Source organism: Cryptomeria japonica, chromosome 10, assembly GCF_030272615.1.
Source record: "Cryptomeria japonica chromosome 10, Sugi_1.0, whole genome shotgun sequence".
NCBI lineage: Eukaryota > Viridiplantae > Streptophyta > Pinopsida > Cupressales > Cupressaceae > Cryptomeria > Cryptomeria japonica.
In genome coordinates, this window is record NC_081414.1 from 423,202,905 (window position 1) to 423,274,993 (window position 72,089).

Consider the following 72,089-nt stretch of genomic DNA (forward strand, 5'->3'; position numbering starts at 1 on the left):
GTATAAACAAAATTCTTGATGAAATCAAATTTCACTATAATTGGATATTGATATATGTATATGATTGAATAAATTTCTCATATATATATATATATATATATACATTATACTATTATTCTATTTACAAAAGTAAACTCATAAGTACGCTTTTCATAATTTATACATGTCTAAAAAGAACATAAAACCTAGGGTCGATATTCCTTTTCGAATCATCTACACATTTGATCTCTTTTAACAATAAAGCATAATATTTCACAATCACTCACATAACTTAGATTTAATTCAAACACTACTCACATCATGCAATTAATGCACATGTATAAACATTTAAATCAATCTACTTCTCATTCCAAATTCATCTTTTCAATTTGAACAAACACTCAAATAAGGTCATTTAAATCATCCATATTTTCACGATGCAAATTATAAATCCTAATGTGGTGTGTGAGAGATTCCATCTATCCTAACGAAATACAAGAGCTAAGGAAACTCTACCTGAACCATGTTCTCGTCTTCATCATTGTTCACCTGTTCCTGCATTCACTTTGCAAACAATCCCTCATTAGCAATGACAATCCCAATTTACAATAAAAATTATTAGTGTTCATTCAATTGTATATAAATCACATCAGTATATTCGATATCCTTTCTTATTTCATTAACAGTTCTATTTCATTTCAATTTCATTTGAAAAATAAACATTATTTTCCTAATTAAATAATTATGGAAAAATAGGGTTCGTTACACTATCAATCAGCATGTGAGTTCACTTTAGTTACACCTCTTATTCAATCCTCTCCAAAAATCTCTAAATTCAGTATGAATTCTCTATTTTCAACAATCACGAACTTTGAATCTTTGTGTCATATTTATGCAGGTTAGAAACACAATATCTGAGAGTTAGCATCAATACTCAAAGAGGAGAAGAGAAATGTAAGCGACATGCGATCATGGAATACAGAGTTTTGAATTAATATTTTATATCCTAATTGTTTTGGATTAAGGAAAAGACAAGTTTTGAAGGGGCCCTGAAACCCTTTTCAAAGAAGATTCTAAAAGGATTAGAATCAAAACATCAAAACAAAATCCAAAACAAGACATGCTGCATAAGTTAGAACAATACAAATGGCAGCCAAAGACCCAGTAAAAAAATAGATGAGCTACAAAAAACCAGCAATGAACCACAAAACAACAAGAAAAAGAGCCAACATAAGAAAAAATAGACGACAAAACCTACATAAGGTTCTTAAGGGTCTCAACTACCTCAACCTCTAGGAGACTCATATTATCAGTAATTGACCTCAGCTCCTTTTAGTCCACACTTTGAGTGGCAACTTTCTTTTTCAAAATTACCCTTGTCCGTTTACAGGGGCCAAAGTCCTTTTGATTCTTATCTTTATCCTCATCCAAGTTGATCAACATTTTGTCCTGTTGAGCACTGTTAAGGTTATTCACCATGATATTCATAGCATCTATCATCTGTTTGACAATTTTATGGCTATTGGACATAATGGTAATGAGGGTGGCTTGAATTTCTTGTAATTCTCCTCAACATGGATGAATCTTTCTTCAAAACCCTTCTTCATTTGATCAATACCAGCAACAACTCTATTGATACAGTCCACAACCAATTTTTTCCCATCCTCAATCCACTGATCATTGCCTCTCTATTTATCTTGGCTAATAGTGATAGGCATAGCATCCAACTTACTTCTCAAGGTCCTCTAGTTGAGTTTAACCTCTTTGATTTCATGAAACAGCCATTTGAAAAGACTAAAAGTATCAATGGCATGGTCTCTAGCCATACCCAAAATGTCCACATAATCGTCCCTTTTATCATTGAGATCAACACTTTTGGCATGAAGGTCCTTCTCAACTACAACCCCAGTAGTATTATAAGTCTCTCGATGAGGAGGCAAAGGGGGTATCTCGTAATTTTGACTCCTAGGCTTTAGGATGACTCTCTTATTGGCCACAATATCCTCAGATTCCCCCTATGGCCACCAAAAAAAGAATCTTCATTATCAATAGAGGTAGAAGAGGAAGAGACAACAACTCACTTCAAACCCTTCTTTCCCTTTCCTAGAATAGGTTTGGTTTTGGGGGTATTCTTAGTTTTAGCTTTTTTATTGGGGGAGAAGGTTTCATCCTCTCAATCCGACATGGATTCATCATCCTCTGATTCCCTTGTACTAGTATTTTCATCTAAAGAAGTGAGGATACAGGAAGAAGGGGCACGAAGGGCATGAAAGTGCCTATCAATTAACACAAGCAACCCTTCATCAAGGATAGGGTGCTTGGCCAGGTTCTTCCTATGAGCTTTGAAGCTAGCTCGAAGTGAAGACAACAAGAATAAAGGAAATTAGACCTTAACATTATGGCATAAATGATTTAACATAACAAAATGGTGGCCATAAACCCTGGTAAAACATCCATCAAGTGTAAAATAATCCATTATTACCTTAAGGAGTTGGGCCCAGATTTCCATAGAGAACACCAATATCATAGTAGCTGACAGTCTTCTTCATCAGCTTCCCCCTTTCCTTCTCAAATTTCAGAAAATTCTGCACCGCAGTCTCTATATAATTCTTATCTTTGTAATATTTCATGTTGTCAGAGGAGAGACCTGTAATTTCAGCTATCAAGCTCTCATCCACTACAACCTTGCGCCCATGCAGAATAATGGTGTCATCCTTCCAATTCTTATCAAAATAAGTCATAACATCCTTGTTAACCCCCTACATTTTCTCAATGAAGGGGGTAACACCCCCTTTCACAAGAAGCTTCCAAATTTTCTAGTTCTTCTTCAACTGCTCACAAATCGACAGCTCAACCCGTTTTTTGGCTCCCCCCATGATGCTCAAAGAAATCACAATAGTAGCTCTGTGAAGAAAGGTCTGGGCATAAGCAATATCAACCCACAAAGCATGTGAAATAATAGCTTCATAATTACATCATTCGCAGCCAACACATGCCAAAAGGAGAAAAAAGGTGATCTTTGTAGAATCACTTCTTGTAATAAAAGCGGTATTACTCATTGTCTTTACTGCCTCGAAGTCTATCATGAAAAATAAACATGTAGAGCTCAGTATCCACCCTATCTTCATTGGTCCACATCACTTGACTAGCACTATTGACCCCTTTATTAGCAAGGTAGTCAGCCACAACATTGGACTCCCTATAAATATGAGAGATAATACACATGTCAAAAGAATTGATGATTTCCCTAGCTTTATTTATCCACACTTAGACATTCCAAGATGGTTTAGGGACACCTTTGATTAAAATCACCCTCAATCTAGACATGTTTAAAATTATATTTCCTAGCAAGATTAAGACTTTGGAAGGCCCCAATGGCTTCAACAAGGTGGTTAGTTTGGGTTCCCAAGGGGAGCACATTTTATATCCTTATTGTTATCTCACATACTTTCATTGATTTATTTAAAATTCTTTAGCTATAATAGGGATTTATGTTTTCCTTATTATTTCTAGTTAATTATGATGAATTTTTCTAATAAACATTTGATGAACCTGATGTGAATCTACAATTGACTATCTTCTGTGTTTGTTCTTTTTATGTTTTTACATATTTGTACGGATTTTTACCGATTTGTATGATTTTTCGTAAGTTGCGGGTTCTATATGGATTTTCACATACGTTATTAATTATTTTGCATTCATCTAGACCCTGCATCGCATTTAACCTAACATAAATTCACATATTCCTTGACAAAAATTTGCATATGGGGTAAGTGCACAAAGATGGTGGTAAAAAAGGGGGGTATAAGTGGACACTTTTTTTTTTTTTTTTTTCTGAAATTAGGTGAACCTAAACTTGGAGACAAATTTTGAAAGTCATCCACTCAAGATATGAAGATAATCAAAGAAAAAATATTGCAATTCTCTGAATCTAGTTTCCAAACTACTAAATTTTTTTAAAATTGGATAAAATTAAGGGGGTCAAATCCTTTGCACACAAAAAACAGACCCTGATTTTTTCTGAAAAACATAACATAGTGTCTGACGTGCGCATCAAAAAAGTCATAGTTAGATTTAGTATTTTGACAAATCCTTTGGCATAAATATAGTTAAGAGTGAGCACTAGAAGAATTGTATTTTTTTGTGAATTTTTGTTGATTATTTTTTTTAATGATTTTTCCAATCAAGCACATCCTGAAAATTAGGTACCTGTTCGTGCATGAAGCATAAGTTGCACTAAACAAATCAAAAATACAAATTTTTTTTAAAATTGTAAATAATCAAGTGCACTACAATAATATATAATTTTTTAAAAATTTGGATAAGTATGTCAAAAGTTAATAAAAAAATGGTGCACCTATGTTTGTGAGAACTATGGAGACACTGGTAAAAGAAATTCAATAATAATATGTTATTGTTGTTCAAATTTTAAAAAAATTATATGGTTAGAAAGCTCAGAAGATGGATGAAAATATGGTGGCAATTATAGAAATACCCACTTGATGAAGTGTAAACCTGATGATGACAAAGTCGATAAACCAAGTTGATAAAATAAAACACGTCAAAATTGAGAGAAATGGAGGGAAATCAAACTTCCAAACTGTAGCTTTGTCATCCAGGCCTATTTCCAAGCCTAAACAATCAAAAGCGCGTACAGGGTACTTATGGTATCAAAAGAGCATATGGGGTACTTATGGTGTAAGAAGCACGTACGCGCTCTTTTTACTATAAACAACGTGTACGCGCTCTTTTTACTATAAATAGTGCGTACGCGTTAAGTTTGTTTAAATTTTGGGTGTGTGTATAATATGATATTGTATATATAATATGTGTATATACATATAATAGATAATATTTATATATATATGTATATACTAATATATAATATACTAAGTATATATATACACATATAAGTGTATTGTCTCCCCCTCTCAAGCACATACAAGGTCTCTCTCTCTCTCTCTCTCTCTCTCTCTCTCTCTCTCTCTCTCTCTCTCTCTCTCTCTCTCTCTCTCTCTCTCTCCTCCCTTCCTCCATACCCCATCCCTCTCTCCTCCCTCCCTCTCTCTCCTTCTCCCTTCCTCCATACCCCATCCCTCTCTCTCTCCCCTTCTCCCTTCCTCCATACACCATCCCTCTCTCTCCATTTCTCCCCTTCTCCCTTCCTCCATCCCTCTCTCTCTCCATCTCTCCCCTTCTCCCTTCCTCCATACCCCATCCCTCTCTCTCTCCCTCCCTCTCTCTCCCTTCTCCCTTCCTCCATACCCCATCCCTCCATCTCTCCCCTTCTCCCTTCCTCCATACACCATCCCTATCTCTCTCTCCCTCTCTCCCCTCTCCCTTCCTCCATACCCCATACCTCTTTCTCTTATTCTCTCCCTCCCTCCCTCCATACCCCACTGCAACCATGTCTGCACTTCTATAGAATAAGTGAATTTATTTCTTGTCTGCAACTTCCTCTTTGATTTTTATCATGTATGCTCTCCTAAGAAAATTGACTGATGGATTTGTGTGTGTATATTGAATAGGAGGAATATGGTTTGAAATTGAACCATGGGTGCATTACCGTGACAAACAAGGAAACCTGCAGCAATATTCTTCTTGAATGTGTTTTTAATGAGCAGAGCAGATGTGGAAAATACTGTCAACAAAGCAAAATGATGAGTCAGAGTACCTGCAGTATGTTTTTCATAAGGAAACAACCGGTAGGAAGAGAAAGAGGGAGAGTAACACAGATGATGTCCTAGAGAATGATAATGGTGGGTACGCGAGAGTTCCCATGTTGTTACACAATGCCTGTCACCTAAATAAATTAAAGTTTGTTTAATGTGTGGCAATGGTAGTATATGATGATCATCACTTGTCAAAAGGCTTGAACTGGTACATACCCATGAAAGAAATCAAGTGTGTAATTCCTATAGTCACAATCGAGATCAGTCCTATAGCCTTGTAGATTTAATAGCATCATATGTTTTAGAACTTAGGCAGTACTCTTAGGGTTAGGTCAAGCTCTTACACTTTCTTTTTAGCGAAGCCTCATTGTTTGTTCACTTGGAGTCTCTCTTATGTTGACAATGGTCTAACTTAACTATATCAAAACTAAACTAGTGATATGTTCTATTGTATGATGTTCTATTCATAACTTTAAACAATATATCATTTTATTAGCCCACCATATGACCCTTTAGGTGTCATTAGAGTTCATATTGTTTCCTAAGAGGTCATATGGTGTCATGCGACCCCTCAGGACACCATATGAACCCTTAAGACACCATACGACCCATAACAACACCATATGGTGTCCTAAGGGGTCATAGGATTCCATATGACCCCTTAGGACACCATATGACCCCTTAAGACACCATACGACCCATAACAACACCATATGGTGTCCTAAGGGGTCATAGGATTCCATATGACCCCTCGAGACACCATACGACCCATAACAACACCATATGTGTTCTAAAGGGTCATATGGTGTTCTATGACCCCTTAGGACACTATTTGGTGTTTTTATAGGTCCTATGGTGTGCTAAGGGATAATATAGTGTCATATGACCCCTTAGGACACCCTATGACCCCTTAGATGTTATTAGGGGTCATATTGTGTTATGGTCTCTCACTCTTCCTCTCCCTCCCCCCTCCTCTCTCTCTCTCTCTCTATCTCTATCTCTCTCTCTCCCCTCTCTTTCTCTCCCTCTCTCCCTCTCCCTCCTCTCCCTCCTTCTCTCTCCCTTCCCCTACTCTCCCCTCTCTCTCTTTCTCTCTCCCTCTCCCTTCCTCCATACCCCTTCTTCTCTCCCTCCCTCCTCCGCCCCCCCCCCTCTCTCTCTCTCTCTCCTTCCCTCCTCTCTCCCTCCCCCTACCCCTACTCTAGATTGGATTCTAAAGGATATTCTCATAATAAAGGAATTGATTATGGTGAAAATTTTGCACGAGTAGCTAGAATTGAAGCTGTTAGACTATTTCTTGCCTATGCAACCTATAAGAACTACAAGGTCTATCAAATGAATATTAAGTGTGAATTTCTAAATGGAGAACTTGAAGAGGAAGTCTTTATTGAGAAACTTGATGGATTTTCATTGATAGATGATAAAAACATGGTTTACAAATTGAGGAAAGCCCTATATGGATTAAAACAGGCTCCTAGAGATTGGCATGCAAGGTTGGACACGTATCTTTTGAAGCTTAATTTAAAAAAAGGTAATGTTGATAGTAACATATATTATAAGATCACTAATGATGATATTCTGATTATTGAAGTATTTGTTGATGATATCATTTTTGGAGGTGAAGACAAATTATGCATGGAATTCTTTGACAATATGAAGAATGAATTTGAAATGTCTATGAATGCTGAAATAAGATTTTTTCTAGGTTTACAGATTAATCAAACTGACAAAGGCATCTTTATCTGTCAAACTAAATATCTAAGGGAATTATTGAAGAAATTTGGTATGGAAAACTCAAAACTGGTTAGTAATCCTACGGTAACAAATGAAAAGTTCTCAATTAAAGATGTATCCCCACCAATAAATCATACAAGATACAAATCCAAGATTGGTGGTTTTCTATATCTAACTCAAACTAGACCGGATATAATCAATGTAGTTAGTATTGTATCGAGATATCAAATTAATCCAAGAGAAAATCATGAAAGTGCAGTAAAAAGGATATTCTGGTATTTACAAGGAACAACTGAATTGGTTTATCGTACCCTAAAGATGATGACTTCACCTTATGTGCATATACAGATGCAAAATTGGGCAGGAGATGTTGATGACCAGAAGAGAACTTCTGGTGGAGCATTCTTTCTTGGGAAGGAGTTAGTTTCATGGATCAGCAAGAAGCAGTCATGCATTTCATTATCTACTGCTGAAGTTGAATATGTTACAGCAGCAACCAATTGCACTCAAGTTTTATGGATGAAGCAGATGCTAAAGGATATAAAAGTAAGTTGTGATGATCCTGTTATTATTCATTGTGATAATTCTTCAGCTATTGACATATCAAAGAATCTTGTATTTCACTCCAAAACTAAGCACATATCAATCAAGTATAACTTTTTAAAGGAAAAGTTAGAAACAAATGAAGTCAGATTGGTTTATGTGAACACTAAAGAACAAATAGCAGACATCTTCACTAAACCTTTGTCCCGGGAATCATTTAAGAAATTGAGAGATAGATTAGGGGTTTCTACCCTTCCGGTAGAGACTGAATTGATGTAGATGTGCATCAGTCTGGTATGCATTATCAGAGCTATCTTCTCCTCTGGATGATGAATTTATGCTACTACTCAGGGGGAGTAGTCATCCTTGTGATTTGGAGATTTTATATTCTATTTGATGTCTATGCCATATCTTTGGCATTGATGTCAAAGGGGAATAGATTTATGAGAAAAATAGGGAGACATTGATTATACTCCTTAGGGGGAGCTTTGGTGGTATTGTGTGGTGGTATTTGGTTTCCTAATTCAGAACTGGTTTAGAGCTTTATTGCTATATTCTCTAGAAGTGATTGTTGGCATTTCTTGGCACTTGGATGTTTTTTTTTTCACATCTAGTGTTGCCATCAATGTCAAAGAGGAAGATTGTTGGCAAAATGAAGGAATTGATTATGTGTTGCATTGATGTCAACACTAGCTGTTATGACTATTTATCAGCTTCCGGTAGAAGGATTGGATTGCGAAGGTTATCAGTTGATTGTTACCAGTGTGATCTGGATGATGGAATAAGTTTGTATGGATGGTTCATATGCTTCTGAAGTGTGTTTCAGTCATTTGGTATTGACCTGATGATCAGATGCTATCTTATATTCTAGTATGCCTGCTTTCTTGATGCAGTAAGGGTTTCACCGACAGAGCCTTATTGAAGATTCTTTCTATTACACATAAGTGGTGTTGGTGTGGCTTCTAGAAGGGATTCAGGATTCTGATGGTGATTGTGTTCGTGCCTCAACTAACTAGAATCATTGTAGCATGTGTGGATCTATTTAGGTCTGGTACTATCTAGGTTTTAGACTGGTTTCATAAAACATGTTGTTGGATCTTTTTGATACATCTCTGAGATATTTTATTGGTTGGGTGACATTTATTTGGCCCCAGGCCGACATGCCTTATGATTTTAATTTGGCATTATATAATGGATTTATTGTATTAGCATTTGAGTGGCTGACCTAATTGTTTAGGTCCCATTTTTGTATAAATGTGTAAGATCCCATTGTAGATCATATGTATGGAGTGAATAATGTAATAATTATATGAGAAGAGGGTTTGGTCGATCATAGGTGATCGAGTTGGGTTTATGCAAGATGTTTTAGACCTCTGGTATTGAGCTTAACCGAAACTGTAATCTGGCATGATTGATGCTAACTCTGGTAGTTCATCTTTCCGGATTGTTGTCCGAATTATTTTTAGGTGGCTAACCTCTTTTGTAGTCAGTGAGACTCCATTGTGATGATCAATGTGCTTTAGGTAGTGTGCCTTCCTGCATGTGTAAGCCCCTATTGTAATCATATACTTACTGCAAAAGTATTATCTGACTGTGGGTAGGGTTTCCCACTGTGGTTTTTCCCTTTACCAGTTTTTCCACATAAAAATCATGGTGTTATGTGGTATGGTTGTATGTTATTGATTCATTGGTTTATTGTTATGCTTTAATGCTCAATTTTCTATATCGATATATGTTTTCTGCTATTCTAGTAAAAGGTTCTTAGTGCTTGAATTCCTGACAATTTGTCGATAGCTGATTCACCCTCCCTCTCTCAGTTGTCCATCGATTATCATAATATTAACAACTACACATCAATAAGTGATAATGTATACTCAAATTTACCAATTACACTCCAAAGCATAATACCACAATAACACATCACAATCACAATAAATCAACCATCCATGTAAGCCACATAAAATTCAACCTTGGTCAACGAGGTCAAAAAGGGTATGAACAGGGTAGGGTTACTACACGGATTGAATGCTGGAAGTTTTTGAGGGCCTAATTTGGCTAGTTTTCATTTTTGGTTAGGTTCAGGCTTGGTTTGTTGTGGACTAGAGATGTTACAGGTAATGGGAGCCTGGGATCACCCTTCCTGTTGGCTGAGGGTGCTTGTTAAACCCTTGATATATGTTCTCTGAGGTCTATTGTTTTGTGCCAAGTAGTTTACTCTATTTCTCGTTGATAGCTCTTTTGTTGTATAGGGTTTTGGAGCCCCTTCAAAACCTGCTTTATCCTAATAAAAAACAATGTAATAATATTATGTTATTTTATGTTATAAGAATATGAAAATCCAAAGTGAACATCTCCTTTATAATGTTAGGTATATTTTCCTCCTTTAAACTGCTGTTGAAATTTTCTTTCAAAAACACCTTTTTATGGGATAAATCTTTGTTTCTATTACTTTTTTTAAAATATATTCATTTTTTAATAAAAAAACTAGGTTATTGGCCCCATGTTAGCCTTATCTACCTTTTTCTCTTTTTATTTTGGTTTTAATTTCTTTAATACTCCTCCTTTTTTGTTCTAATATATCACTTAAAAATCCAAAATTCTATCTTATGAAGAATTTTCCCCTCTCCAATATAGAAGAATATTGATCATCAAATATAGATCTCTCCAACCCTTATAGACTTTATCATTGTCTATTGGAGAGTTCAAACTATTTTTAGTAGAATATCATACTGATAAAATTATTTTCCAACAATATATATAAATATGCGTATATTTATATGATAAGTATATGCCACCCAAATTGACTTAGCGACATATATAGACTAGATAAATCATGTAACTTGATAAAGGGTTATACTAGCTTGAAGTTATCAATACATATACTCATCCGTACTATAGGTTAAAATATAGAATAATGGTGGTGGACCCAACATGATTTGTTATCAAGCTCATTAACATTTAAAAAGGTAGATGATTATAAAAGAAAAAGATGATGTGAGATATTTATTGCATTGAATAAAACCTTATTATAAACTAAGATACTTCATGCATGTCTGTTTCATCCAATACACAACATTTTTTATCTTCTTTGATGATCAATGTCGACCATTGATCCTTCACAAATTTGTGGTCTCCAAATAAATACTTCTCTTTTCATTAGTGCACCTAACTATATCATCTTTTTTGTAGCATCTTATTTTAGATATATTTTTATGGTATTAATCTTTTTTCATTCATTTATTGATTGAAATATATTTCTCTTGGAAGACACGTATTTGGCACATCCCCCATTCTTTTTGTAAACCATCCTATCTACTTCTATAATATGTTTCTTTTTTGTCTTCATTATTCAAATAATCTATGTACCATTCTTTTATTCAACTCAATGGATTTAAAATACTAGGAAATTATTTATGTATGTATCTTATCATCTTACACACAAGCTAAAAAATTCACACATTTACATATTGTCATTCTCTCCACACATTAATATGCAAATTCATGATCCTTTTCATTATCTCCATAACTTATCATCTATTCCACCATTGGAGTCAATTATAGTATTATTGTTGTAGTGCATATTGTGGTTGGGGGACATATACTTTTTTAGTGGTGTATTGGTTCTAAGGTCCATGCATCTAAAACATTGCTACAATGTAGCATGAAGAAAATGTTTTTCTTAAGCTTCTTGTAGATTTTGAACAACCTTACACTGGTATTTTGGGTTATGTTCACACAAACATCTCACCAATAATTCAATTTGGTAACATATAATTCTTGTAATAGTATGTTTGGAGAAGTGTAACGGTGCTCATGTTAAATTTCACATTCTAAAATGTGCAATATTTTTTTAGTAGCACTAGCAACCTAAACCCTCAAGATTAAATAGTTATCCATTTCACCTTTTAGATCATTTCACACTATCAACCATTCCATGCATGTAGGGCCATGTGAACTATATTTTCCTTCAACCATTTTATTGCCCCATATGCTTGTGACACATTAAGTCCTCGAATAACTATTCATATTAATTAATTGATTCTTTTTTATTATTGTCTATATTATTTTAATGCCAATATTTTCATATGTTCAAGCTCTAAATATTCAAACTCATATAAGAATTCTAGTTTTACTTCATCAAGATCAACCAGAATAATATTTGGTTCATACTTACCATGTTGATCTCACTCAAACCCTTCAAGCATAATATCAAATATTTGAATCTTCTATACATTGTAAGACTCTTGTGTGTTGACTCGTAACATTTGATGGTACAACTCTCTTAGTAGTCTAGACTAGGAAAATGAATTTTTAAGGACACTCATCTATTTCAAGAGAAGGTTATGAAAAAATATTTTTATTGAGGCTTGATATCAAAATGGTCATCAACAATTAGTATTTCTATAATATTTATGATTCATACTAATTTAGGCCCTAATGATACACTATGTTTATTTTTACATGTTATTTTTATTATGAGATTTCTTTTTATGGTCCTTTGATTGTTTCATTTTATAAAGATTCCATAACAACATGTGTGGCTCATTGATTATAAGTAATATTACATGGAGTGATTATCTATGATTGTATTATTCACATAAATAGATACATAAATAAATTATTTGTTGATAATGGTGTATGCATATACACATACATCAATAGAAACTATATAAGTATATAGAAGAACATCTAGAAACTATATAATATGATAAAAAATAACTAAACAATTAATTAAATAGTCGTAACATTGTCAAAGTTCACAGCATAAATCACATGAAAGCTCAACACCATATATTTATGCATTCAATAACAAATACTATCAACATAACAAAATTTAGAACATTAAATTCTTTAGGGGAATTATCTATTAAATTATATTGTAATTTGATCTTTAATGACAAGATTGTCTCCCGTGTAGCTCAACATTAAAAAATAAGAATTTAGATAAAAACAAAAACACACTAAAATACTACTTTATTTTTTTTGTGGGTCCACAATACATGTAAATCACCTAGTTACCTTCAAATTAATTATTGAACTTTCTTTTCCTAGTCTGTTGACTAATTATATATTTTTTATTAGCTAAGAATGCCATTATATAAGATTAAACTAGCTAAGCAACATAGATATGATAAGTTAAGGACATTAGGATAAAATGGCTAAAACCCCATATCCACTTTGAAGGTGGGAATGGCGAAAAGATTCACTTTTCGAGGGATACTTGTTGTAAATGCTTCACTCATATCCAACTGTGATGGATCTTTATTGGCTTCAAGTTTCCAGTCAAAGCAGTGCATTAGTTGAGCCAAAACAAACTCAACGTCCCGAGTGGCAAGGTAAGCCCCAGGACAGCCTCTCCTTCCAGCACCAAATGGTAGCATGTTGAAGTCTCGACCAGTATCATTCTGATTTTTAATCATAAACCTTTCAGGATTAAATGTCAATGGATCTTCCCATATCATTGGATCTCTTCCTATTGCCCATACATTGACAACAAGCCTTGTTTTGTTAGGTATATGGTAGCCAGCAACAGTGCAAGCTTTTGTAGATTCATGGGGCAACATTATAGGTCCTGCTGGATACAATCGAAATGTCTCCTTTACAACACATTGTAGGTATTCCATATTTGCCAAATCACACTCCTTTACCATGCGATGCTTGCCTACTATGGACTCAATCTCTTCTTGCAACTTCTTGGCCATTCGAGGATTTCTTAACATTTCACTCATTGCCCATTCTAATGTAACAATCGTTGTCTCGGTTCCGCCAAGGAACATGTCCTACAAGAAATGAGTAGTTAAGTGCAAGAAGATAAACATAAATGGAATCGAAATTGAAGCATAGAGAGAGAGAGACATACAAAAATAATTGCCTTGATGTGCTCTCGGGTGACCTTAATGCCATTCTCACCATCGGGCTCTTCCTTTTCAATATCCAGGAGAACGTCAACCAAGTCCTTGACATGCTCATTTTCCCCTGCATCCACCTTTGCATTGCGCTCCACATGCTGGTCTATTATCCTCCCCACCACTCGGTCAAAGAAGTCGTGAGCCCTTGTCATTCGACGCTTCATGCCTCTCAGCTGGTCAAGCCACTCTCCATAAGGAAAGAAGTCGCCAATATTAAAAGCACCGACCATATTGATGACCTCGTTGATCATCATCCTAAGCTCATCGCTGCTCCCAAGTAAATCAGAATAGCTGCCGGTGTTGGTGCCCGCCAGAGTTCCCCACATGATAGAGGAGATGATGGAGGAAATGGCGGCTGTGACGTTGACAGGGAGTTTGCCATGCAGACTCCTGTCCCAAATGGAACGCACGCCCACAGCTGCCTCTTCCTCTCGCAGGCAGGCGAATGAGTCGACTCTCTTGACACTCAACAATTGCATGACGCTGATTTTGCGCATGTGCCGCCAGTACGGTCCATACGGAGCCAAGCCTGGATCAATCTCTCCGTATGCTACATATCTTGCAGCCGCCGTCGCCGGCCTGTTTCCGAATACCAAGTCGTGTGTTGTCAATATATCCTTTGCCATTTGCGCAGAGGAAACAACGAGGGTGGGAACAGAGCCGAGTCTCATAAACATCAACTCCCCATATTTTTTTGAGAGCTTTTCCAGAGAACGGTGGGGCAGATCTCCCAGCTGATGGAGATTTCCTATGGCAGGCCATGCAAATGGCCCAGGTGGTAATGCCAATCTCTTTGCATTTTTCTTTCCTCTCTTTAGTACCCACCACAAGAAAATTACTATTAACACTGAGAATCCAATTGTCATGAGAGGTGCTGCTTTAAATGAAAAGAAGGCCATTTCTGCAATTGAAAGACCTGAGGAATTCAATTCGCTTGCCTCTCTTTTTGTCTGGGCTTCAATTTATAGTTCACTTGCACCCATCGTTTCTTCTTTGGTACGATAAACGACACAACGGAATCAGAATTGAAAAATTCAGACCCACCGTTATTCTAGAATCCTTCTTTTTCTCCAATGTTTTTGGATTATGACAGAAGGGCATCTAAGTTGAAAACGCACCCACATTTAACAGTTATTGTTCAACTGCTCTCACTCTCACTTCAAATTCGTATTTAATCTACGACGACCCTTTCTCTTCAAATTTTTACCACCTCTCATTTGCTATTTAAAAGGACAAAATAGCATCAAGTTTCGAAAAACGCACATATCAATTTCTCTACTGCTTGGTGCTATTGGCTAAAATACACGTAGCACATAATGACTGAACCGAATCCCAACTTTCGTATATCTTGATGAATCCTTACACCATGAGTTAACATATCTTTACAAAGTCTTCTTGATGAATCCTTACACCATCAATCAAATTTCTCGAACTTTTAATCAAGCCAGATCAAATTTTATTAGTAAATTTATATCTACCCAGTCTTCTATCTTGTTCACAATGTCACTCTCTTATATTGGAGGCAGCAAAATCTAAAAACTGTTTCTCAAAAAGATCTTTGATGTACCTTCAAGCTTGTCTAGATTCTTAGAAGTTGCATCTCATCTCCCAAAGCCTCTATGGACTTCTATCTTGACTCTGGGGGCTATAGAGTTTTTTTTTCTATGTCATTCCCTACATGCATGAAATGAGTTTCTCTTTCGGCATCAGAATCAAAGAACATAGTGCCAGCATCATATATGAGTGTATCTTTAAATCAGCCCTTGCCAAACAGTCCTCCTCTACCAAGCACAACAACTGCTTAGAAAATATTCAAACCTTATCCAAAAAAGACAAATAATTCAAATGATGTATAAAGAGACTATAGAATAAACAAACACCTCTCCAACCTTAAAAATGACAAAGGTCAGAACCTTAATTTCTCTTGACATCTTCTTTTATCCCACCTTAGAACCCCTATTTACCCTCTTCTTAACTTTTCCTTCAATTTCATTTTGGAACCCCCTTTCATTTTCCTAGCTCTCTTCCCCTCTTATTCCCTTGTTTCAGCCCCCCTTTAGTCATTCTCTGGCCTCCTTTTTTCTCTTTCATCCTTTCTTCTCTTCCTTCCATTTATTTAATTCATCTTTCCTTCAACAATTCTGTAACTTTTACACTTTCTCCTTCTCTCATTCTTTATTAATTTATTTATTTTTCTCATTTGTATATATGTTGTTTGTATGTATGTCAGTTTGTATGTTTATATTTAAAATATTTGAAAAAAATCATATATATATATATGTGTGTACATACATACATACATACATATATACATATATATATATATATATATATATGTATGTATATATATGTATATATATATATGTATGTATATATATGTATATATATATGTATGTATATATATATGTGTGTGTGTATATATACATACACACACACATATATATACATACATATATATATATACACACACACATATATATACATACATATACATATATATATATATACATATATATATATATATATACACATATACATACATATATATATACATACATATACATATATATATGTGTGTGTGTGTGTGTGTGTGTGTGTGTGTGTGTGTACATACATACATACATACATACATGTGTATATGTATATATGTGTATATGTATACCGGGAGTAAACTGAGAGGGGGGGTGAATCAGTTTACCATCAGAAATCAAAACTTATGCATATTAAAACCATTAAACCAGAGCACAAAGAAACCAACAATTAGATAATACTTCTACATCACTATGTGAAATTACAATGGGGAATGCACTTGCAATCAGGCCAACCGCCTAGAGCTCACTACTGATCACAAAAAGAAGTCTCACTGACTTACAAAAACATCGGACTACAATTCAGAAAGAATGAATTGTGAAAGTAGCATCTCCTAATGCTTGATACAGTTTCGGTTAAGCACAGATGTATGCCCTACAATACAAAAACCTTCACCGAATGATATATCACTTGTTCACACATAAACCTTCCTCTGATAATACAGACATAACCATCGATCCCATCCATCCATAGATATTCAAATTACATGAATAAGTCACCTATAAATGCAGATCATCAACCTTATTGACAAAGTTGGCTAAACCCTAAACCCATAAACCAATAATAATAAAAATTATATTACACGGTATCATTGGACCAATATTATGATTTACATTACATAACATGGACCTAAATCAATTAACCAAACAATTCCATCTGCCCGAAATTCTTCTAAGATCAAAATTCAACACGCTTCACCAACCGGTAGAAACTCTTAGTTAAGTAACATAGAAAGCCTAACCGGATCCAAATAGGACCACCATTACTGCACTCTAGCCAAAGCAAAGTCACTAAACACTCAGAATATGATCAAGAAGCACCTTCAACATGATAGAAATCGATTCTATAAGTCGGACCAAAATTGTTTGACCTAAACACTAAATATCACTTACAGGTAAAGCTAACTGGTACCGAGAAATACCAACTGAGAACATAAGCGATAGTTACCAAAGCACCAAAACATGAACTGACATAATATGGCAAATAAATAACCATCTAGAGTAAGCATCCAAAACCAATTCCATAGATTTGATCATACTAGATCAGAATCATAGCCAAAACCAAGATGATCACCAAGACTAACCGGGATAGGTCCAACCAGGATATCCTCCAACCGAGATATAGTGTTGACATCAATGACAACACTTAACCAAATCCAATATATTGCCAACAATTAACATGACTGGTAATGGTGGTGGAGTTCTCTAATGCAAACGTGTTTCGACCCGATCCTTTGCTGGTGGTCTGCATGGTGTGCGGCCTTCTGGAAAGTTGTTGAATGTTGCCGCTAGTGCGGTTGTGTCTGGTGAGCAGAAGGATTAAATTTCATGACAAGGGAGATGGTCATTTGATGGTGGGTTCATTCCTATTGCAAATGCCATTTATGTTAATTTAAAAGTAGAAACAAAAGAGGAAATAGATCATAATGCTTATGTTCTTTCGTTACATGGTGTAATTTGTCAGTTTAGGGGTTTTCGGCCTAGCCTCCCTCAGCTGCACACCTAGATCTTAGAATAGTGGGAGCCTCTTATTACTAGTAAAGTTCATATTTTCCGCATGGCTAAGGGGTTTCTTATTACTAAGTTTGATAATGGTCAAGATAGAAACAAAATTTTATGTGATCATTAGTTTAGCTGGGAGGAAGATTCTGATTTGGTTTTGACTTCCTGATTTTCCCCTTCAATTATGGGTTGATCCTCTTTTAGACGAAGTAGGTGATGCCCTTGGAGATTTTTTGATGCTGGATGATGAATCCTATGATATTTTTCACTCCACCTTTTCCCGTATTTTGCTTGAAATGGATGTTTAAAAAGGGTTTCCTATTGAGATTTTAATTAAATCCTCTAAGAGTTCTTGGGTTCAATCTTTGGAAGTGCCTTTACAAAAATTCATAATCGTCCAAAATCCATGTCGCAATCTTCCTTAAGATGATTCCCATCCGTTTAGGTCAATTTTCCATTCATATAGATTAATCATTTAGGGTTGTAATTCTATCTTCTGTCTAACCCCATCATTAGTTTGTCAATTCCTGAAATCATTACTTTCACATGCTTCGTAAAATACATGACATCTTATGGTAGATAAAGTAAGGTTTAAAATTTCAGGTTCCAGAACGACAACAAATGCGAACATTAGAGAAAAGAATCCAAAACCTGGAAGATCAAATTGCCTTATCTAAATACCATAATAGGGTGCAAAATTACATTATGAGATACAATATGATAAATAAAGATGAAGTAATGGTTAATTTCATTCTTGAATAATTCTTTGTTTTGCAAGTTCCTTTATTTTTGTAGGTTTTCTCTTTTGCATGTCGCATTCATCTACTTAGAAATTCACAATCATTTAGACAGTAACTCACATTAGTTTTGTCAGTAATTCACATTCTTCTTGATAGGGTTTCTCATTCATTAAAATATTGTGTCACAATCATCTGTTAAAATAGGAATCTTTCTATTTTTGAGATATTTCTATTTACCTCTGGTTTTCTGGTTTTACTAATGTTCTATTTGTAGCATGTGACAAAAGAAAATAGAGAAGTCTCAATCGGTCCAAGCTCTTTGAAATTACTGATATCTTTTGTAGGATCTCATAGACTTTAATTTACTTTTGGATTTGGTGCTTAAAATTGACGTGCATGATTTCACTTTTGGATTTGGTGCTTAAAATTGACATGAGATGCAAGTAAAATTGACATGCAATGCAATTTTACATTAAGACTTTGGTTCTTAAAATTGATATGAACATGTGTATCTCACACCTCAGTTTTGGGTTCTAAAATAGATGTGAATATGGCTTTTGATTAGACTACATCACACATTGCCATATTTTAAAGGCAAATAACTTTTTTGTGTCTGGAGTGGTCCTACTGCTAACACACACTATCCTCTCCCCTGGCTACTATGTTTTTTTTTCTATCACTCATTTATACATAGTGTTCTCAAATAAGAAAAAATTGTAACTAAAACAAAGTTACGTCAACCAGTTTGTCTAAAACACAAACATTAAAAACAAGGTAAAAAACATTCACAACAAAAACATCTTACTACTTGCGATTACAAGTTTACCTAGAGTCATGGGTCTTGCATAAGTCCTTGAATAGTCATCATAATCTTGGTACCATTCCTTACATAGTCCTTGCATAGTCCAAGTATAGTCCTCATATAGATTTCCCATCTTCGTCGTCGTAATCTTCATATAAATTCTTTCTTGGTCTTTGCATAATCCTTATAGGGTCATCATTTTCAACCTATTTAGGTCTTCATAAGTCTTAAGCATTGTCATTATAGAGTCTTAATTTATATCCCAATTGCATCCTCAAAATCTTTGCATAGGTCCTAGCATAGTCATTATAATCTTTACATTAGTCCTTGTCTAGTCTCCATTTATGTTTATCACAGTTCTTCACTAGCTATATAATCATATTAGGTCATAGCATGAGTCATCATGGTTCTACTAGGTGATGGTTTGTTCCCCTTTTAACAACCTAATCTAGTGTCGAATGACGGTCAACAAGAAATTCTTGACGGCTTAGATAACATGGCTTGGGAGTTAAAAACAAGTGCCCCTCAATACATAAGAGTTGAGTTTGAGATAGATCAAGAGTATAAGAAGGCTTGTAGAATTCACAAAAAAATTACACAAGGACTTCTTCAAGAAAGACTTGAGAGGCTGAAATTACAACAACAATGTTCTCAACAGTCACCTCAATAAGGTCCTCAATAACTACCTCATCCTAATCCCCAATAGAGCACGTCGGTATATATTGCATGCTTTATAGTCCTCTAGTCTTAAGTCTTGCATTTACATCCTAGGAACATCGTAGTCTTGCATCATAGTGTCCTTAATGTCTGTCACAAGACCGTATAAAGAAAAAAGTAAGATGGATCCAACAGTGACTCATTGTATAACTGTACATGGAATATGGACATATCAAATAGTCAACCCCACAGACAATTATATTTTAACAACATGCCAATGATACAAGAAACTCAATAAAACTTGACACATGAAGAACTTGAGGCCGCTTGACAAAAATTGCATGTCCTTATGATCCTTAATGAACTTATCAATCATGACAAGAGTAGGTATCTCGCCCTATTATTATAAAATGGTGCTAAGCTACCACAAGATTTTGATGTTACAATAATTTTACCATCAAGAGTTACTTTGATTCAAAATGCTAGTCAAACATCAAATACACCACAAATGCAAGCTGCGGCTTTAAGTTCTACACAAAATGCTACCCAAAGAACACAAGTATCATCCACCCAAGAAGTTGTAGCTCCAACTAATAGCTCACAAACTGGCATGGCATCATCAAATATAAGTGTCAACACACAAACAAAGACTAGTGTCACTTCTGAAACTGGATCAACTATATCAAGTACTTCCACACAAGGTCAAACACAAACATCAAAAGTTTCAAATCCGACAAGTGCAATACAACCTGCAATTTCCCATTCAGTGGGCTCCACGTATAGCCATCAAAATATAAATCCAGGTTCCGCTAATATAATTGGTATAACTCAACCAAATACTAGTACACAATTTGCTTATTTCACACCACCTAGCGGAACCTAGGACACGCAAAATTAAAACTATGGTATATTTCAACAACCTCCCATCTATACTACTGCTAATCCATTTATTGGGAATATGTATGCACAAAATGTACCATTAACTCAAACAAATATCCTTGCTCAGCAAGTCCAAAATATCCAACAAAAGATGAAAATATCCAAACCGGTAATGACAGGAAAACTATACGATGCAGGACTTAAATCCATATCCTTTTGATCATACACTATACATGTTGGCTTTTCCTCCTCACTTTGAAACACCTAAATTTGACAGATATCGAGGAAAAGGCGATCCTAGGGATTATATTGGAGTTTTTTACTGTTAGACAGATCTGATACTAGGAGAAAATTGAGAGGGGGGGGGGGGTGAATCGGTTTACCATCAGAAATAAGAACTTATGCATATCAAAACATTAAATCAGAGCACAAAGAAACCAACATAATGCCAACAATCTCCCTCAAAGATATGACTGATTTTCACATGAATACCACCTCTCCCCCTTTGACATCAATGACAAAGGACCAATACAAAAAACTTACTAAACCAAATAGCTGACTACTCCCCCTAAGTAGTAGCATCATCTCATCAACCCAGATCAAAGAAAATATCTGATAAGCTTACCGGATTGATGCTTTCCTGCATCTCTAAGTCTCTTCTGGAGGGTTGGTAACCCCCAACTAATCTCTAAGATATTCAAAAGTATCTTCAGGAAATGGTTTAGTTAAAATATCTGCAATCTGCTCCTTAGTAGGCACATAAACCAATTTGACTTCCTTTGCTTCAACCTTTTCCTTCAAGAAGTTGTACCTTATACAAATGTGTTTTGATTTGGAATGAAATACCGAATTCTTTGACATATCAATAGAAGCAGTATTATCACAGTGAATAACAATAGGCTCATCATAACTTACGCTTAAATCTTTTAATATTTGTTTCATCCATAAAATCTGAGTAAAGTTGGTAGCATCAGCTACATATTCTGCTTCAATAGTAGGTAATGAAGTACATGATTGTTTCTTGCTAAGCCATAAAACCAAAGTCTTCCCAAGAAAGAATGCACTGCCTATAGTGCTCTTCCTATCATCCACATCTCTTGCCCAATCAGAATTTGTATATGCACATAATTTGAAGTCATCACTCTTTGGATACCATAACCCAAGGTCTTTTGTACCTGCCAAATACTTGAATATCCTCTTAACAATAGTATCATGAGTTTCTCTAGGACTTGACTAAAATCTAGATGCAATATAAACACCATTCATAATATTAGGTCTATTCTCAGTTAAGTACAACAATCCACCAATCATTGATTTGTATCTACTTGGATCCACTTTACGGGATTCATAATCCTTTGACAATTTGTAACTGGTTATCATAGGAGTACCGACATGTTTGGAATTCTCAAGTCCAAATTTCTTAGGTAAATCCTTCACATACTTAGTTTGACAAATGAAAATACCTTTATCAGTCTGAGTAATCTGAAAACCTAAGAAAAATTTCATCTCACCAACCATAAACATTTCAAATTCATTCTTCATATCATCAACAAATATCATGCATAGACTATCTTCTCCTCCAAAAATGATATCATCCACAAAGAATTCAATGATCAGTATGTCATCATGCTCAATTTTCTAATATAGGTTACTATTAGCATTACCTTTTCTAAAACCAAGCTTAGAAAGATATTTGTCCAATCTAGCATACCATGCCCTAGGGGCTTGTTTTAGTCCATATAAAGCTTTCTTCAATCTGCAAACCATGTCCTTGTCTTCTGATAAATAAAATCCATCAAGTTGCTCAATGTAGACTTCCTCTTCAAGATTTCCATTCAGAAATGCACATTTGACATCTATTTGATATACTTTGTAGTTCTTGTGTGTAACATAAGCAAGGAAAAGTCTTACCGCTTCAATTCTTCCAATCGGGGCATAAGTATCGCCATAATCAACTCCTTCTTCTTGTGAATAACCTTTGCAAACCAATCTAGCCTTGTTCCTCATAATTTGACCTTTCTCATTTAATATATTCTTGTAGACCCATTTAGTTCCAATAATGTTCTTGTCTTTAGGTCTAGGAACTAGTTCCCATGTCTTATTCTTTTCAATTTGATCTAATTCTTCTTACATTACTTCTATCCAATTTTCATCTTTACTTGCTTCAATAAATGATTCTGGTTCAATTTGAGAAATCAAACATACCTCTTCAGTAGCTAGCCTTCTCCTAGTCATCACACCTTTTTATTTTATCTCCAATGATTTGATCTTTAGAATGATTTAGTTTCACATACCTAGGAGTCTTTGAATTTTCTTGATTTACTGACTCTTTTTGTTTTTCCTCTGTCACAGTTGAGTTTTTTGATGTTATTGGAGTGACAGGTTCACTGTTCTGAGCAACTTCACACATTACCGGTTCAGGTCTGATAAATTCATCTTCTGTTCCACAGCTATATGATCTGATCTGATTACTGCCATGTTCATCAACTTTGGCATTTATGCTCTTCGTTATCCTCTTCAATCTTTTGTTATAACATTTGTATGCTTTGCTCTTGGTAGAATAACCCAAAAATATTCCTTCATCACTTCTAGGATCAAATTTTCCCAATGCATCATCTCTTCTAATGTAACATTTACTTCCAAAAATTTGGAAATATGTGACAGTAGGAGTATGACCAAACCATAATTCATAAGGAGTCTTACCAGTATCACCTTTTATGTGTACTTTGTTGAAAGTGTATACAACTATATTGACAGCTTCCCTCCAATAAATATCAGACAATTTAGCTTTTGTCATCATAGTCCTTGCCACATCCAATATGGTCTTATTCTTCCTTTCCACCAATCCATTTTGTCATGGAGTCCTAGGTGCAAAAAGTTGTCTTCTGATTCTATTCTTCTCACAAAAGTTGTTGAATTCACCAGATGTAAACTCACCGTCGTGATCCGATCTCAAACACTTTATCTTTAGTCTCGTCTCAGTCTCAACCATAGCTTTAAAGATTTTGAATTTCTCAAAAGCTTCAGATTTTTCTTTCAAAAATGCTACCCACATCATTATAGAATAGTCATCAATAAGTAACATGAAGTATCTATCACCTTGAAAACTTTTAGTCCTTTCCGGTCCACACATATTAGTATGAATAAGATTAATAATTTTATTAGATTTATCATGTATGCTTCTAATTTAAGTTTTGACTTGCTTACCCATTTGACATTCTCTACATACCAGATTATGAGGTTTGACAATTTTGGGCAAATCTCTGATAGCCTGTGTTGAACAGATCTTCACTATGCAATCAAAATTTACATGACACATCCTCTTATGCCATAACCAACTTTCATCAATCTGAGCAATCAAGCAAGCTTTCTCATCAGAGTTAAAATGAAATATGTTTCCATTAGTTTGAGTTCTGGAAGCAATTTCCAATCCAGATCTATTGATGATCTTACATTTTCCATCCTTGAATTGTAAATAAAATCCTCTATCCACCATCTGACCTACACTTAGAAGATTATGCTTTAAGCCTTCAACATAATAAATATTATTAGTGTTAGTCTTACCATCCAATGATATTGTTCCCATGCCTTTGGTCCTACATGCCTTGTTGTCTCCAAATTTGGCTAATCCGCCATCAAATTCTTGTAGTGATAGAAATTTTCTCTTGTCAGTAGTCATGTGATGTGAGCATCCACTATCTATAACCCATTCATCCTTTTCTTCAATTTTAGCAGCTAAAGCATTTTCCTCAGTATGAGTTGTTTCAATGACAGGTTTCGAAGAATCATCCTTGATAGAAATAAAAACCCAATCCTTACCGGAGGAAGCTCCATTACCGGGTCCACTCATAGGTTCATCATCAACATCAGTAATACCAAAATAATCATCACCAAAATAATAGCATGATTTATCCTTATTCCTTCTGAATCTAGGTATGTTCTGATATTCTGGATTAGGCTTATAACTCTTCATAAATTTTTCATGATTGCTAAAAGCTCTTTCAGGGTATCTAGAAGAAAAATGACCAATCTTATTGCATGAAAAACATTTAAAATGGACTTTTCCTTCATACTTACTTCCAACTGGTCCTTTAGGAATTCTTCTAGAAATCAAGGCTTCCAACTCTTCAAGTTCTCTTTCTTCTCTTTCAATGTCCATATATTTAGCATACATATCCTTCCAGTCTATCTTCTTCTTACTGAAGGCAAATACTTTAAATGTAGAGTAGCACTCTAATCTCCAAGTTCCTCAAGCTCAAAAGTAGTCAATTAACCAAGTAGTGTATATCTGGTAATAAGGGTACTTGACATTGTCCAGAGTTCATTGATTGCATTATCCTTCATCTTATAAGCTGAAGGTAGAACTCTCAGAACCTTTGACACTATCTCATCCTCACTAACTGATTCACCGCAACATTTGATTCCCATAACAATCTCATTTACTCTATCCATGAAAGAACTTATCTTCTCATCTTCTTCCATCTTCAAAGTTTCATACCTTACCCAGAAACCTTCAAGTTTTGCAATTTTCAAAACCTGGTTGCCTTCATAAAGCGTTTCAAGCTTTGTCTAGATCAGCTTTGCATTCTTCAACTCTATGACATTCAATAGCTTTTCATTAGATAGCAAACTTAACAATGCTTCTTTAGCTCTGACATCATTTTCAACCTTCTTTTGTTCTTCAGTAGGTGTTGCTGTTCCAGAATCAGGATCATGAGGTATTACCCTTTCTCCACTATCTCCCAAACTTCAGCTCCAAGACATCTGAGATGAATCTTCATTCACTCCTTCCATATTTTGTAATTTATACCATCAAATATGGGACTCTCCTTTCCATAGTGATTGAATGTAGAACTAGATGTAGTTGACATCAGATCTCCTCAAGAATTTAAGATTCTGCAGAGAGGACCTCACTCTGATACCAATTATTAGACAAATCTGATACCAGGAGTAAACTGAGAGGGGGGGTGGGCTGAATCAGTTTACCACCAGAAATAAGAATTTATGCATATCAAAACCATTAAACCAAAGAACAAAGAAACCAACACAATGAAGGATAGAAAATGAAAGCATAGTACACACAACACCAATATTTTGACATGGAAAACTAGATAAAGGGAAAAAACATGGTGGGAAACTCTACCCACAATCAGATAATACTTCTACAATAGTATGTGAAATGACAATGGGGATTGCACTTGCAATCAAGCCAATCGCTTAGAGCTCACTGCTAATCACAAAAAGAAGTCTCACTGACTTACAAAAAATGAAGAGGGGAAAAACCAACAAGGTGAGATTAGATGGTTAGTATGCAAATGGAGCATTCAAACACACAAAAACATAAAACATCTAAGAAACCATATAAAAACACAAAACAAACTGTTTATACCTTGCAAATCTATACCTTCTCCTTCAGATTGAGCCTTTGATGAAGCCAAATATGTGCCCCTCCTTAACTTGATTGTATTGGGTCCCTTGTTGAATGTGGATGGCTCTCCAAGATTGTGCACAAGATGATTAGATGGAATGGATGAGGGATTTTGACTAAGTGATGGATAAGTGGAAAATTGAGTAGAGTTTGGATGCTATGGAAGATTTCTTTGACTTAATTGGAAAACATAAACTTAACTAGTTTGGAAATGTGAAATAAGGGGATGGAGTCCTCAATTTATAGGAGAATAGGAGAAGAAATGGAGGGCTAGGATTGATCTGAGATGAAGGGTTAGGATTCCATGTGAGCCCACACATGGCCCAAGAGGAGGTGATAAGACAAGTGTGGAGACCAAGATATATGCCTTAAAAGCATTTCTTGTCTCCACACTCCTCAAGGCTCATTGGGAAGACTTCCCAATGTTCCGAGGGAAGAGAAAGGAATAAAATGTTCCTTAAGAGATGGGGATGAGGAATGAAAAATTCCTTAAAAAGGATAGTCATAAGGATTGGATGAATAAGGAGGAATTAAAAATTCCTTGGAGGAGGAGATGTCTAGAGGAATGTGAGATTTTGAAAATCTCACATTCACCTAGGAAAAGGGCATTTAAGGAAGGTGGTTGGATGGAAGAGACAAGGAGTTGAATTTGTGGCTAATCATGAGGATTAGCCACTAGCAACTCATTAGGAGAGGGATTAGAATAATGATTAGGTGAGCTTAGGGAAAATGGGATTTGTAGGAGGATTTGTCTAGGAGAGAGAATGAGTGGAGGGAATTAAAAATTAGAAGAATAATGATAAGTGAGATTAGGGGGCTTCTAGAAGAATTCATTAGGTTAATGATGGATTAGGAAAAAAGTGATTTGTAGGAATCACCTAGATTAATTAATTAATTGAAATTAATTAATTAAAGGGGGGATTTAGAGAGAATTAATTTTAGGTTTTTTAGAAGAATAAAGGTAGATTGATTTATTAAATAAATCAATCAACTAGACTATAGTGACAATATTAATTATATTTAATTAATATTGAGAAACTATAGGGATTGACATAATTTATAAATTAATTATGCAAGGAAATTAAATTAATTAATTTAAGTTTCTACATTTTGCCCCTCTTTTACACAATGACAAATTTGGTGATGGGTAAAAGATAGAAGAAAAAATATGCCCTAGTGTAAAACACCGATGGTGTATACCCCCTTCTTTCTTCTTCTTTTCGAGAATTTTATGTCAATTTTCTAAAAAAATTCCAAAAAAATTCTCTCATTGGCCCTAGTCTATAAGTTCGGGATGGACAAGATGTAGCTCATGTGGAATGAGGAGGGGTTATGGGAGTGATGGTGTTTATGTTGGTTTCAAATAAGATGTCATCTTTGTATTCTAAAGGGATTTCATGGAACTCCTCTTCATCAAAGTCTTCGACATCCAAAGGACTTGAAGGGGCACCAGTGTTAGTGATCTTAGGCACTGGAGTGTACCCCAATCCCCTATTATATTTGTATGAGATAGGATTTATTGGTGCTTTTCTTCCTTTCTCCTCTAGTCCCAAGCCGTGTCCTTTGTAACGCATCTTTTCTACTATAGATGATGCTTTTGGATACATTTTTTAAGGTATTTTTGCTGGGTCTTCATCTTCTTCCTAGTACAACCATGAAGAGACATTTGTCTCAAGGCATTCCTCATCAAGTGGACCCCATTGCTGAAAGGTGGTAGCTTTGCATTGTATAACAGGTTTTTGATCTTTTTTTATTTCTTTTGGTTTGCCGAATTACTTGGAGATGAGGCAATAAGACATCCGCAAGTTTGTATTCTCCGCAGCCATATCTAGGATCTTGATTTCAGGCTCTTCTTGGGATGAGGTGGAGGAGACGTTTGATGTGTCAAATGGAGGAGTTGAAGAGGGTCTATTTAGTGGGAAATGATATGGATTCTTCCCCTCTAAGAGCTTGAAATATTGAAAGGGTTGTGGATCACCTTTGATAGTGATCTCTCTTCCATTGAAGGGGAATTTAATGCATTGATGATAAGTGGAGGGGCCTACAAGGAATGAATCAATGGGTGACCGAGGAGAATATTGTAAGGGAGATCAAGATTTAGGACTTGGAAATGGGTCTCAATTGTAATAGGGCCCACTTGAAGAGGAAAGGTCATCATGCCTTTAGAAACTCTTTCTACATCATCATATGCTTTTATTGTGATTCTTCTTGACGTATCTACCAGGTCCTCTGAAAGCCCCAATTGTTTTATTAACTTGTATGTACACAAATTGAGTCTGGATCCACCATCTATCAAGATACATTTGACCTTGAGCTTTTGGATAAGGGCTTTGATGTACAAATGTTTATTATGGTCTTCATCTACAGGAGTGTCATTGGAAGTGAACACAAGGCTTTGCTAGGCGACAAGCTTTCCAATGAGAGCTTGAAATTGGGCAAAATTGATATTATCGGGAATGCGAGACTCAAGGAGGGATCGTTCTAAAATTATCTTGTGGACAAGGGAAGTCTTGATAAGTTCTAGGATGGAGATCTACGTGGGCTTCTTCCCAATCTGGTCAAGGAGGTCATATCGACGGGTGTAAGACATGGGAGGGGAGGGTTTGGTGGGGGAGGGGCTCCTTGGATAGTGACTCTACCTTGACGGCTGGTTACATTGTAGTCATTCTGAGAGTAGAAAGTGGAAGGTCTAGTGCCTTGAATGAATATCTTAGTAGGGTTAGGTCCTCTTTGGGAAGGGGGAGGGTTAGTTCCTTGGATAGTTATGACATTGGCATGGCTGTCTGCAGGCTCAATGCGACCCACTAAAAAGTCAAAGCCCATTATATGATTAGTTTAATCATAGTTCACAGTGTTAGATGATAAGCCTTTACCTTTATCATGTTTTGGGAAGGGTTCCTAGTACATTTTGAGTTTGTCATTGTTGTTACTAGTTTTGAAGTTGCTACCTCAATCTCACCTCTATCAATGAGATCTTACATGTAGATTTTAAGATTCATACACTTTCGTGTATCATGCCCATTGATATGATGATACTCACAATACTCATTCTCATTATACCACCTAGGTTTGGGTTGATTAGGGTCGAACAGGCGAGTTATTGGGAAGACCAATGCGCTTGCTTGGACAAGCTTTTAAAACACCTCTTCAATGGGCTCAACAAGAGGAGTAAAATCTCTTGGAGTCTTGTTATTGGATCGGGGTGGTCGCCCCTGGATTGAGACATTGTTAGGGGGTTTTTGAGATTGATTTTGATTATTTTGATTGTTGAATTGGCGATTGGTGGTGGTGGGCTTTGTAGGAGTGGCCACGGTCTAGACCCGTTTTGTATTAGTCACACCATCAAGGACAATGCTCTTATTTTTGGAGAAAAATTTTGGTTTATCGTTATGGTAAGAGGAAGAATTTTAACTTTATTTTTGGTAATGTTTTAAGGTTCCTTCCTCTAACAAGACACATTCAAGAGCTAGGCCCTTGTCAGTCAATTTTCAGAAAGATTTGATACATTGAGATGTCAAAGGACTTGATAGTTTGGGCACCAGATTCTTTTGAAATAATTCAATTTGGTGTTGTTCTAGCACGTCCCACTAGAATTTCTTTATAAGATGTTGCCATCTTTGCAAGAAGTTAGCAAAAGTCTCTCCAGGCCTTTATTTCATGTTACAAAGGTCCATCATGGAAACATCATTGGCAATGTTGTAGGCATAGTGAGCAACAAAATTCTCTGCTAAGTCTAGGAAGGAGGTGAAAGAACCTCGAGGTAAGGATGAGAATCATGCAAGAGCATCTCCCATGAGACTCTTAGGGAAGAGAATTTGAAGGTATAAGTCACTATAGGAGACTTCTTGACATAAGATGTGAAACTCACGAACATGGTCTCACGGGTCCCCTTTGCCCTCATACTTTGTGAACTTAGGCATCTCAAACCCTGGTGGGTATGGTGCAAATGATATATATGGGTCATAAGGACAAGACAAAATTCCTCAAACAAGTAAGGTTTCCTCTTGTTAGTCCCTTCCTTCATGTCTTTGATAATGTTTTTCATGTCCTGGATTTCTTTAATGAGGTCTTGTTGTGGATTTTGGACATGATGAATTGTGTTTTCCCCTAGAATTGGATGTGTCATAGAAGTTGGACCACCACCACTAATGTATTGATGTGATGAGGAAGTGGGGATGTGAGATGTGATGATCAATGTCACAGGGAATTGAGTGATAGTTGGTTGCGACCCACAAATTGTTGCGACAAGAGCAAGTGAAGCTCAAATGAAGTTAGCGACATTTTTGAGAGGAATGGAGGATTGTGGAATAGAAACGTATGGTCAGGTAGAGGAAGATGGCATAGAAGTCTGTTGGAGAATAGACGAGATCAAATTTGATATTGGCATAGATGCTAAGAAGGAAGAAGGAAGAATGGAGACCATGGGGATAGATGTCGTGAGCGCTATTGATTGGGGTTGAATGATGGGCGGGGGTGCAATTCAATGAGGTTGAAGAATAGGTGTGATGATATGAGTAGGAGCAAGGTCTCCTTGTGGTTGTTGACCAAGAATGGATCTATCAAAATTGGGGGGAGTTGAGCTCTATTTTTCAAGGAGAGTCTTTAGAAGAGCACTAGGATTATGTCAGATAAATTTCTTCAACATTTATTGATTATAAGTCTTCTAAGAATGTTCGCACTTCCGGAGAGAGTTCGTCTTGATTAACCATATTAGGGTGTTGTGGTTGATTTTGGATGTTGGGTTGCATACTTTGTGTAAGATCTTGTGTAGAGTCTTCTTATAGGACATTAATGTCCATCATGCCATATTTTTGTTCGGCCATATTTTTCTTTTGAGATCGAGTTGTGACCATACAAGAATAGCATTAGAAAGGTTGATTAGAGGAAGAAGAAATTTGATGAAAGGTCTTAGCAAGGATCTTGGATTTTGGATTTAATTTGGATTTGATGAAATTGGATTTGATTGATTAGTAGAGTCCTTGGATTAGGACATGGGTTTGATTAAGATTACACCTTAGTCCTTGGATGAGGATTTTAGGCAGGAGATGTTGATGAAACCATAAGCAAGGTAATGACCAAGCTGGGTAAAATTTAGACCTTAGGATAATGATCAAAGTATTTCTTCTACTAAGGATTGACTAATGATCCTAAGCAAAGTAAAGATGTGAGATAATATTCTTGATCGACTCAAAGGATAGGGCAAAGGTACTTGGAGAGGATTCTTCTTCAAGCACGAAGCCAAATTATTGATTGATTAAGGATGAGGTCTAAATAAAACTTCACCAGGCATAAAACCTTAACGTGAGGCTAAATTGGATTAAAGGATGATTTGATTAAGGACGTTTGATTTGAGGATTGATTTGCAATCAATTGATGTGCTAAGTCCTTAGGAAAGATTGAGAATGATTAATCAAAGAGAGGTGATAGTGATAATTAGACAAAATTTGATGACTAGGCTATTCTTGGCATGAACATGATTCAATAGATGATTGGTTCGGATGGTAAGTTGTATGAAGAAATGCGACCACCCCGATTCTGATGATAGCTGGTGTTAAAAGATAAACTTGAACCTTGATGGAGGGCACATACTCTTAATTCATCACTAGCATCAAACTCATTGCTATTACAATACGGCCGCTGGGTCTCATGCAATGGATTTCCAACGATGTATTAGCCGACTCCAAACACTAATGGGGGCATGATATGGAAAGTCTCTTGGGGGAGTTACTATCTCCCTTGCACAAAGATTATCCACCTTTCAGAGGTGAATCTGGTGGCCTCTAATCCTACAATTCTTAATATGGATTTCCATTTGAAGACTACTCCTTGTAGTCGTGCAAGTGCAATTGAGGCCTATAGCCCTACAAAGTACCAAGAAAGATGTAGTCACACAAGCATGATTGAGACCTAAAGGCCCTACGAAATTCCAAATATAAGAGTGAACTCCCAAATAGCTTTGTCCTCCAAAACTTTCATCTCAAGAGGCCTATTTATTATAGTGAGCCAAAATGCGCAGGTCCGGTCATACTCACTTGGGTCATTCCCCTCTCACCAATACCTAAGAAAATCAGGAGGGAAGGCCCACTAAAGGAAAGCACACAATCAAACTAGAAAAGTGCCAAAGGTCAAGATTTCTGATTGTCTAGATAGACAAGAGCATACTCCCCTACTTTCACACTTTTCCCAAGCAAAATCAAGCACTTTAGTTCTTTAACCCTCCTAATTAAATCTAGGTGCCTAAGATAAAAAATAAAGACACAAGATTTATTTGTATCTCCTTGGCAACCTACCAAAAAAAATGATTAGTATTTTAATCAATGTATTCTTTGGCAAGTGATCTGGAAAACAATTGTTAGTAGTCTAGGATGATGTCTTGGACTGATTGAAAAACCTACAAAAACTTCAAAATTTTGATTAGTAGACAAAGGTTTGCAGAAACAGTGCTCACGTTGTTCTGCAGACACCCATGCTGAAGCGCTTGTGTAGGCGTTGAAATGCTTGCATACGTGCTAAAGGGGCTGAAAATTAAAAGCAATAGGAACTATACGAAAAAATAAAAAATAACACAATATACCTACGGTCATGCTGATGTAAAGTCGGACGTGCTAAAACACGAGCGTAGGCGCTGAAATAAGTTAGCAACAAAAACAATAGACAAAAACCCAAAAATTTGAAATTTTAAAAAATGAGCGCCAAATCACTAAAGCACCCATGCTCAACCAAAAATCTAGAATGAAAAGATTGTAAAACTACACTAAAAAACAAAAAAAAAAAAAAAATTCCTTTTTTTAGTTTTTTTTTGTTACTGATTAAGTAATAAAACAGAAAATACACTAAAAAGATAAAGCTAAAAGCAAGTATGAAAATGTTGTTGTCAGACGCGTTGTTTCAGTGGTGGTCGCACTGTTATGGGATCCTGTAGAAAAGGCGGGTTAACATTTTAAATTCTGAGCACTCGCGCTAAAGCGTGTGCGCACGTGCTAAAACTCCCTTTACTCACGCTGAACCTGTGGCACTCGCTATTTGCCTCACCAATAAAAATAATAACTAGAGGCTAAATTTTCAACCCGAAGTTTAGACATTCACTCTATGAAGTTATTATCTCCATAACTGAAGTTCATTTATTTGTCAGCCTAGGGACATATTACTTGAAATGGGTCTGCACTATATATGCACTAAGTTCCTGCAATAGCTATTCTGCATTGCTGCAACAACTAAACCTATTTGAATTTAGCAAGCAATAATTATAACAATTGAATGGCTACAAGAAAGCTCAACATTAACAGAAAATTCTAATCAAAGAACTTATAACTAAGTTCAAAGTTGTCAAATAGGAGTTACTCTATTTTCTTTGCCTGCAGGAACAATCATAGGATTTGTTTCCAGTTGTTGTAGAACAGTCAATCACCAGAACGTCTACTGTAGCAAAAAGAAAAACTGAATCTAACGAATGCACATGAATACTCACCAAGTGGCCCCCCTTGGATGAGTGTATCCAGACTTCAAAGATAACTCTATATACTCAGAATAGCATCATTTTATTCATTGTTTTTCAAAGGTTGACACAACACATAAAATGAAAGAATATGTTTTTTAATTCTAAAAATACTCTGCAACTCTATTTCTAATCCTCCTATCTCTAACCTCTGAGAAGAGGCGCAAACTCTTATTTAAAAGAAAACTACAACAACTACCTACAATCTAGGTCATGCCAATGAAATGAGGCAGAAAACATTTATGACATAAAATAGATGGAGCTAATCCACTGAAAACGTGGATCTCTACTAAACCACAACCAAGAATATATCATGGCGGCATTACAAGATTGATGTTTGTTGCAGACAAACATAAATGAGTCTTGGTGCACCCTACTATTCCTTTGCCACTTCTTACACCCATTATTGTCTCTATTGTTTTGAATATTTAACCACCCCTTGAATATCTCCAACTGCCTTTATGACGTGACACAATAACTGCATCTGCAACATCTCTTTTATTCCTACAATTAAAAAGATAGAACATACAAGCACACATATATATGTATTTTAATTAATCATAACACTTATACATTTCACACATGATATCTGTTGGATATTGTTGGCATATGGGGAGATTGTTGGATATTGAAGATATGGTGAACCGGTATGTTGATATGATGATAATCTATGTTGTCATTGATGTCAATAAAGTTTAAGTGAACTGGTATGAAGAGGTATGAGGAGATGTAGTGAGCTGGTGTTAGGGTTTCACTAAGTGTGACTACCAGTTGGTATTCTCTGGTCTATGGTTATCAATTTGGCGATCCAGCTTGTGCAATACAACCACTGATACTCTGTGATGAGTTAGCTAAGAGATATGAATGAGATCAAGGTGCCACATTAGCCTTGTGCGCGTGAAGGATTGAGATATGAGAAGATCGACTGTGTTTGAAGTCTACCTCGGGAATGATCATTCTTCTTAGTGGTATGAGAAGAAAGTGTGATGGGTTACTGATTCCCATGAGAGGTGATGAATGAAGGATGTAGATTGTCTTGTGATCTGTTCAAAATTGTAATACTCTATGATATGTGTTTGGACGGTCAATATTGGACCACTTGTGTTGTAAACCTAAGATGCCTAGGGTTTAGGGATTATGCTATCGACCTATCTGTTGTCTATAAGGTCAATGATGTTTGTTATTGTAAAGTTGTTGGCAAATGATTGTGTGTGTATCCGAGTGATGAAATACTTGCTAGACCAGTATGAGGAAAACTACAGAGTGTGATTGCAAAGTAGAGGAAATGAAAAGGATATGCCTTGGCATGTAGTGTTGTTATCAGATTAGAAGTTTTTCCTGTTGTCTTCTAATCATTTAAACAGATGGAAAATCCCTTTACCAAGTAGCTTTAACAGGCTTATTGTAAAACTTGTAACTAGGTGACTCAAGATCATTGAGCTCTTCAAATCCTCTAGCAAGGTAACCTTTAACAGGGTTTCAACCTTTAACAGGGTATATAGCCATCCCTTAACTGGGAGATCTCTAATAGGATCGGTTCCTAGTAGAACCTTATTTGTAGCCTTTAACCAGACTAGGCTCCTAACAGGACAAGCTTCAAAAGAGTTCAAAAAACAAGCTTGTGGGAATTCATCCCCACCATGGTTTTTCCAATTTGGGTTTCCACGTGAAAAATCTGTGTGTTATGTGTTATGCATTTTTCATGTGATGTTTATGAAGTATTTGGTTGAAAGATTATGCATGCAGAGTTAATGGGTTATTGTATTTCTAGTATACCACATGCATATGTTTATGGGTGAAGTTGATATTGAGTATTGATTGTATTTGAAGTGTTCAGACTTATTAGTTTATGGTATCTGATGTCTTACTGTGTTTAACCGGTTTTGCCATGGTTAAGTTCAGTAATGGTGACAACCAGTTGGTATTACGTTGACTAGATAAGTTGTTGAGAAAGTTTTTGCCTGTACTGATTCACCCCCCTCTCAGTACCGGTTGGGGTATCTATTTTTCATCATTATTCATCAATTGGTATTAGAGCACCTCTAGGTCCTCGATGATATAAGCTTAACCGCTTGAGGTAAAAGATCCTACTATAATGATGAAGAGGGAAGGTCCTAAGTTCAATAGAGATAACTTTAAGATATGTAAGGACAGAATAAAGATTTACATCAAGAGTATGAGAGATCAACACTGGAGCTATGTTGAGAATGCCTATGTGGCTCCCACTAGCACTCTGACTGATGATTAGAAGAGATTGATCTAGGAAAATGGGCAAGTCATGGAAGCCCTTATCAGCAGCTTGTCAAATATTGAGTTTATTGATGTACAAGACAAGGACACACCTAAGGATGTATGGGATGCACTAGAAAACATCTATGGTGGTGATGAGCATGTAAAGCAAGCTAAGGAAGAGAGCCTTAGAGGTAAATTTGAGGATATGGGGATGCTTGAAGGTGAGACCATTCGGCAATATGGCATTAGGATTAAGACTATGGTTGGTGATATCAAAAGCACTGGTGGAACTATTGATGATACCACTATTGTTAGTAAAGTCCTTAGATCATTGTTACCACTCTATGCAATTAGAGTTGTTGCTATCCAGGAACTAAGGTCTATTGATAAAACCAAGGTATCCTTAGATTCTATCATTGCAAAGTTAACTGCATATGAGTTGAATAGCTATGATGGTAATGTTTAGAAGACTGAGTCAGCCTTTAAAGCATCTATTGTACTATCCAAAAAAGGAAAAGAAACTAGTACCAGTTATGAATCTAGACAATGCAGAGATATGGATGATGAAGATATTCTGATAGAGTTTGAAGCTCTTCTTGCTAAAAGACTTCTGAAGGGAACTGGAAAATATAGAGGTAAACTTCCTTTGAAATGTTTTTCCTGCAACAAGATAGGACATATAGCTATTAATTGTCCTAACAATGACAATAAGGATAAACCGAAGAGGTTTAGAAAGTATAAAAGAGGAAACAAAAGAAATTGTCTAGTTGTTGTGGATGAAGGTGTCACTGATGAAGAAATAGAAGATGAAGAAAATGAAGGCATAGTGTTTGTAGTAGTAAAGGAAGAAGTGTCTGACAAGAAATATCTTGTCTCTCGCATTGACAACTCTAATGAGTGGATAATTGATAGTGGTTGTTCTCACCACATGACTGGTGACTAGAGAAAGTTTTTGTCTCTGGAGGAATATGATGGAGGTGTTGTCAGATTTGGCAATGATGCACCGTGCTTGGTGAAAGGTAAAGGATCCATCTCACTGAATGGATAGAGCAGTGCAGATGATGTCTACTGGGTAGAAGGTCTTAAGAATAACTTGTTGAGTGTTGCTCTACTAAACGACAAAGGACTAGTTCTGGAATTCAAAGGTGGAGTCTACAGTATAATTAGGAAGAGTGGTGAACTTATTGCCACTGGTAATCAGACCAGAGGTAACTTATTTCAATTGAATGCCAAGATAAGTCGGTGTCTAATGGCTAAGTTTGATGACAGTTGGATATGACATAGGAGACTCTGTCATATGAACTTTGACAACATTGTTAAAGCTGGTAAGTTCAAGGTGGTAAGAGGACTACCTTTGCTGAACAAACCTGAGAATTTTTTGTGCAGAGAATGTCAACTTGGGAAGATGTCTTCCTCAACTTTTAAAGGTAAGTCTTTCTTAGCAGAAAATTTACTTGATCTTGTGCATACTGATCTGTGTGGTCCTATGAAAACTAGAAGTATTCAGGGAGATAGGTATTTTATGATTCTTACTAATGACTGCTCAAGAATGATGTGGGTCACATTCTTGAAAGACAAGTCTAAAGCATTTGGAAAATTCAAAGCTTTCAGAGCATTAGTAGAGAAAGAAAGTGGTAAAAAGATAAAATATCCGAGAACTAATCAATGAGGAGAATTCACTTCTGATGAATTCAATAAGTAGTGTGAAGATAATGGTATCAAGAGGTAGTTGTCTACCCCAAGGTCACCACAACAGAATGTCATAGCAGAAAGAAACAATAGGACTATAGTTGAAGTGGCTAGAACAATGCTGATCCAAGGAAAGGTTGCTCACACTTTTTGGAGAGAAGCGATGAGCACTGCAGTCTATACTATGAACTGGGTACTCATCAAGAAAGGCAAAGATAAAACCCTTTATGAGTATTAGACCAATAAAACTCCCAATGTGAGTTACTTTAAAGTGTTTGGTAGTAAGTGCTATATCAAGAGAGGTGAGCATATGAGAAAATTTGATGCAAAATGTGATGAAGGAATATTTTTGGGATATTCCACTAAGAGAAAAGCTCTCAAGTGCTACAACAATAGAACTTGGAAAATTGTTGAAAGTATCAATGTCAGGGTTGATGAATCTGCTGAGGAAACATGCAGTGAAGAAGTGGAAGATGAACAGGGTATATCCTTTTGGGAATCGGTTAAGAAAGAAACTTGTAAACATCTCAGTGTTCCTATATTGGTAGAAGCTACAGTAAGAGAAGAAGAAGAGGTTAGTGAAGAAGAAGAAGAAGAAGAAAAGGTAGCAGATTAGGCTAGAGTCATTCCTAGATATGTGAAGCTACATCATGATCCAAAGAAAATCATAGGAGATAAAGATGCAGGGATACTCACAAGAAGAAAAGTGAAGGAGAAATCTTACATGATTTCTGAATTTGAACCAAAGACTTCCAGAGAAGCTCTTACAGATGAAGACTGGATTAAAGCAATGGAAGAGGAGCTAGACCAAATAGAAAAGAATGCAACATGGTCTTTGGTGCCTAGACTAGAACATAAAAATGTCATAGGTACCAAATGGGTCTTCAAGAATAAGATGAATGAAGAAGGCACAGTTGTAAGAAACAAGGCTAGGCTTGTATGCAAGGGATACGCTCAGGAGGAGGGAGAAGACTATGGAGAAACCGTTGCTCCTATGGCTAGACTAGAAGGTGTTCGAATGCTACTTGCATTTCCAGCATTTAAGGGATTTAAGGTTTATCAGATGGATGTGAAGTTTGCTTTTTTGAATGGAATCCTAGAAGAGGAAGTGTATATAGAGAAACCAAAAGGGTTTTCCTTATCAGAAGATAGTGACATGGTGTGTAGGTTACACAAAGCCCTGTATGGACTGAAACAGACACCTAGGGTATGGTATGAAAGACTACACTCTCATCTTGTGAATATTGGATTTCAGAGAACAAGTGAAGATAGCAACATCTACTTGAAATTAGAAGGTGATCAGATTCTGATTTGTGAAGTGTTTGTGGATGACATAATCTTTGGAGGAGATGATATAATGAGTCATGCGTTTGTAGATGAAATGAAGAAAGAGTTTGAGATGTCTTTGATAGGAGAGATAAAGTTCTTCATTGGTTTACAGTTTCAGCAAATGAAAGAGGGTATTTTTATTGCCCAATCCAAGTATGTCAAAGAGGTATTGAAGACTTTTTCCATGGAGGAAAGCAAACCAATTGGTACACCAATGGTGACTAGCTATAAACTAAGGAAGATGATTCAACACTAGTGAATGAAAAGGAGTACTGGTCAATGACCGTTAAACTACACTATGTGGTGCACAACAAACCAGATATTGCTCATGCAGTGGGCATAGTAGCTCATTTTCAAAAATGTCCAAGAGAAACCCACTTGGTAGTTGTCAAAAGGATTCTTAGATATCTGAAAGGAACAATTTATTATGGATTGTGGTATCTATATAATGGTGACTATAATCTCAAGGTATATACTGATGTAGATTGGGTAGGTAATGTGGACGACCAAAAAACAACAACCGGTGGAGCGTTCTTTCTCGGTGGAAGATTAGTATCATGGACAAGTAAGAAGCAGAGCTGTATTTCCCAATCTACAACTGAAGTAGAATATGTGGCAGCATTTATGAATTGCACTCACATAATTTGGATGAAGCATGTATTGGAAGGTTTCAAAGTACCTGTATTTGAACCGGTGAATATATTTTATGATAACACAAGTGCAATAAATATTTCCATGAATCTAGTATTGCATGCTAGAACTAAGCATATTGAGCTTAAATATCACTTCTTGAGAGAGAAAGTTCAGAATAAGGAGGTTGTACTACAACATGTTTCTAGTAAGGAGCAACTAGCAGATATATTCACTAAGCCCTTACCGAAGATTACATTTACCTTTTTGAGAGGTGAATTAGGGGTTTTGCCCCTTCATGAAATCAATTAAAGATGTGTGCTCCACATCAGTCAAGTACTACAGCGACAAATTCTTCAAGATTGATGTGTTGAAGGATGCTACTCCTTAGGGGGAGCAACATAGTAGATTTTGGAAGCTTGTGCCTCTACTTTGGCATTGTTGTCAAAGGGGGAGAAGATATATGATGTAAGGGGAGAAGATATCTGATGTATGGGGAGAAGATATATGATGAGAAGATATCTGATAATGCAGGTACACTAGTCTATGAGGTTTTCAGTTGCAATGATATACTGAGTATTTCCATCAATGCCAAAGGGGGAGATTGTTGGATTTTGTTGGCATATGGGGAGATTTTTGGATATTGAAGATAGGGTGAACCAATATGTTGATATGATGATAATGTATGCTGTCATTGATGTCAATAAAGTTCAAGTGAACTGGTATGAAGAGGTATGAGGAGATGCAGTGAACCGGTGTCAGGGTTTCACTAAGTGTGACTACCCGTTAGTAGTCTCAGCTCTATGGTTATTGGTTTGGCTATCCAGCTTGTGCAATGCAATGGATGATACTTAATGATGAGTTAGCTAAGAGATATGAATGAGATCAAGGTGCCATGTCAGTCTTGTGCGCGTGAAGGATTGAGATATGAGAAGATCGAATGCGTTTGAAGTCTACCTTAGGAATGATCATTCTTATTAGTGGTATGAGAATAAAGTGTGATGGGTTACTGATTCCCATGAGAGGTGATGAATGAACGATGCAATTTGTCTTGTGATCTGTTCAAAATTATAATTGCGTGAGCTTGAATTTCATCCTTAGAATGTTACCTGTAATAAGTTAGTTTCATAAAATACAATGGAAATGCATACAGGAAATCCAAAATCCACCAATGAAACTACATGAAATACATATTAAAATAAAACATTATTTCACCTTTATGGTTTATGTCTCATTGTGTCCTAACTCCACTGTTCCTGGTTGCAAATGGTGTGCTCTCAGACAATGCACTATTGGCTTCCAAGATGGCATATGAAGAATGGACTGATAACTTGTAGTTAACTGATAGAATGATATACAAAGCTACATGATTATGCTAAAATGATAATACTATATGATTATATTGCTAAAATGATATTTATTATTTGCTTAAAAAACTCATGGATGCATAAGATTGTCTTGAAGACTATTTTTGAAGACTAACTTCCTCTCAACTGAAGCTCTTGATTTTATAGACTTTGAGAGGATTAGATGATGTGGCTTAGATCAACGGTCATGATTAGATCTACAGATTTGAATGGCTATGATCAAAGGTGAAGGTTGAGAGAAAGGGGGAAGGAGAAGACAAGTGTCACTCATCTCACCTTGACTGGGTTGCTAACTGAGGGAATCTAGGGATGGTTGGAGGAAATTTAGGCATAGTAGGACAAGTGGACTCAAGTCCTTTCCAAGATGTAGGGGGTGTTGGAGAGAATATAGGAAATGGTTATGAAATGTGTGTACGTACACAATTTCATTAATTTTGGAGGTTGAAGATAAATCATGAATTAATATTTAAGGAATATTAATTTCTTTAGCCACATGTTTGATGAGTTGGCAAAGGGAAGATGAAGTGGAGATGGAGGGTGAATTGGAAAAGGGATTAAATAATTTTGAGAATTATTTAATATTTGAGACTATAGGATAGGAGAATAATATTAAATATTGGAGATATTTAATTAATTCGAAAGAATAGGATAATGAATTAATTAATAAAATATTAATTAATAGAAAGATATGAAAATGAATTAAATTAATTAATCTTTTCAAATTAACTATTTAATAGAAGAATAAATATTAAATAAATATAAAATATTTATTTAATTGCTCATAGCCAATTTTTAGGTGTATACATTTTGCCCCTCTTTGAAATGATGTCGAGACAATATTGTTTCAAAGATTAAATCAAGTCTTGATAATGCCTGATAGAAATTGAAAATCTAGATTGTGTGCCCCCTCAGGAGATTGAATCGTGAAATTGTCAAAACTTTTAGTTTGAATGATTAATCTCATGATAATGTGATAAAAAATTTAGTCAATTAAATTCATTTGTAAAAACCAAATTAAATTGCCCCATTGTTGAAATTAATTACTCTTGAAATAGTAAATATGAAATTAACCAAGGTTAATTTTAACTTCATTGTTATCCTTGTCAACTTTTGGAGAGAATATTCTTGCTGAGGTGGCCAAAATGGTGATTCCAGTGGAGTGTCATCGATTCGAGTGAGTTCGGCGATATTAGCGGCCAGCTGAGTATGGGTATTCGATATGTATCTTATCCTGAGCTTTGTTTTCAAGTTTTCGTTCAAAATTTCATGTTTTAGGTGCTCTTTTTTGAATTTTTGAAATTTTTGATTTTTTCGAGTTTTAGATTGGCACATTTACAGTTTAGTTTAGTGCATATACAATTTTGGTTAGCACAAATGAATGTTTTACCACATTTGCTCCATATTTTAGTGCATTTGCATAGAATGTTAGCGCTTTTGCTTAAAGTAGGGCATATGTGTCATTTGTTAGCGCTTATGTTCAATAGGATAGCGCAAATGCACAAAGCAGCGCATATGCATGGTCGATTAGTGCTTTTGTTTAAATTTGATGTTGTTGATAGGTACAAAAGCTAAAAAATCACTTTGATGATTAGTTTTAACGTGTTTGATACGCATGTATGATAAAATAGAGTCGTGATTGAGTGATTGCATGATTGATAGATCGATATATAGTCTTTGATTACTGGATTGAGTAGCTCTGATTAGCTTGGTTTGATAGATGTGATATTTGAGTAGCTCTAATTAGCTTGATGGATAGATTTGATGATTAAGTAGCTCTGATTAGCTTGATTGATAGATTTTGATGATTAAGTAGCTCTGATTAGCTTGATTGATAGATTTTGATGATTAAGTAGCTTGATAGAAATCGATTTAATTTCTGATGCAAGAGTTTACCAGAGTTTTTGATCAAACTCAATGATTGATAATAAACCATGATTGATAGGTTTAAAATGATTTGATAGCTTACGCTGCTTCAATTTGATTTGATTGATTGATTTGATTGATAGATTGATTGATTTGATTGATTGATTGATTTAGTTTGATTTGATTGATTGATAATTGATGATTGAGTCAGTTTGATTTGATTGATTGATTGATTCATTTTGATTTGATTGATTGATTTCTCTTAAAAAACAGGAGAAACTTGATGTTCTCCAGTGTCGGGAGAAATTACCGGCCATACGTCATTTAGTTCCAGAGTTGTCCCAGGTTGAGATTAGACATATAGATGCCTATGGTTTATGTCATTTATTATTTATGCCTAAGATTACACATAATAGAGGATTGTTGACTGCATTAGCCGAGAGATGGCACAACGAGCATAACACTTTCCACCTACCGACGAGTGAGATTAGTGTTACTCTTGAGGATGTCTATAGGATTCTGTACATCCCGATGACTGGTGAGCTAGTGCAGTATGATTATCAGGATCGAGTTGGTACAGAGGCTTGCAGAGTCATTTTTGCTGATGAGAGCATTGGTAGAGGAGAGATCTGATGGGTAGATATGGTGATGTACTACGAGACTCTTCCTGTTATTCTGGCTAGTTTGATTGGAGGATTCATATGTCCTAATAGGCGATCACGAGGTTTTTCTGTTGGATGGGGTGAGGTTCTTCTCAGCATGATGTAGCATCGGACACGATATGCTTGGGGTGTTTGCATGTTGGCACATTTATATCATGATCTACACCAGGTTGTGTATGATGCGAGTGCTAGTTTATCAACATGATGTACTTTATTACAGATCTGGTGTTGGGAGCACATTGCTATTACATGGCCTATCCATCATAGATTTCATGGAGAGAGGCATCCATATGTTTATTTTTATGCAGGTATCCTTACTCAGCATAAGCTAGGTAAGATGGAGTATTGGTGTTGGGTGCTTGATTCTTTAGATAGCATTACTTGGAGACCATATGTTGATTGTGAGCCATGGATGATGCACAGACATTACCACTTATTATGCAGAGTAGATATCTTATTGGTCGAATACTTTTTATTGTTGAGCAACAGTTGATTGGTCAGATTTTGAGATAGTTTGGTATCATTCAGCCTATGCCTACTGGTGTGACTATATATGCGCGGTGATATAGAGATAGGCGAGATTGGGGACCATCTTTGTCATTTGAGATTGCTCATGCAGAGTTTATTAGTACTCCAAGAGTGGCATATGATATGAGATTACACATTCTGGATCCTGGGGTTACTACAGAGTATGCTCAGTATTTATTAGCTCATCCATTTCCTCAAATTACAAATCCAATAGATCCTCCTCCTAGATCAGGAGATGATGATGATGATTCAGATGATCCTATTATCAGGAGACAGAGACGTAGATGAGAGCTTAGAGTTGCTCATGAGGCTAGGAGAGGTGGAGATGATGGTGGGGAAGGAGGTGGTGGTGGTGGAGCTGGACAGAGAGGACGTCGATTGAGAGTCCATGGAGGACCATTTGGACCAGCTGGTAGGATTGAGAGACCTCATCCTATGGGTGGGAGAGATAGTGGATGGATTGGGAGGGATACTGGCAGGGTAGGGATGAGATCACCTAGAGGATTTCCATTGAGAGGAGTTAGAGTGACTGGATTGGATGAGGGTTGCAGGAGAGGTATTGATTTTGGACAGATTCAGCCAGATCCTAGAGTTATTGCAGCTCATGGTGGTGATGATGAGGATCCTAAGGTTCATATTCCCCTGATTAGATGATGAGTTCAGAGAGTTACTCGGACTGAGGTTCTAATAGTTGGACAGGTTGGTGGTGAGGGAATTGGGATTCATGCACCATAGCAGGATCTACCAGACCAGGTTGCACCAGTGCAGGATATGCCAGATGTAGTTATACCAGAGCATGATGTGCCAGGGCATGATACTATTGACAGTCTGAGAGCACAGATTAATCAGCTTTGAGCACAGATACAGACTCTTATGACTGAGAGAGACACAACTATTAGGAGACAGCAGGATACTCAGGGTCTTATTGATCATATTCAACAGGTTGGATCAGGTACTCTCTCAGCGGACACTGTTAGAGCATTATTTTGGGTCGGGAAGGAGACTTCTTACTGGTGACAATGATATGAGGAGGTAGTTGCAGAGAGCCAAAGAGCAGGTAGTTATCAGGCCACTGTGTTGATAGATACTAGCAGTGGTGGGGTCATGGGACCTCCTCAGAGGAGTGGTGAGCATGGTAGACAGGCATCTGGAGGATCTTCTCGCCCACAACCATAGAGACAGACAGATTCAGGTGGTAGTGGTATAGGACAGCCGTGATTTGATTTGGAGCATTTGTATTTTTTATTTTATATCATTGTATACTTGGACTTTTATTGTTTTATGATGATCTATATGCAGACATGGATTCTATAAGATGATTCTTTTTATTATGCATGTTATTTTATATGATGATCTATATGCTTATATGCTTTGATTTTATGGATGCAAATGAGTAGATGAATAATGATATGATGATAATAACTTACATGATGTAATGATAAATGTTTTTGCTTTGATTTTGATGATTTTGGATGCAAATGAAAAATGATTACTTAACTTAAATGATGCAAATGCAAATGATCTATATGAAAATGCAAATGAATGATTGTTTAATGCTTACGATGATGTACATACAAATGATCTGTATGAAATGTTTCTTTTGAAATTTTATGCATGCAACTAAATGATAAAATGGAATAATGATGATATACTCTATTTGATGATTTATACGGATTTGTACATGAATGATTGATTTGTTTTGTATTTATATGTTATGCTTATAATGATTATGAATCTAAGTGAAAAAGATGCAACTAAATGATCTTTATTAAATGATAATGATGATACTTTACATGGTTAATGAAATGCACTTAATTGAATGCAATTTATGCAATGATAAAATGCAACTAAAATGAAATGGATAATGATTAAAATGAATGCACCTACAATGATTAAATGCAAATTGTTTTTGTTTGTCCAAGTATACTCAATCTTTATTTATGACCGTTGATCTATTAATGAAATGATATGGTTATAATACAATGAATAAATGAATGTTTTTAATGCAACGGATAATGAGCTAGTGAAATGATCTAACTAAAATTTATACTGCCATTCTTCATATGCTATCTTGTGACAGTGCTTGATTTCATCATTGAGCTTTAAAATGTTGTAAGAAAAATACAAGCGACTTGACATAATGATTCAAGATGACCTGAGTATTCCTTACATGGATTTTGATATAGCAAGTTAATACAAGCAACTTGATATAATGGATCAAGTTGACCTGAGTATTGCTTGCAGAACAGACAAGGATTATCTCCTTTCATGCATGACTTGGAACGTCCTCCTTGATCTTTTGTCAATCATATCCTGAGACAAGTTCATACCATAGTAAGAGATAAACCACAGACAGCAATCAAAGAAAAATAATCATGCCCCATCATAGCTTCTCTAGTCATGGACATCCTTGAGTTGCATAGAGTACATGATTAGCAATAAAATCAAGATATAAACACTGAATCTTGTATGTCATTCACATGTTCTAATGGTCATTAATTGATATAATCATTTTAATGAATGATCTTGGATAATCTCGTATTGGTTGTTGATTGATTCTTTGGTTTTTGAGTTTCATGATTCAGTTGTTGATGAAATGCCTTGATTTTCGTTTCTTTGTTGCTCGTTATCTGTTTCAAAATCCTAGGTGTTTCTGGATTTTCTAAATTTTTTGAATGTTTTTGGATTTCCAAAGATTCAAAAGATCACCTTAGCAAAAGGAATTTGTATTTTGCCCCCAGTGAAAACAAAAATTTATTATGGATGTATGAATTTGATCAAGATCCAAACCATAGAGGGATACAAATGCAGATTGATAGATGCTGATAAAATCTAAGACAGTGACTACGACAAGTATGTCAAAGATTGATAACTGTTGGTAGATAGAATATTTCTTGCTAAATGGTTCAGAGAAATGGATAAGCTAGGATATATGGAAGCGATAGATGTGATAGGATGAAGCGGATAGGTGTGTAAAGCAATCTCATAGATGGAGGAACTCACTTTTTAGATAGTGCCTATTTACTAGGTTTTCACCATGTAAATTTATTGTATTTTTGTTTTATTTTATATATGCTTTTTATTGATTTTTTTTAGGACTTTATATGCTTTTTTATGATTTTTTTTTTTTTGGACTTTATATGCTTTTTATTGATTTTTTTTTTCAGGACTGTATATGCTTTTTATTGATTCTTTTTTTTTTAGGACTTTATATCTCAAGCATAGAATTTCTTGAGATGGATAGAATTGATAGGTTCATCAAACCAATCACCTTTTGGGGTAGATAATTTGTATGCTCCTGATCCATATGTTTCTACTATGACAAAAGGTCCTAGCCAATTTGGTTCAAATTTGTCCTTTTCTCGATCTTGTCGATTTCTTGGATTTTCCCTTAGAACTATGTCTCCAATCTGGAAAATGTGTGGCTTGACTTTGTGGTTATATCTTCTTGTCATTCTTTGTTGATATACTTTTAAATGATTTGTTGCATTTTGGTGACGTTCCTGAATTAGTTCTAGTTCCTGGAGTTGATAGACTCTTTATTCTTCTTCTGGTATAAGACCATGCAAGGATACTCGTTAAGAAGGTATCTCTACTTCTATGGGTAATATAGCTTCTGATCCATAGACCAAATAATATGGAGTTACCCCTATTGGAGTGCGGACACTAGTTTGATATGCCCAAAGAGCAGGATTTAGTTGAATGTGCCAGTCTTTTCCAGCAACATTGACTGTTTTCTTCAAGATTTTTAAAATAGTTTTGTTTTATGCCTCAGCTTGACCATTACCTTGTGGATAACAAGGAGTAGAGAACCTATGTTGGATATGAAATTTTTCACATAGCTCTTTTACATCTTGATTTTTGAATGGTCTTCCATTATCAGTGATAATGGTCATAGGAACTCCATAGTGACAGATTATATAATTTAGAATAAATGATGATATTTGTTTTCCTATCACTGTTGTTAAAGGTACTACTTCAATCCACTTAGTAAAATATTTAGTAGCAACCAAAATAAACTTATGTACATTAGAAGAAGAGGGATTGATCTTTCCTACCAAATCCAGGCCCTAGTGTGAAAATGGCCATGATCCTGTCATAGGATATAACTCTTGTGCTGGTGCATGAATTAGATTTCCATGAATTTGACATTGTTTACACTTTCTAGCATAGGTGAATGAATCTCTTTCCATAGTAGGCCAAAAGTAACCCATACGAATAAGTTTCTTAGCCAATGTTAAACCACTTGAGTGTGTACCACAAATACCTGCATGAATGTAATTAAGAACTCTCTCGGATTCATCTTTTTCAAGAAATCTCAATAATGTACCATCTAGAGCACACCTACATAGGATATCAGCAATAATGGTATAGCGAGAGGACTGACAGATAAAGTTTCTTTATTGACTACAAGATAATTCCAAAGGAAGGATATGATCTTTCAAATATTAGTAGGTTTGACCATATAGGGATTGACTGGTTCCTGATATATGGCAAATTTGATAGGTATGTTGGGATTGAATGGTAGGGGTTAAGATATCTTCCACAAGAAATTCGTAACATTGTTGATTCTCTTTATTTTGCAAGAGAGATGCTATTGTATCCATTGTATCTGCTGCTTTATTCTCATTTCTGGGAATCTGGGTGAATGTGATTTCTTTAAAATGTCCTTTAAATTCCTCCACTAGCTATTTGTATGGCATAAGCTTATCATCCTTTGTTTGATATTCATCATTTATTTGATAAATGACAAGTTGTGAATCACCATAGACATGTAGTTCTTTAACATTCCATTCAATGGCCATTTTGAGCCCTATAACCAATGCTTCATACTTTGCAGTATTATTGGTGCATGGAAATCGTAGTCTATATGATTTCGAAATTGTATGTCCTTGAGGTGTGATAAAAAAGATTCCTGCACCTGATCCATATTGAGTATAAGAACCATCAAAGTATAATTCCCAAAAGTTTGTACTTGCTGTCAAGATATCTGCATTAGGAAATTTGATGTGCAAAGGCATGTTATTTTGTAAAGGTGCATCAACCAATTGATCAACAATGAATTGTCCCTTGATGGCTTTTCGGTCAACATATTCTATGTCAAATTCGCTTAGTATCATAACCCATTTGGCTAGTCTCCCCGTTAATGTTGACTTGCTCAACAAATATTTGAGAGGATCTATCTTTGCTATTAGTTTTACAGAATGAATCAACATATAATGTCGTAGCTTTTGAGTTGCAAATACAACTGCTAGACATATCTTTTCAATTGACGAATAATTTAACTCATATCCAACAAGTGTTTTACTGATATAATAAACTGCTCTTTCTTTTCCTTCATCATCATGTTGAGCTAGGAGAGCACCTAATGATACACTTGTTGCTGAGACATAGAGTAACAATGGTTTCCCTTTGGTTGGTGATATTAGTATTGGAGGACTCGTAAGATATTCTTTTATTTGTAAAAAAGCTTCTTCACATTTTAGATCCCATTTGAATAGAACATTTTTATGTAGAAGATGGGTAAATGGAAGACATCTATCGGCCAATTGGGACACAAATCTTCGGATTGATTGCAGCCTTCCTTGTAAAGATCGCAATTGACTTATGTTCTTAGGTGACTCCATCTCCATGATAGCTTTAACTTTCCCAAGATCAACTTCAATGCCACGAGCTGATATAATATACCCAAGGAGCTTTCCAGAGGTTACCTTGAATGCACATTTCTTTGGATTTAATCTCAATTGATATCTTTCCAGCCTGTCAAAAATCTTGCTTAGAATGTTCAAATGTTCTTTGCTTGTGTGAAATTTTGCAAGTATGTCATTGACATAATCTTCCATGAATGTATGCATCATGTTATGAAAAATTATCGTCATAGCTCTTTGATATGTCGCTCCTGCATTCTTAAGCCCAAATGGCATAACATTCCAGCAATATGTTCCCCATGCACAGGTGAAAGTTGTCTTCTCTTGATCTTCAGGTGTGATTCTTATTTGATTATATCTTGAGAAGCCATCCTTCAATGAAAACATCTCATGCCCTACTGACAAGTCTACTATGATATCAATGTTTGGTAGTGGGAAATCATCTTTTGGACATGCTTTATTCAGATCTCTGAAATCTGTGCAGATTCTTATGCTCTTATCTGGTTTTTATACTAGTACAATACTTGAAACCCATTCTGGATAAGCAACTGGTCTTATGAATCCCAATTCCAATAGTTTCTTGAGCTCAATTTTTACAAGGAGAGAAATATGTGGGTGCATCTTTCTTAGCTTCTACTTAACAGGTTTTGCTTTTAAATCCACATTAAGATGATGCATGATAAGATCTGGGTTAAGCCCTGGCATATCTGCATAAGACCAAGCAAAATTTATTTGTCGTTGCTTAAAGAATTTCATGTATTCTTTCCTCTCTTTTTCTGATAATGAGGCAACAAAATGAAGTATTTTAGGATCCTTTGATGTATCAATGTTGACTGCTTCTGTTGGTTCTATCAAGATAGCAGATCTTTCTTAAGAATATGCAGGAAAAATGTCAAACTTTCCATCTTCTGATGCCTCAAGGAGGTTTTCATCATCAGATACACCCTTTATTTTCTCTTTTGATTTATCTAATGTTGCCATGAAATGGTTTTCAACAATAGGTCCCTTTCCTTGTTTTATTTCACTTTTGTGACTGAAAAGTTTGGCATTCTCCTGACTATGAAAAACATTACTTGATTCTGTAGTAGAAGATATCTTAGGTGGGATGGGTTCAATAGCGTTAAGGTACACAGCTAAGTCATGATCATTGGAAAAGACATTTAGTTTGGGGTTGTCTAAATTATCCCAATCAATTAGTTCAGGATGAAGAAGGGGTAAATCATAATCACTGTCATCATTAGGTGTTTCAATATTCATGACATAATAATCATAATTTAGCATAGAATAGGTATTATCATAGATTAGATGTTTTTGAGGATTGTCTTTCTCAAGCGTTTTTGAATTAGTCTCAACAAGATTAATATTAGCATTTTGTAGTTCACACTCAAGTGGTTCTTCAATTGACGTTTGTCCCTTAAATGAATGGATTATATCAACACACACGTCTTTGGTACTACAATTTTCTTCTTGATTGAGTTCATTTGCATTTTGGAGTTGATAGACTTGTGTACATGATAAAGAGGATTCTTTTAATAGATTTTGTCTCCTTTCAAACTCATCTTCTTTTGGACTAATAGTTAATCCAACTTGACTATCTCTTATATCTTCTATGGTTCTTGCATATCTGATCCTTGTTTGCGCTTCTTGTGGCATTGTGTCATTGTTTTTGTCATTTGCTTTTCTTTTTGCATACGCCTCTTTTCTCTGAATTTTGAGTTTCTCTTGTCTTCTTTCTAATTTTATCTTTTGTTCTGCAATAGACAAGTCTTCTTTTGTGATAGCTACTTGATCTTCATTGTGTTCTTTTCTTGATGTAGTGGATAAGGTATCTGGACTCTATTCATATTCATTGGAATTTGTTTCTGAATCCTCATCTAAAATTACTCCACTATACCATACTGGAATGTCATGTGGTCCAAAAAGTTCCTTGATTTCTATCATTTCTATTTTTACTGCCTCTGGAATATCTTGTTCAAATTTTGCCTTTGTTTTTATTTTCAGAACTTGTTTGACAAGATTTTTCTTCACCTTTGATAGTAGTCTCTTCTTCTTTCTTTTCATGATCTTCTTTCTTATTTTGCTTATTGACTACTGTTTTGGCTGCTTGATGTAGCTTTTCTTGTCAATTGTCTCCTTTAGAAATTGATTTCTTTCTCCATTTTTGCTGTTGAGTATTGTGTTGCTTTTGATTAGACTTCAGGTATCCCAAACCGGATTTATCTTCTATGGATTGTGAGTGTGGACAAATAGGTTTTGAAATACCTTGATGTTGCTTACCAATTGGTCCTTTTCCTTCATATCCCATCTTTTGCATGATTTTATATCCTTTGCCATATTGTTTTATGGGAATATTGACTTCTGCTGCTGTTGCTATAGTTTTATCTTCATCTTTGTATAACCAACCAAGAATGTCTTTGTCTTCATTTTCCTCTTCAAGGGTTCCAGCACTAACAAAGGTTCCTTTAAACATATGTTTTGATTTGCTTGATGTCTGTGACTGAATATCTGCTGGTTTTCCATATGACTTTGGGGAAAGTGGAAATTTATTCAAAGAATACTTTCCCATTCCTTCATCATTTAACTTGAGCTTTTCTTCAAAAGTTTCCCATAACTTTGCTTGAATTTCTTTAGTAGGATATACTAATTCTCTGTTATGTGGAACTCTTGTATCTTGTGCTGGCTTCAAATTATTGCAATATTAACTAGAATTTGCAATTATAGTGATCTCTTGTCCTTCATAAGGAAATTTCACACATTGATGATATGTAGAAGGAACTGCTTGTATCTTGTGAATCCAGGGTCTTCCTAGAAGAATGTTGTAGGAGAGATTCAAGTCTAAAACTTGACACAATGTATCTTTTACCATGGGTCCTATCTTTATTGGTAGCACAACAGTTCCTTTAGAAGAACGTTTTACTTCATCGTAAGCCTTGATGGTTATTTTCTTTTTCGGGTCCACTGCATTCTCTAAATATCCCAAAGCTTTTATCAAACTTAGTGCACAAATATTTAAGCCAACTCCTCCATCTATGAGTACATGTTTGACACGAGTTTTATTAATGGAGACTTCAACATACAAAGGAGCATTGTGAGGATGTTGTAAAGATGCGTCATCATTTTCAGAAAATGATAAGCAATGAGGGGCTATAAGATGTCCTACCATGTTTTGGAACTGATCTATATCCAAATCTTTTGAAACCGTTGTTTCCACTAAAGCTTTCTCCAAAATTTCCTTATGCATAGGTGAAATCTTGAGAAGTTCCAGAATTGATATTTGAGCGGGTATTCGTTGTAATTGCTCTACTAAATTGTATTGTTGTGATGTGGATGTTGAGTCTTTTGCTATACCTGGAAAGGTAACCTTTGCTTTGCTTCTTGTGATAACATTGATTGGTTCAGAAGATTGATTTTCGTTAACAATTATCACATTTACTACATCATCGTATGTATAAGTGTAATTTACTTTGGTTTTTCCTTTGTCATTTTCCAATTGGGATGATTCACCTTTATCATAGTTTGGAAGCGGAGTTTTAAAAGCCAAGTGTGATTCATTCATCTTATGGCTATCCATCATGATGGTTCCATTATCAATTAGATCTTGGATAATGTGTTTCAATCTTTGGCAATCATTTGTTAGGTGTCCTTTATTCCGATGATAATTGCAAAAATGATTGTCATTCCACCAATTTGGCTTGACTGGTGGCTCATAAATTCTTGCTTTGGGTAAAATAATTAATTTATTAGCAAGCAAAGTTTTTAGAGCTGATTTTAAAGATTCTCCAATATTTGTGAATTTTCTCCGAGGATTAGAGAAAAAGGATTTGGCTTTATTGTTTTCTAGATTGTTGTTGTTTGGGATTTGACTTGATAGATTGAAAATTGGTTGTTGTTGTTTTACAGTATTGTTATCATCATTTCCTTCATTGTTGACATTCATATTCTTTGACTAGAACTTGGGTTTGTCATTGTTGTTGTTGTTGTTGTTATTGTTGTATGAATTATTGTTAAGTTTTAGTTCTCCTTTCTTTACCATTGCATTCTCTATTTTTAGACCATTTTCGATCATTTTGGCAAAAGAGGGAGGACATTGCATCCTTAGTCGATAACTCATTTCACTGATAAGTTTATCAATGAATATGTCCATTTTTTCTTGATAAGGTACATCCCGGGGATACCTATTAAACATGCGTTTCCATCTTTGTAAAAAAATCATAAAGGATTCTCCATTCTTTTGTTTAACATTGCAAAGATCTAGCATTGTTATTTCATTCCTTATATTGTAGGAATATTGTGAAATAAACCTATTCACAAGTTCTTCAAAGGATTTGATTCCGGATGGCAATCTTGAAAACCACTCCATTGATTGTCCATTTAAACTCCTAGGAAAAAGACACATAAGGTAAGTTTCCTCGTGAGAAAATTCCATGCTCATAGTACAAAACTCCCTAATGTGATCTTGAGGATCAGATTTTCCATCGTATTTGTCATATTTAGGGATCTCACAATGCTGCGGAAATGGCATCATATTCAACTTTTTATCGAAAGGATGTGGGCATATATCTTCTAACGAATATTTCTTGGAGCTTGTCCCATTTTTCATGTCTTATATTTTCTATTGTAGAGCTTGTATTTGTTGAGTAAGGTTTGATAAGGGATTATCTGCATAGTCTCTCCTTGTTTCATCATGAGTCTTTTTGTCACTTCGCTCTTTTCTTTTATCATCCCTTTCTTTCCTTGTTTCTTCATTGTTCATATCTTCGTTATTTTGCTCATCTATGTTTTGGGTGTTACTTGTCTCCGTGTCTTGTTTTAAGCTTTCTATGTTAAAGTCTTGTGGTAGTTTAGCTCTAGATTTTGCCAACATCAAGAGATATTTTTCTTTTTGTTTTGATAACAATTTTTCCATTAGCCTATCAAATTTGAAATCTTGTTCAAGGTCTCTAATGGTGCTATTGACTACTTCTTCGTCAACAGCGGTAAATCTAAAATTGGCATCTTCTTCCTCCATTTGTTGTTGTTTTCTAAGTTGTTCGTATTGGGCTCTAGTCCAAACTGGCATGTGTTTATTTCAAAGTTGTCAAAAGTTCCCAAGGACAAGGTCAATAGGTGATTATTGGTTTAGGAAGGTATGCTTTATTGATCTTACCACTATTGTTTGTTCGTTGGGATAAAACGTCTCTTTGTTGAAAAGCACATCTTTGTAGAGTTTCACCATCAAATTCTGCACCGCAACCACGTAAGTAGTGATAAAAATGGTGTAGGAATGTCCTATATTTTAGTAAGATCTTGCGATTGATATACAAGAATTTTATTCTCTTTTGAGTAGCTTTGTAACTGGGTTTTCTTTTCTTAAGGTGATATTTAAAATTCATATAGGCATTTGACAGTTTACAAGTTTGATTCCAATGTTGGTGCAATTTTGGTTTTGATGTAACCTAAGTTCAAAATAGGAAAGATATATCCAAGATTAGGAACCTAGTATAGATTGATCAAGCTTCATGATAGAGGATTTGATTATCCTAATGAGAGACTTGACAAGGATGTTGATTTTTTTACTTAAGATGTTTGAATCAATAGCTTGTTGAATGTTGATGTTTATAGAACCTTTTGGGAATAACCTATAGGATTAGCAACCTAGTTGTTTGAGCTATTTTGAAAATACTTGATGGTTTAGAGACAAACCTACTTCAAGAATTATTTTGATATTTTGATGTTTTGATACTTTGATTTTGAGTTGGTGTTTCAAGTGTTGGAGTGCTTTTTGTTTTATCCTTTTGATCACACTTTGCAGAAATTTGTTGATTTTTGATCTCTTGTAGATGATAATTTTTTTCAATTTTTGACCATTTGGAACATGTTACAGACATAGAAGACACAATTTTTAATATATGAAAAGCACAAGCAAGTACAAATCCCTATGGTGGGCTGAGACAATAGTTGTTGAATCTCACATGGAGTTTCCAACAAGGCTATGCTATTCAAAGCGGATATTTAGATGCTTGACCCCATTGGCTGCACCCTCGGCACTCACTTCTTCAGGGCAACCAAGCACCAGTTTCCATGAGATCTCCTCATGGAAAACTTTATATCTCTACTAGGAACTGTATGTGTGTGAGCCGCTTCAGAGGTCCGACCTCCTGCGCCAACAACTAGAAGGTTTTTGGCAACTAGTACAAATAGTTTTTAGTAAAGGCTTCCAGTCATGTGGTTATACATGTGGCACTTTCAACTCTATAAATACAGAAGGTTCCCAACCTATAGAGGTTACGCTCTATAGGGTTTATGGGGAAACATAGTGTCGGTATGAACTTATCAACACATGTTGTTTGAACTTTTGTCACAAACAATATTTATTTATAGTGGATTGGAAGGACTCGGTATTAGCCCATTTCCAATTTAGGTCATTCCCCTCTCACTGGCCCCCTCAAGGCAGCTCGGGAAGGCAGGCCCTCTAAAGGATTTAATTGCTTGAAAGTAAAGAAAGCATAAAAGAGTGGGTTTGGCTTTTTGATCACCCAATTAAAGGGAGAGCATATACCTACCACTTTCGAGACACGGAATACAAGTGTTCTTTTTTAACTTTCCATAGCAATGCGATCTATCCTCTACTTGGATATGTTGCTCCAACAAGCATGGTGTTTATTTTAGCCCCATATAGCAAATGATTTTCTAAACTAGGAATTGGAAATCCTGATCAACAAAATGAAAATCGTTGCAAAAAGTAACTTGCTTCGTAAGAATAGACAAGTTGATTGTTCTTTTTAACTTGCAAAATATAAGATTGATTGTTCTTTTTACCTTTGCAAGAAAATAAAAGATTGTTGTTCTTTTTAGAGCCCAAAATTTGAGGTGTGAATCCTAACTTTGCAAGAAAGTAAATGTTTGATTTGTTGTTATTTTTACCTTGCAAATGTGATTATTTTTAGAGCCCAAAAACAAGTGAGGTACTTTTTAGAACACCAAATTTGAAAAATGAAGTTCTTTTTACCCAAAAGGAAATATGAATTCTTTTTAACCAACTTTAAAAAACCTAGAAAAGAAATCACTAAATCCTAAGTTAACTCCTCCAAATCTGCAAGAAACTACTAGAAACTTGAAAAAAAAAAAAGTTAGCGAAAATCCAAAACCTTAGGTGGGCTTCTACAAGCCTAAAGCTATCTGTCAAAAGTGCTAACCTACGTTACAAAAGCGCTAACCTACATTATAAAAGCACTACCCTATGATGCAAAAGCACTAATTTTTAGACAAAAGCGCTAACCTACATGACATATGCGCTAACCTGTGATGCAAAAGCATTGAATTTTCAGACAAAAGCGCTAACCTACATGACATATGCGCTAACCAATGATGCAAAAGCACTGATTTTCAGACAAAAGCACTAACCTACATGACATATGCGCTAACCAATGATGCAAAATCACTAACCTATGATGCAAAAGCATTGTCAAAATTCACACATGCGTGAATCTGCATTACAAAATATGTTACTTTTATTTTTGCAAAATTTTTAAAGATATATGTGAGGTCCAACCCCATGGTGGGTGCAAAAATATGTGAGCTTGAATTTCATCCTTAGAATCTTACCTGTAATAAGTTAGTTTCACAAAATACAATGGAAATGCATACAAGAAATCCAAAATCCACGAATGAAACTACATGAAATACATATTAAAATAAAAAATTATTTCACCTTCATGATTTATGTCTCATTGTGTCCTAACTCCATTGTTCCTGGTTGCAGATGGTGTGCTCTCAGACAATGCACTATTGGCTTCCAAGATGGCATATGAAGAATGGACCGATAACTTGTAGTTAACTGATAGTATGATATGCAAAGCTACATGATTATGCTAAAATGATAATACTATATGATTATATTGCTAAAATGATATTTTCTATTTGCTTCAAAAATTCACGGATGCATAAGATTGGCTTGAAGACTATTTTTGAAGACTAACTTCCTCTCAACTGAAGCTCTTGATTTTATAGACTTTGAGAGGATTAGATGATGTGGCTTAGATCAACGGTCATGATCAGATCTACAGATTTGAATGGCTATGAACAAAGGTGAAGGTTGAGAGAAAGGGGGAAGGAGAAGACAAGTGTCATTCATCTCACCTTGACTGGGTTGCTGACTGAGGGAATCTAGGGATGGTTGGAGGAAATTTAGGCATGGTAGGACAAGTGGACTCAAGTCCTTCCCAAGATGTAGGGGGTGTTGGACAGAATATAGGAAATGGTTATGAAATGTGTGTACGTACACAATTTCATTAATTTTGGAGGTTGAAGATAAATAATGAATTAATATTTAAGGAATATTAATTTCTTTAGCCACATGTTTGATGAGTTGGCAAAGGGAAGATGAAGTGGAGATGGAGGGTGAGTTGGAAAAGGGATTAAATAATTTTGAGAATTATTTAATATTTGAGACTATAGGATAGGAGAATAATATTAAATATTGGATATTTAATTGTTTGGAGAAGATAATTAAATATTAGATATTTAATTAACTTGGTTAGAGGAATAATTAAATATTAGATATTTAATTAATTCGGAAGAATAGGATAATGAATTAATTAATAAAATATTAATCAATAGAAAGATATGAAAATGAATTAAATTAATTAATCTTTTCGAATTAACTATTTAATAGAAGAATAAATATTAAATAAATATAAAATATTTATTTAATTTCTCATAGCCAATTTTTATGTGTATACAATAATACTCTATGCAATGTGTTTGGACGGTCGGGATTGGACCGCCTATGTTGTAAACCTAAGATTCTTAGGGTTTAGGGTTTATGCTACCGACCTATCTGTTGTCTATAATGTCGATGATGTTTGTTATTGTAAAGTTGTTGGAAAATGATTGTTTGTGTATCTGAGTGATGAGATACTTGCCAGACCAGTAAGAGGAAAACTGCAGAGTGTGAATGCAGAGTAGAGGAAATGAAAAGGATCTGCCTTGGCATGTAGTGTTGTTATCAAATCAAAAGTTTTTCCTGTTGTCTTCTAATCATTTCAACTGATGGAAAATCCCTTTACCGGGTAGCTTTAACAGGCTTATTGTAAAACCTGTAACCAGGTGACTCAAGATCATTAAGTTCTTCAAATCCTCTAGTGAGGTAACCTTTAACAGGGTTTCAACCTTTAATAAGGTATTAGCCATCCCTTAACCGGGTGATCTCTAATAGGATCGGTTCCTAGCAGAACCTTATTTGTAAAGTCTTTATCCGAACTAGGCTCATAACAGGGCGAGCTTCAAAAAATTTCAAAAACAAGCTTGTGGGTATTCATCCCCACCATGGTTTTTCCCATTTGGTTTTCCACATGAAAAATCTGTGTGTTATGTGTTATGCATTTTTCATGTGATGTTTACGAAGTATTTGGTTGAAAGATTATGCATGCAGAGTTAATAGTTTATGGTATTTCTAGTATACCACATGCATATGTTTATGGTTGAAGTTGATATCGAGTATTGATTGTATTTGAAGTGTTTAGACTTATCAGTTTATGGTATCTAATGTCTTACTGTGTTTAACTAGTGTTGCCATGGTTAAGTTCAATAATGGTGACAACAAGTTGGTATTGCGTTGACTAGATAAGTTGTTGAGAAAGTTTTTTCCTGTACTGATTCAACACCCCCCCCCCTCTCAGTACTGGTTGGGGTATATGTTGTTCATCATTATTCATCAATATCACCTATGATCTACATGGCAACAAGAATAATCTGCATGGCAACAGGAATAATAGGTCAAAACAAAACAGGATTTAATGGGTTTAGTTAACATATAGAATGCACATAGTCAAACTCTAATACATCATATGACTCAAATACTATCCCATTAAATGAATTAAAACATGGCAAAAACTTATCAGTTCTATGAATAAAAGAGATAATATATCAGCTCATCATACCCTCCAACTTAATGTCTTGCTAATCCTCTGGCAAGAGGAAAATTTCTCATTCAGGCACTGACTCGTAAGTCGCCAATGGTTCCTTGTCTTGTTCCTCCTGTAGCCAAGTTCCAATAAAACCCTTTCATCTTTTCTAGTCTAGCCCATATGGCTTCTTCTGTGGCCTCCTCATATGGTTTGTCTGTAACCCTGCATCCCATTAATGGCCACATAAGGATAGGTGGCTGAAATATCAAGGGTAGCCAATTATTGCTCTTTACCCTTGATGTACTTGGGAGCTCTTTGTGTAGCTACATGAAAATTAGGTAGTGAATGGGGTTCACCCTATTTTAGGTTTTCTGGGAGATTATTCCAGTGCTGAACCAATCATTCAATTGCAGTTGTATTTTCATTTTTAATCAAGTGTTCATATTCCTGGAATGTTTCCTCTCTTATCGATAACACCTGGCTCCTGATATCAGGTCTTGTTAACAATTTCTACCAGTCATAATAAAGAAGTCATTGGAAGAAGTCACATCATAATTATGCAAATAAAATTCACATAACAAATTCTTAACAACTATAGGAGAGTTTTGATACATTATAAAATTCCTCTAGGGTATCTAGAGAAGTACTAAGATCCCTAACAATGTGGTTTAGCTTGAAACTTAAATATTGCTCTTTTAAATATAAATCATAAACCCTTGGAGGAGACCTGCATTGCATCAACTCAGGAATGATACTGGCAATTGTGTCCACCTTAGCTTGCAATTCCACAATCTGATTATCCCTCTTTTCAATTTCTTTCTGTTGTTTATCAAAAACTCCATGTAACCTAGCCCTTTCTATCTCCCACTGCCTATAAAATTTAAGTGCAATGGATAAACTAGTGAGAGATGAAGGGGGCTTACTAGCTGTTACCTGAGGGCATGAGATTTCTTCAACCAGATCTCCAAACTATTTCGCTACATGTGCCAAATTTGATAGTCTATCGGCTCCATGTTCTTCTTGTGGTTGAATCTCTTTTCGACTTCCATGCCCTTCTTCCGACGTTTCTACAGAAATGATTTCACCCACATCCCATGTTGCTCAAGTTTTCTGTTTACCCCATCAACTCCTTCTTGCATACATTTTCGGAGTGGCTACAGGAACACTTTCTATGAGAGGTGTTGTTGTAGAAGAATTTTCTTTTACATTATGCCTTTTAGTTGTAGGAGAAACCTGTGCTGCTTGAGGCTGTTCTATGGTTTCTTCCTCTGCATCAATTGTTTCTATTTCTTTCCCTTTCCTTTTAGAAGATCCCGCTCCACTTTGAAAATGAGTGGAGAGCTGCTCAATATTTGTTTCAATCACCATTTCTTTTGCAACAGTCAAGGCTTCATTGACAACAGGAGGTTCATTCTCTATAGAAACCCTAGGAGAGGAGGGCCCTCCAATATCTTCCTCTTGAGCTGCTGTTTCTTCTAGAGAATGAACATTTTCCTCCCTAAATTATGGGATATCTTTGAATGCTCCCTATGCCATCTGAGAGACATCTTTGAGAGAACGTTCTACTAATAATTTAATCAAACCATGATGACTAATAGAATGATTTCCACCCCTCTGTGTTTCTTTTGCACTTACGGAAATAAGATGATACAAAAAATTGGGAACATTTACCCTTCGGCCATGCCGTAAATGACTAAGCAATTTAAAATGGACCAAATGCAAATTTGAGTACCTTTGATCACAGGTAATGTATTTCATCACATACAATGCCACCTGGGGCCATTCCGCTGGAAGAGATATTCGTCTAGTTCCCTACTTGTCCACAGTTAGGGGTCCATCTATTGGGTGTGTAAACTCTGCCCTAGTGCTTCTCGCATCCTTAGAATCAGGAAACAGTTCTCCTTCTTGTAGCAACCCAATAACTTTAGCTATCCATTGCTCTGTGGCAATGAATATTTACTATTTATTTGATTATTTAACCATCAGTAATCAATTAATTAAATTAATATTTAATTAATTTCATCCTCAAACTCTTCTCTTATAAATTAAATAAATTATTGAATTTATTTAAATTAATTCATTAAGCCACACTCAAAATCAATAAAATGAATAAAGCACATTTATTTAATTTAGCCACCTTTCCTCTTTTAAATAAATAATAAAACATTTATTTAAATCCCTAAACTACCCCGCCCCCCACTTGGAGTCTCCTACAAATGCAAGTTGCACCTATTTTGTTGAAATAAAGTAATTTTATTTTAATTAAAATCCTATTTTCTCTCACCCACCAAACCCACTTGCATCCTAAACCCATTCTAGATTCTTCTAAACCATTCTTAATTATCCTAAACCCATCCCCTAATTATTGTCACATTCCTAAGCAACTTGAAGTCACTTCTCAAAGCCTCCAAAGTCTTTGAAAAGCATTTCATGCTTTATGTCTCCAACAAGTTAACCCCTAAAGTCTTCCAAACCATTAATGGTTCTTACATAACCATTTATGGCTCTTAGACAATTATTAATGATCAACTCAACTCATCCACATGGTTAGAGGCTTTTCCTCTAACTCAACCTCCATTTAACTCATGGGTCCCTTCAAGCCTTTATTGCTTTGACCATGGTTATCCCCACTAACTCTTGCACAAGAGTTCGTCCACTGGATAAAGGCATTATTCATTGGATACAAGCTTTATTCATTCAACTCAAGCCTAACCTTACCCCCTAAGATAAGCTTCATGTCATTTCAAGCATTTAATGATTCTTCCCTCTCCTCTCAAGCCATCTCATGTTGACATTTGTCATCCTAGGATTGGGTTGAAAGACTTCACATGTTTCCTACAGAGAAGGTATATTGTGATCAAATTTGATTTTTTTTTGAAAAAATGTCCGCTTTCATCAGAATTCCGACGATAATGCAACATTTGATTTCGATGGAGAAGGAATTGGCAATGACATTTGTGTTTTTTAGAAAAAGTACCCACGTTCGTCGAAATTCTGATGACCGTGGGCATTACTTAAAAAAAAAGGAGAAAAGACCAAGTCATTTCATAAATCCCGCCTCTTCATCCCGTCGACCTCTACCATTACAAAATCCCGCCTCTTTGTCCCATCGAACTTTGCCATTACAAAATCCCACCTCTTAGTCTTGTGGACCTCTGCCATTACAAAAGCTTCAGCTTGGATAAGTCTCCTCTGGCAGGGAACCTGTGGGTTTAATCGTTGTAGGATGTAGGAATGGTCAGATATCGTAGTGTCGCTTTCCTTTCCTTTCACATTTGAGCCAAAGGATGTGTTTGTCAGGGTGGCCATTTCAATTATCATCGCTTCACTCTAAATTGGGCATTACAAGATCCAATTGAAGAAAAAAGGTAGGGTATAATCAGCCAATTCATTGTTATACATATTCATATATTTAGATTCAAAGTTTATTATGGATTTATTAGATTAATTGCCAATAGCATAGATGGTGAGAGGTTTCTGTAATATGATATGATCGATTTAAAAGAAGATTTTCTTACAAGACCTAAACCCTTGAACAATTCTACAATCATGTATTAATTAAACACTGCATTTTAAATAATGAACAATATAGTAAGCATGAAACATATTAACACTACTTTCCATATTTGAAACATATCCTAATTAAGGAGAGGGATGACCTAAACCTGCATGATCGAGTGCCATTATGTAAAATATATCCTAATTATGGATGTTGGTATATATGGTTATGACAAAAAATCCCTGCTACAGAATCGTGAGAGCACTGTGTAGTGATTGAGTGCTATTTTTTGTCGGTGTTTTGCAAGGGAGTATAAGTGTACCATTAGGAAGGTGGTATAAAATGGAAGTTGAGAGGTATAAGGTTATGAGGTGTGGGTTAGGATAAGATAGGGAGGTAAGTGATGAAGGATGTAATGGTGAAAGAGTAAGTTAGGATATGTTAGGGGTTTGGAAGGTAGGAAAGTGAATGGGGGGAAATAAAAGGATGTGAAGGATGGAATGGGGTTAGGTAGGTGAAGTAAAAGTAAGTGTGTATGAGGTTAAGGATTAGGATAGGATTTAGGAAAGTGAAGGAGGTTAAGATAGGGGATATGAAAGGTAGATGGAAGGTAATAATTATAGGAAGTGAGGTAAAGGTTATGAGGTATGGGTTAGAAAATAGGGTGTAGGAAATGGAAGGAAGGGTCATATCACTTTGAGAGTTTTCACCAAGATGAGTAGCCCGAGTATGGACCTCAAATCTTACAAGCCATGAGGATCCACTTGTAGTAGAGGAGCATATACTTGCATCTTGGGAGCTTATTAGGAGTTTGCCTTGAATTTGGGAAATACACATAGAGGAGATAGAATATTGATCAATACACATTACCTAGCCGCATCATGCATAAATACAAGAGGTATAGACTATAGAAAGCACATATCATGAGCCAAAGGATCATATTTGAGAGTTGCTTCATCTCCAATCCTCTACATTTTTAAGATCCACAAAAGGGGTTGAGGATAAGTCTTGGTTACTTAGCTTGGACTTATGCTTTGGGTTGAATCTATATGTGAGCAACCTAAAGGCATAATTTTCAATGCAATTTTTGAGAGGACTTGCTTCCACCTTGTGGTACTAGGAGGATAAAATGCACCAACTCACATTGGAAACCCTCTCTAGATACCATTTTGGAGTGCTTCAAAGTGTGTTCTATTTCAAAATATTTTTGACAGAGATGCATAGATGAGTTTCACAATTTATATAATAAGGTTTCATAGTGGCTCGACATGAGAGTTAGTTTTTGGAGTTCCTGTAGTTTGTAGATTACATTCAAGACAAGTTACTTGTCAATTATTTCATTAGGGGTGGAAAGCCCAAAATTTAAGTTTTCCTACACATGGCCAATCGAAATGACTTTAGGGTTGCTATGGCAAAGTCTCTTATGGAAAAGGAGGTACATGGGAGGACACAAGGGGCATGAGAGAAGTTTGTAACCTTGATGAAGGGACTAAAGTGTCCATAGGCCTCCGCATCCTTCACAGGATAATTTAGACTTACTATATGATTTACAAAGAAAAACCCAATAGTATCAATATTTGGGACAAAGGTCTAGAACATAGTAGGGGCCATAGGGTAGTCACATGTGACCATCATCGACACAAGGATATTTTAGGTATGAGAGACTATAGGGCTATCAAGATAGGCCTTCTATGACTCAACAACCTTTTAGGGGAGAATCTAGTGTTTTTAGTAGTTAGGATCTTCTAATTATGGTGGGGGCTAGCCAACATAGGGTTATATGAGACACACATGTTATGTATATGTTAGTATCAGATAGAGAGTGCCCACAAGTTTTTAGAGTAGGTGGACACCATCCTAGGATGTCAAAGTAGATAGTTGATATGTGGGTCTTTACCCTCCCAACCACTCAACATATATCACCATGGGTCTTTACCCTCCCAAACACACAAAGGTTAAAGGAAGATTCACTACTGCAGCACTCACTTTTTGTGATAGTCTCAAGCACTTAGGACAATCACTCCTTTCATGGCCATTCTTCTTCACACAACACTCTAACATTAATTATGATGATAGTGTACCTCCTTAAACCTTCCACAAACACCTAACTCAATACCAAACTCTTTCCCAATCTCGCTAATGGACTAACTCAATTCACTGTGAGATTGTGATGGTCAATACAAGGTTTAGGATAGTAGTAATTAGGATCTTCTAATTATGGTGGGGCCTAGCCAACATAGGGTTATATGAGACAGGGTTAAGTTCAACAGTGATGTGTATTAGATTGTCATCAAAGTTTCCTGTTAGTGTTACATTGCATCAGCATTAACCACTTATTGTCATGGGAATCAACTAATAGACAACATAGATATTTATCAACCACCTCCTTTTTTTCACCAAAGGGATAAAAATTTATTAAACACAACGAGAATTACAAAGAAAGAAAGTAGATACATAACTTGATGAGTATTAAGAGGGGGGAGTGAATTAGTATACCAAAAAATACTTAACTCAAACTCTTAAACAATTTAGCAGATAACCGGTATAACAGATTCACTAATAAACCAGTTAAGATAAATGCAAACCAAATAGAAAATAAAGCATTCACCCACAAAACCACAGTCACCATCACACAAGATATTTGATGTGGAAACCCAAATGGGAAAAACCACGATGAGCAGAAACTCACAAGTAACTATCTACAGAATAGAAACCAGACCGGTTAAGGTTAGACCGATTAAGGTCATACAATATTCTTCACCAAAACAGATTCTGTTAGGAATCGAGATCTCTACCAGGAGATAAGTCTTGTTAAAGACTACCTTGTTAAAGGATTTCAGATCCACATTTGTGAACCACCTTGTTAGAGGATTTACAAAGGCTTTGCTGGGCCTTCCCAGTTAAGGGTTTCAGACTTGTCGAAGATGTGAGTAATCAACGAGTGATCTAGATACTAGGACAATATGCTTGGTTAGATCCTTGATAGCTCATTGTTAATGCATTTCAACATTACTTCAGTCTTCAATATCTCCACACTCTAACTCTTCACACAAACCTAATCTTCTCTGCAAAGATCACACATAACCTTCTCATACATCATACATCTCTCATCCATACAAACCCTAGACATGATGTCCTTATAAAGGGAACTGATTTCATGTCGGTCCAATAGGATTAAACTACAAGTTCCTAGGTTCAGTACATCTAGACACATTTGGTAACATGGCACAAAATCATCGCCAAAGTGTCGGTGGATGATAACTCATCACAGAAATACCGGTTGGTAACTCATCACAGAAATACCGGTTGGTAACTCGTCATAGAGTAATACCGGTTCATATAATATACCGATTATCTTTCATCAAAAATGAAGACTGGAAAATGTTAACTACCACTTTGTTCGTTCATACCGCTTGAGATCCTTGAACCGCTTGAGGTCTTCATACTGCTTGGGTTCTCCATACCGCTTGAGCTCTTCAGTCAATTTGTGACCGATAAACATCTTCTGCAAAACACCGATAGTCTAAAGACTATAATACATAATACCAGTTGAGCATAACTCATACATAAAGAAAGTGTGTGTCCATCAATGACAATCAAAACATCATCAAAATGCCAACAATCTCCCCCTTTGGCGTTGATGGCAACACTTAGGAAAATTTTGACATTTAAGTGTTTTTACAACAAAAATATGCTATAATCAAAATTACTCCCCTAAGCATATACACTATCCCTTTTGCAGAAATTACAATGTATACTATTCCCCCAAAGTGGTAACATGAAAGTATACATGAAATGGTAACATTCACCAAAATTTTAAATACTAGTCCCCCTTTGCCAACAATGACAAAGTAATGCAGAATAACCCCTGTTTCCTTATATATATAAAAAGAGTAAATGTTTATGACAATAAGGAATAAAACTTATCAAAAACAAATTTAAAATCCTTCAAAAAAGTTTTCATGGCCAATATCCATGACTCAATTAATGAGGTAGCAACCTCACTTTTTCTTTGCATCTGGAATACCAGTTCTTCCATAGCATCAATGGTACTCATCTCTTGAGTTACAGTGATAGCTTCAAGATTGAGAAAACATTTCTGAAGAATTTGCAGTCTGGGTAATAAGACCAGTTGAAGCTCCTGCAAATCTTTTGTTCGGTTGCAGATTTCTAATTCCACCCGGGCAATCTGCAGCTGATAATGATGAACCATTTTCCCATATGTAGTAAATGAATCATATGGCAGCTTGATGGTGCTAATGTATGTCTAGAACTCCGATTCGAGTTTATCTTTCTGCTTAAGCACATCATCAAAAAATAGATGGGGCTGGCAGATTTTACTCAATAGTAATTTGCCCTCATCCATAGCACCCTTGATATCCTTCTGCTACTTCAAAAGTTGTGACCAGAGCTCATTCAGTTTCTTGACTAAGGAAGTATTGAGTGCCTTTTCATGATTCTTCTTCACAGTGGCTGCAGCAACATCTTCCAAGCATTGTACTTGCTCCTCTACTATAGTGCAAAGGATTTTTAGCTTGGATAGAGAGGAATTGGTACTAGGGAGGTTAGTACTGGGAATCAGACTAGGAAGGGTGTCAACCATAGTTTTTATGACATCCCTATCCTTCTTCCTTCACAACTCTTCTAGTCTTTCTTGTGCCAGTTTGATGCCTCACAGAAGCTCGGACTCATTTGTTGATTGAAGGTCAATCGGACTGGTGGTGTCAACCGGTTTGGCTTGACCATCGGTTGCCTTGGGACTCTTTGCTTGTTTGGTTTTCTCTGCTACCTTCTCCTCTGCTGCTCTTTTCTTTTCCTCTTCTTTCTTCTTTTGCTCCTCTTCTTGTTTCTTCTTCAGTTCTTCCTTCTTGTCTTCTTCCTGCTTTTTCTTTTCTTCCTTCTTTTTCTCCTCTTCTTTTCTCTTCTCCTCTTCTTTTCTTTTCTTTTCTTCTTGTTTCCTCTTCTCCTCCTCTTTATTTTTCTCTTCCTCTTTCCTCTTGTCTTCCTCTTTCTTTTTCTCTTCTTCTTTCCTCTTGTCTTCCTCTTTCTTTTTCTCTTCCTCTTTCCTCTTGTCTTCCTTTTTCTCTTTCTCTTCCTATTTCCTCTTGTCTTCCTCTTTCTTTTTCTCTTCCTCTTTTTTAGCTTTTTCCTTGTCCTATTTCTCTTTCTCTACTTTTTCTTTGTCCTATTTCTCCTTCTCTATTTCCAGAGTGACATCCTCACCATCTAATGCATCCACATCAATGGGATCATTTTGCTCTGTCACTCTTTCCCCTTCACCATCAAATACTTCATCTGGTTTGCCTGATGTTATATCAGGTGCTTGTTCAGCCTTCAGATTAGCCTCAGACACTTGGTGTAGTCAGACAACAACTTTGGCATGTAAACGTGTGTCCTTCTCCACTTCAGAAACTTTACCTTCCAGTAGCCCAAGTCTTCTTCTTCTCATGAATAAGAGGCCTTTGTTCTTATCCATTGTCTCAAATAATTCAGAATTAGAGGCATCGAGAAAGTATTGTGCAAAAACTCTCTCCCTTATTTCCTGTTCCTTTTCAATGGCAATGTGCCATTTGTTATCTACAGAATTGTATAAAGAATTTGGTATGACCAATCTGATTTCATATGGCGACCGGTCATTGACACACAAATATCTAATAACCTCTTGTTCTACTTCATCTTTCTCATTATCATTAAAATCATTAAAATGCTCTTTTAAATCATCAATCAATTTTCTCCTAATGTTCTTGATTGTCCTTTGACAATGTGTCATAGGCTTATAGGAGGAAATATCTATGTTTACCAATGCTGAAGTTGCAGGTGCATTATTGGTAGATTTTGCCTTCTTGCTTGATTGTCTTGTCTTCTTAGGTTGAATTTCTAGTTCAGTATCCTCTAACTTCGGTGAGCTAGTTTTGGTTTTTCGCTTCCTCTCGAATACTTTAGCGGGAGCAACCTCGGGTTTCTTCTTGGTAGGTGACTGCTTGGTCACTTTTGGACTTGTTGAGGTAACTGGTGCTGATACCGATGGCACTACCTTACCCTTTGTTTGTGTAGGATCTTCAACCGGTGTTACCCTCTCCAAGTAGGTGTTGGTTCTCTTTTTCTTAGCATCTAGTGGTGAGGCAAGTAGGGTAGAGTCATACTCGATCAACATTTCATACATCACTTCATACCCCATTGGTTCAATTGCTTCCTTTCTTGGTTCCACTGCTTCCATTATGCATTCATCTACCTTTATGGTGAAGTAGATGTCATCTTCACATTTCTTCAGAATATCTCCAGATATCCTCATCCTCTAGCTCATTTTCTGCTTGAATTCATCAAAGTATTTGTTCAAAACCTTAGGATGTGAAGTTCCCACTACTTGAAGAATTTCCTTGATTTGTCTGGAGACCCGTAAGTCAACAGACCATTGCACACCACCTATTCCAGGGAATAACCTTGAAAGTATAAGATTAGGCCGACTAGAAGTTGTCCAAACCTGAACCTTAAAGCATTATCTTGTTTAATGGACTTTAGGTTTAGTAGCAATTGCCTCTGCAAACAGGTACACAAATAAAATGAGGTGTCTTCCTTAATCATTCTATAGGAAGCATTCATTGCAGTAGCAGGGACAGAGTTCATTCTGCTAGCATAAAACATCCCGTAGCCAATCACCATGCAAGCATACCTAACCAAATCATCTTTGATGGTGTTGACGGTCATCACCCATTGGTCACTCAGAGAACCGGTGAACTTAGTCATTTCAGTCTTGGTGACCTTCCTTAGAGCTGGCACCTCTCCAATGTTATAGAAACTAGCACTCTGCTATATTCAGGTTGATGCAGATGTGATCTTCAGTGAACTCTTCCAGAAAATAAACCACATTGTGCAATTTCTTCCTCTCTAGGATGCTATATTCAAGTTTGACTTTCTTGTCATCCCCATAGAACAGACCTAGCTGACAATGAATCACTAAGGTTCCTAGGTCTTCTAGTTTACAATATATATATCCTAAAATGTCTTCCTCAACAATAACTCTGACGGATATCTGGGATAGGGCATTGTATTTCATCTTCTTTTGAAGAAACTTGGCTAAATCCACAGGTACACTAGAACTGGAGTGCGATGCAGAAGCCATGATTAAATGACAAACAAGAATTTTGAGAAATACCTTCACAATTCAAAATTTAGGGTTTGCCAATGTCGCTCACAACACACCACTTTGGTTGCTTGGAACACCTCTTAGTGTTCTTCACCGATAGATTGAAAGTCTGATGGATTCCTCTGCAAGATTTTTGGATTCACTTTGAATTGCTAGGCGAATCGCTCTTTCTCATTCTACTCTTTGAAAGTTCTTCTTTTGCAAACTAATAAGTGAAAATGATGACAAAAATCCCTTTTAAACAATCTTTCCCCTACCATAATAAATGCATCATCGCTAGGGTACAAACCCTAATTTTGCCTTTTACCATTTCAAGTCTTTTGTTGATTGACAGGTAACGTATATCAGTTAAGGTCTTTATCAATATAAACTAGGGGTTCAAATATTTCACCGATATGCTCCCCCTAAGCTTTTCTGAAGCTCAGTTTGCCGGTTCAGAGACTTCCACACTAGGTGCAGAAACTGGTTCATCCTGTGACACTTCTTCAGGTTTCTTTTTCCAAGTTTTATTCATTCCCACTTGAACGGTTTCAACATCAATCCTCCCTTCTGGAGTGATTGGTATATCATCCGATAGGTTCTTTCTCATTCTATAGGTTTTGGCAGTGTGTCCCGGTTTGTTGCAATGATAGCATACCATTCCAGGTGTTCTCCATGGTCCATTATTCATACTACCATTCTTCCTTCTGCATGTTGTAGTAGTGTGAATGCTATGATGATAGATCAAACAGGTTGCTCTCCAACCAGTTGCTGCTTGATAGCCACCTGACCGATGGTCATAGGTATTATACCAGTTGGGATTCCGGTTCACAGAGGGTTCTGGGATAACTCCATGAGTCCTTGGAGGGTATCTCCCAATGTTGTGCAAAATAGACCTGCATTCAAATGCTCTATGCCCAAACTTGTTGCATTCATAGTAGTTTCCATTGAATCTATTGGATCTAGGCTTATTGTTTAGAAAATAAGGAAAATTATTGTAGGCCTTGCTTCTACACACATTAGCAGTATGTCCTTCCTTAAGACAATTGAAGCAAATAGGTTTAAACTTTTGCTTACCTTTATCCTTGGATGTTGGTTGCTTCTTTGATGCTTCAACTTTTGTTCTAGAGGTTTCACCTTCCTCATACCCAAAGAAACCAAGTCCAGTGGTATTCTTTACCGATTTTGCCGATTCTAGCTTTTGCTCTAGCTTAGCAGTACTCTGATTGAATTTGGCAAGTATCTCCTTTGCCTCAGTAAGTTCCTTGGAAATAACAATATTAGATTCCATCAAGGTTGCATTCTTAGAAATAGCCATGTTTAGTTCACCTTGCATTTCTTCTTTTTTCCACTTTACTCTCTTGGAGATGAGTGGTAAGGGCACTGATTTCTTGCTTCAGCTTGGAGATCTCATGATCTTTGTCTTTTACCAGATCTTCAACTTTCCTTTGGTTCTCAAGCTCTTGACACATTCTGATTGTGAGTCCTTCCAACTCCTTTCTCAGGTTGGCTTTGGATTCATTCAGTTTTTCAACTTCTTCAACTAGGGCATCCATGTCAGCTTCATCAAAAGAGCTATTTTCAGTAAGTTCCATCAGTTTCTCAGTATGCTCTCTTCTCTTGGCCAAAGAGGCTTTATACTTGACTTTGAGTTCATCATAGGCTCTCTTAGTCTAAGTGAGATGATGAGTAAGTTCCCTCAC

At 35.9% G+C, this 72,089-nt stretch overlaps 1 protein-coding gene across 1 annotated transcript; it reads right to left on the reverse strand.

Moving 5' to 3' along the window:
• Positions 1 to 12,873: 12,873 nt before the first annotated feature.
• On the reverse strand, positions 12,874 to 14,756 carry LOC131034112 (cytochrome P450 750A1-like). Its single transcript, XM_057965500.2, has 2 exons — positions 13,789 to 14,756; positions 12,874 to 13,708 (listed from the first exon to the last, which is right to left on the reverse strand). Exons 1-2 carry the CDS (start codon positions 14,734 to 14,736, stop codon positions 13,088 to 13,090), a joined length of 1,569 nt encoding a protein of 522 aa, XP_057821483.1. The 5' UTR covers positions 14,737 to 14,756; the 3' UTR covers positions 12,874 to 13,087.
• Positions 14,757 to 72,089: the final 57,333 nt, after the last annotated feature.

What these genes read in the sequence shown, in the direction of transcription:
- LOC131034112 (XM_057965500.2), bottom strand. Translation starts at nt 14,736, where the DNA reads ATGGCCTTCTTTTCATTTAAAGCAGCACCTCTCATGACAATTGGATTC. An exon ending in ACATCAAGGCAATTATTTTT is followed by an intron (nt 13,709 to 13,788) that starts GTATGTCTCTCT and finishes CATTTCTTGTAG; the next exon opens with GACATGTTCCTTGGCGGAAC.